Source organism: Clarias gariepinus, chromosome 11 (genome assembly GCF_024256425.1).
Source record: "Clarias gariepinus isolate MV-2021 ecotype Netherlands chromosome 11, CGAR_prim_01v2, whole genome shotgun sequence".
NCBI classification, from domain to species: Eukaryota; Metazoa; Chordata; class Actinopteri; order Siluriformes; family Clariidae; genus Clarias; species Clarias gariepinus.
Genome location: NC_071110.1, coordinates 24,062,189 through 24,134,277, shown reverse-complemented (window position 1 = coordinate 24,134,277; position 72,089 = coordinate 24,062,189). Strand labels below are relative to the sequence as shown.

General features: G+C 37.2%; 4 protein-coding genes across 4 annotated transcripts; 3 read left to right on the top strand and 1 right to left on the bottom strand.

Moving 5' to 3' along the window:
- Positions 1-4,605: 4,605 nt before the first annotated feature.
- On the bottom strand, positions 4,606-9,521 carry nkapd1 (NKAP domain containing 1). The gene is made up of 6 exons (XM_053507293.1): positions 9,400-9,521; positions 8,844-8,918; positions 7,577-7,665; positions 7,348-7,497; positions 7,192-7,245; positions 4,606-5,305 (listed from the first exon to the last, which is right to left on the bottom strand). Exons 2-6 carry the CDS (start codon positions 8,910-8,912, stop codon positions 4,900-4,902), a joined length of 768 nt encoding a protein of 255 aa, XP_053363268.1. The 5' UTR covers positions 8,913-8,918; positions 9,400-9,521; the 3' UTR covers positions 4,606-4,899.
- A 9,957-nt stretch (positions 9,522-19,478) lies between these two features.
- Positions 19,479-33,158, top strand: LOC128532809 (L-amino-acid oxidase-like). Its single transcript, XM_053506913.1, has 9 exons — positions 19,479-19,510; positions 19,682-19,801; positions 20,791-20,858; positions 24,383-24,597; positions 27,489-27,601; positions 30,149-30,350; positions 30,441-30,509; positions 30,595-30,731; positions 31,863-33,158. The coding sequence occupies exons 1-9, from the start codon at positions 19,479-19,481 to the stop codon at positions 32,620-32,622; spliced, it is 1,716 nt and encodes a 571-aa protein (XP_053362888.1). The 3' UTR covers positions 32,623-33,158.
- Positions 33,159-45,548: 12,390 nt separating this feature from the next.
- On the top strand, positions 45,549-57,936 carry LOC128532807 (L-amino-acid oxidase-like). Its single transcript, XM_053506912.1, has 7 exons — positions 45,549-45,702; positions 53,333-53,589; positions 54,883-54,995; positions 55,686-55,887; positions 55,975-56,043; positions 56,134-56,267; positions 57,180-57,936. The coding sequence occupies exons 1-7, from the start codon at positions 45,549-45,551 to the stop codon at positions 57,934-57,936; spliced, it is 1,686 nt and encodes a 561-aa protein (XP_053362887.1).
- Positions 57,937-60,601: 2,665 nt separating this feature from the next.
- On the top strand, positions 60,602-66,532 carry sdhdb (succinate dehydrogenase complex, subunit D, integral membrane protein b). The gene is made up of 4 exons (XM_053507299.1): positions 60,602-60,708; positions 63,208-63,318; positions 64,031-64,181; positions 65,548-66,532. The coding sequence occupies exons 1-4, from the start codon at positions 60,660-60,662 to the stop codon at positions 65,711-65,713; spliced, it is 477 nt and encodes a 158-aa protein (XP_053363274.1). The 5' UTR covers positions 60,602-60,659; the 3' UTR covers positions 65,714-66,532.
- Positions 66,533-72,089: the final 5,557 nt, after the last annotated feature.

Below are 72,089 nucleotides of genomic sequence, written 5' to 3'. Positions count from 1 at the left end.
AACCAGTGAGAAACAGATGCAGATGATGACGGATGATCAGGTCAGTGATTAGTATACTGGTGATGCTGAATGCTGATTGGTTGGAACAGAAAAGAAGGGAGATGAGGTTGCTGCTGAGGTTGTTACACAAACAACCAAATCTTTTTCAATTTTATTTTTAAGTGCTTTGGAGCCTGTCACAGTAAAAAAAAAAATTCTATTAAAAAAATATCGTAGACATAACTGAATTTAATTAAATAGAATTTAATATGAAGAAATGAGAGGTGGCTGTAGTACATTTGCACAGTTCTATAAGTCCATTGCATACACTTTATCCACTTAACACTTCAGTTTACAGATACAGTAGGTACGGTATAGACAAAGATACTTAAAAAAAAAAAAAATAATAATAATGCATTTGTATTTATTATACGTATTCAGACACCACAAGAGAAAAAAATGTTGCAAAGTTGCTGTTGACAATTACAACTGTATTTTTAATTTGTTTATTTATTTTTGTTCCTTTTTAAAAAAAAAAACAACAACAACAATTGGCTGATTCATCTTAGTAAGAAACATTCAGTTCTTCATGGTTACAAAGTTCCCTTTGGTAGACTCATGATTTCAAAATCATGCTGTATACTGTATATACAGTATTTTCAAGTTTTCGAGTTTAAGTCAGAAGGTTTTTTTTTAAGTTCTTTCGGCTGTAATTTTTGGGGTTTTCTGTCTTTTTGAAAGACACATCATCTACCCAGATCCAGTCTCTTGGAGCATGAGATTAAATTGTCTTCTAACATGTCCTGATGCCTCACTCGCTTTATGTTTCCATGGAAAATATGATGCACTTTACTGCTTATTGTTCTCTTGTTAATCCTGCTGCCTTTGTGTTGAGTGACTCCTGGCTTCTTCTTCCCTTCATCATCATGTCTGAAAGCATGTTGTGAAACCTTGCATGGAACCGTCCAGAGAACTTTTCACCTGCAATTAATCAAACTGGTTATACTGACCGGGATGTTTAGTGTTTTGGAATTTTGCAGTTGCTTTAGAGCTGCTCCCATTCCATCAGTAGTTCGATGACGTTGTTGAACTTTAGGAAGTTACTTACCCTTTTCCATGGTTGTGAAACCACAGATGAGTTTTATAATGATATTAGTACTTAAAATTACTTAAAAAAAAAAAAAATGAGTAGAATTGGTTTAGGCGTAGTGGTTAGGACTGTCGACTTGCATCTCCTGGTTCCGGGTTCGATTCGTGCCTCAGGTTTGTGTGCATGGAGTTTGCATGTTCTTCCCATGCTTGGTGGGTTTCCTCCCACAGTCCAAAGACATGCAGATTAGACTAACTGGCATTCCCAAATTGCCCACGTGTGTGCCAAGTGTGTGTATGTGTCTTACGATGGACTAGCAACCTGAGGTCCGTTCTTCGTACGTCGCTTGACACATCCGAGATGAATTGACACATCTAAGATGAGATCATCGTGCTAATTACGATCCGGCTAAGTTGGTTCTTTGAGCTCACCTGTTGTTGATGATTAGTATAGCTGGACTGAGTTGTCTAGGATTATTGCGCGCTCGTGCGTTGGTTTAAAAGGCGATATGCATCGACAGTAGAAACACTGATCACAAGCCCTCCGATTGGTTGACGAAATAGAAAAAGAGCGGCTCAATTTTTTTTATAACACGTGTTATACGCTGAAATGCCCCCCTGCCATGGATTGCCCCCCCCCTACATAATCGCTATCAAATATTATATTAGAACATAAATTCATAGGTTAATGGTTTACAAATTACAAATTACATGAGACAATAAAATAAAATAAGCAATATGAAAATAAATATGTTGTATATGAAAAAATAGAAATATTATGTATACTTTTATATTGTTTATTTTATAATAAAATTAGTTTCGTCCAATTTATCATTATAAAATATTAATTTTTAATATATATAAATATTTATTAGCATATTTTTATGACAAACCCCTGAAAAATAAATGTTACAAAATAAACATTATACAAGAGTTTGTAATAATGGTCTCGACGGCTGTCTCATGCCTAGGGTTTATTATAATAGTAATATCATATTTGATAATACTATACCTATGAATTTATGTTCATATATAATATTTAATAGCGATTATGTGTGTGTGTGTGTGTGTGTGTGTGTGAGTGGGGGGGAACCATGGCAGGGGGCATATACTTTTCTTTTTCCACGTGAGTCAGTCATGCTCTTTAACCAATCAGATGTGACCTCGCCATTTCAACCAATCATAACCTGGCAGGAGCGCAGGCTAAATCCTGTTTACATGAAATAAACCTGCTCCCGAGCAGGTTCAAGCTTACGGATATGTTGCTATGACAACAAATGCTAGAAGCGCATCGAAGAACGAAACAATCCAAGATCAGGACAAATCCACAACAATCAAATCCAGCTAACTGAGTTAGCGACGTACGAAGAACGGACCCCTGCTCAGGGTGTACCCTGCCTGTTTGTTTGTTTTTTGGATAAATGGGTCTCAAACTCTAAACCCTAAAAATGGGTCTCAAGCCCTAACCCTACACTCTTGGTAAAGTTGCATCATAAAAAATGACACTAGAACCCACAGCTATGTCTAAAAGCAAATAATTTTCCCACATACAGTATAGGACAAAACAACAGTTTGCTTGAATTTAATAGGACTTATCAAAGCAAAAAGATTGAACTTCGGGCAATAGGTCATGTGTTCTAATCACCCATGATGCATAGTGGCCACTGTACAAGCCTCTGATGGCAGTGTTATGCTCTGGAGGTGCTTCTGTTGGTTAGGTCTAGGATCAGCAACGATATGTGGCAATAAAATTAAGTCAGCTGACTACCTGAGACTACTGAATGACCTTGAATTTGTTTTTTTCCCCCCTGATGACACAAGAGAAATGATTTTCACATATAAACTGGCCACCACATTTCATGCCATAAATACCGCTAAAGGTGGTCGAACTAAATAATAGACTGTGAAATAGGTTAACACAGTTACGTTTCCAATTACGTTTTCCCTAATTAAATTAGATATTGGAATATATGCGTTTATGCTTAGTAAGGCATACTTTAACTTTCCCATCACTGTATTCACTCCCCCATTTCTCCCTCATAAAAACATCCTTTTTCAAGTACTGTACTTCCATTATTTAAAAAAAGTACCCATTCTACCAGCATGAAATGCAAATAAACGCTGATAAAGTCAGACTCAGACCAACAATGGAAGTGTCACACTTTCACACCAGCTGTTAGGATGTGTCACGCTTCCTATGGTTGGCCTACCATCATTACTCAGCATCTGATGTCCATTTTCCACTTCACTGCACCAGAACAGAACATCAATACATCCAAAACAGCCTGCACTAACATCCCAGAATCTGACTCATTATCCTTCTAGGAATTAGACTTACAAAGATTTAAGTCTAAAGTGTTGAAATGAAAGGAGCTCTTTCCAGCCCCAAGCCACTTAAAAATTTATTTACACCTTAAAAGGCAGTACTTCTGTTGAAACACTAGCTACTACATCGAAAAAGTTCAAAATAATCTGTACTATATAACATTATATTTGGAGTGACAGAATCATGAAGTGTGCACTTTAACAAATCAGTCCTAATAACTCTTTAAAAAAAATCCAATTAACCATTTGTGCTTCTTCTTTCAACAGCGACACCTGCGATAGTACATTTTACTAAAAAAAGACAGAACAAAATGGTCTCTGTTAATTAAACCTGGCTGTGATTCATTTGATTCCTTTCATCTTAGGGTCATGTGATAATCTGCTGTTTTCTCTTTCTGTGCCAGGCACTTTAGAAACGGCCAGTGTTCTTACCAATGGGCACACGATGTTCCCGAGGCTGGACACCTTGTGTTTACACGTCAAAGTGGCAACCAGTGATCCGGATAACAAACCCTTCACCATACACAGTCACAGCAAGTACAACAAAATACTCTATACTGTACACGCTTGACGTGAGAATGTAATAACAAAAACAGGAACATGTAAATGTCAAAATACATTTGGGTGGACACTTCCGATAATGGTAAAGCAACAGGCAGATATAGAATTAGAAAAAGGAGCTGTTTTTGTTCCCCTCACACCTGATGTTATCAGTAAGTTTGCAAATTTCAAATCTGCAAAAATGCAATACGTCTGGAAAAAAAGGGGGGAAAAAAGAGAGAGTACATCTGAACAGGCACATTTCCAGCCTTTAACATGTAGTATCTACCCCAGTAAAAAAAAAAAAAACTAGATTAAGCTACTAAAGACAGCTAATGGCCAAAATGATCAGGTCCACTGTAGAAGGCGGGCTCATTATCTATGGCTGAATGGAGCAACAGTGCCACCTTCTGGATGGTGTTGTGCCATTCATCCACTGATATACAGAAGTGTTTCTATTACTGATTGAACAGCAGTCCATGTGTACACACATTCACAAAAAGGGAAGGGAAGTAATTTTAAAAAGCCAAAACCACCTGTATTTTTTTTTTTTTTGGGTGCAGACCATAACCCAAGCTCAAGATCATACTGGAGATCCTGAAGCTGAGAGCTGGCAAAGTGACCCTCTGTGCAAGTGCATCACTCTTAAAATAAAAGCACACAACACACTGATTCACTGTAACCCCAATGCCCTCGGGCCTTGGGGTGTGTCTTTTACCTTTACTTTGAGAGAAAAATACCTGAGTTTTAGTTTTTAAAATAGTTTTGAAATGTACACAAACAACTATAAATCATATACAACTGTTTGTCTAAACCATTAAAATGATATAAAATCATATAATTAGAAAAAGAAAAAGCTCTATCAAGTGTTAGTGAGGTATTAAGATCAGACTGCACACTTATATAGATATTTGACCGAGCGACTGATGCGGATTCTCAACAGACTAACAGTGATGGAGTAGTGCGTCAGTCCTCAGAGCTCTCCTCTGATTTCTCTTCATTCGCTGCTTTCCAGTTCTTCCTTTTTTTCCTTTCAGGCTCTGTTTGTGTTTCTATAACAGTTCTGCACCTCTTCCTGTGTGTCTTTTCTCTCCTCCTGTCAAATTCGCTGTCGTCTGTGCTGCTGTCCTCCTCCGTCGCTTTGTGTTTGTGCGCCTTTTTCCTTCTGTGTTTGCTTTTACCGCTTTTCCTCTTCGGTTTACTTTTGGCGCCGTCTGTCGCGCTGCTGTCTGACTCAGAGTCTGACCCTTCAGTCCTCTGCTTCTTTTTCTTTTTCTTCTTCTTTCGCTTTGAGGATTTCTTGCTCTTCTTATGTTTCTCAGAAGACATTTTGTCCTTGAAGTTTCGTCTGTGTTCAGGATCATCTGTCACTCTGTGTTAAGAAAAAGTAAAGTATGAGAAACTAAGTTGCTCAGATCAAATACGTCAGATATTATGCTACATAGCATCGACAAATGTGAAAGGAAATATTGGTTCAAAAGATGAAAATGGTACAAATGATCCGGATAACAAACCCTTCACCATACACAGTCACAGCAAGTACAACAAAATACTCTATACTGTACACGCGTGACGTGAGAATGTAACAACAAAAACAGGAACATGTAAATGTCAAAATACATTTGGGTGGACACTTCTGATAATGCTAAAGCAACAGGCAGATATAGAATTAGAAAAAGGAGCTGTTTTTGTTCCCCTCACACCTGATGTTATCAGTAAGTTTGCAAATTTTAAATCTGCAAAAATGCAATACGTCTGGACAAAAAAAAAAAAAAGGGAAAAAAAAAGAGAGAGTACATGTGAACAGGCACATTTCCAGCCTTTAACATGTAGTATCTATTCCAGTAAAAAAACAAAAACAAAACTAGATTAAGCTACTCAAGACAGCTAACGGCCAAAATGATCAGGCCCACTGTAAAAGGCGGGCTCATTATTTATGGCTGAATGGAGCAACAGTGCCACCTTCTGGATGGTGATGTGCCATTCATCCACTGATATACAGAAGTGTTTCTATTACTGATTAAACAGCAGTCCATGTGTACACACATTCACAAAAAGGGAAGGGGAAGTAATTTTAAAACGCCAAAACCACCTGTAGCTTTTAGATCACTTAACTGAATAATTACTGCAGTGATTAATATGTTTTAGCTGGCAGCAACTATTTTCTCAACAAAAGAAAACAACTAAAAGACTGCTGTAATCGCTGGAATTGGAATGAAAGGATGGTGCTGAAGCATCAATTTTTTTAATCAAAGAAATGTGGTTAGAAGAAAAGGCAAGATTAATGACCCTGATTAATAAGATTAAAGATCATTTAATCACTTTGGGAAGTTTAAGTGTTTTATAGTGAAAGTAGGACCATTTCCACATGCACAACATGATGGGAACTCACAAAACTTATACTAAACAGCTGTTGTGAAAGTGACAATAAGATTGTTGATGTCATGACAAATGTGTCCAGTAATCAGAGCTTTCCAATGAATTACTGTATTATTGTGCCCAGCATTTTTGTTTTGGCCAGAAATGTCGAAATTCTTTTAGCAACAATAACCAGATATAATTCCTGTGTATCCCTTTGCCTTAACAAAATTCAGAAAATTGTGCATTTGCATACAATAGGGATCCTGAGATAGACCCACTTACCTAACCTGAGTGTGTGTGTAGGATGTGTAGGATTAGTAGTGTGTGTGTAGGATGTGTAGTGTGTGTGTAGGATGTGTAGTGTGTGTGTGTGTGTGTGTGTGTGTAGAATGCGTAGTGTGTGTGTGTGTGTGTGTGTAGGATGTGTAGTGTGTGTAGTGTGTGTAGGATGTGTAGTGTGTGTAGTGTGTGTAGTGTGTGTAGTGTGTGTAGTGTGTGTAGTGTGTGTGTGTGCAGGATGTATAGTGTGTGTAGGATGTGTAGTGTGTGTAGGATGTGTAGTATGTGTAGGATGTGTAGTGTGTGTGTGTGCAGGATGTATAGTGTGTGTAGTGTGTGTGTGTGTGTAGGATGTGTAGCGTGTGTAGGATGTGTAGCGTGTGTAGGATGTGTAGTGTGTGTGTAGGATGTGTAGCGTGTGTAGTGTGTAGGATGTGTAGAGTGTGTAGGATGTTCAGTGTGTGTAGCGTGTGTAGGATGTGTAGTGTGTGTAGCGTGTGTAGGATGTGTAGTGTGTGTGTGTGTGTGTAGGATGTGTTCTTGTTGTCACCTTAGACTATATTTAGTTTATTTATAAAAGGTTAAGAAGTGAAATCAACATAAAAACTTGACTCTTACCCATCTGGATGAAACTCCTCAGGATAAAGCTCCTTAAAACCACTATGACCCCATCTAGTAGATTAAAATTAAATGGGTAATGCACATTGTAATTACAAAACTACATAATTCAAATACAGTGCAATTAATTATCAATAACTACGTGCAGACACTGACCTGTCTGGATCATTAGCCTCAAAGTCATAGAGTTTTCGCGTCCAGTAACGAGCTTCCCGGTCATCTCTCTCAGTAAGACATTCTCTTTCACCAAGCCTGTCACGTGTAGAGCCGGACTCTTTTAAGTAACGGTCACAGTGCATGCTGCTTCTAAAAACAGGACAGGTGTGAGTCAGGTAACAGTTTAAACTCACACAGTGTAAAGTAAAAAAACAAAGAGGACTTGAACCTTGTTCCCCAGCTTTGCTTCGATTCACGAGGAGTTGAGGTCTGTAGCTCTGTCTTCCTCAGCTTCCACATCTCAGATTCCTCTTGTATCTGTAATTATGCAACACAAAACATAAAGCAGGGTTTAAAAACACATGCAGTAAAAATGTGAATTTTTCACACTCCATTTGCCATAAATGTAAATTGTTTGATTGCAGAATCCATATAACTGGTATATTTATGACTAAATGAAGTGTAAAATACTGTTATAAAAAACTATCAATGACAGATCGGTGTGATAAGACCTTTCACTATTCCGACGTGAATTATTTTCTAATCACGGTATATCCTTAAGTGTGAAATTTGCAAACGATTTTTAAGATAAAAGCACAACATTCCACTTTTTTTCCATTTGCAGGTAACTTTAACATCGTTGAACATCAGCATGAGCTACTGTATAAGAAGCAATACCTTCACAATGCCTCTTTTTTTCTTTTAATCTTAGTTTACGTACTTTTTGTTCACAGGAATGTCTGCTACACCATTCCTTGCGAATTATTGACTACAGAAACAATAATATACAAGGGGCGTTGAAGTCAAACTGGGACTTGTGATGAAATCTCCTGTGAGTGAGGGTGTGTTCATTGGAGGAGTTTCTGGAAGGCCAGCATTTTAAACATGAAGCAGGCAGTTAGATTATGGCTCTGGCATCCTAAAAAAACGTTCTATCTTGATGGTGTCCAAGCACTAGTAAAACGCAGGGATTTATGTATTTATGTGACAGCGGATTATAGAGAAAATAATAGTAGGTTTTTCACTCCCATAGCTGTGTTCTTTTATTCTGTGCAATCAAAAGCCCTAGCTTGACTTAGACTTTCCTTATATTAGAACATAAATAATATAAACCTGTGAGGTTAATTACAGCCAGCACTACTTTCTAATAATAATAATAATAATAATAAAACACACTTTGAACAAGCCGATTCAAGAATTTAAAAAAGCGGTGACAAAAATTAAAACATCAAAAATAAGTTTCAATACATATAACATAAAATTAAGTGTTCGGACCTAATAAAAGGCAAATAAAAATAGTATTTAATCTCTGAGATTTAATCAAAAGCGAATAAACAGTGTGAAATCTCCTCCTCCATTCAGGTACGAATGACTGCAACAACTAAAGTTTTTGGCACTTCCTTGTATATTAGAGCACATATCAGCGGTAGATGAGCAGACATGCCAAAAACATGAATAACAAAAAGGGAAATAAAAGCCTGGAGTTGGTGACGAGCCTTGTTGTGGGCGTCTGTGTGCCTGATGACATTACGAAGCAGCACTTTTCCCAAAGGAACCTTCGCCATGATAACCTACAATTAGAGAAGAAAGAAGCACAAATTAAAGATGGTCAGATTTCATATGAATCAGTTTATGATGGTTTCAGGTTTTAGTAACGTTATGGATCCTTTATAATGGGTAATGTACACGAAAAGCACAGACATTCAGACTAATACTTGTGACCATTTTATATATACTGTATGTGTGTGTATAGACGTTAGGTTTTCACACCTTCTACTGCCTTCTAGACATATCTGATTACACAGACTTAATCCTAAATCACTGACAAACACTTTACACACTATAAACAGTGATCTACCGTATCTAGTCCTTGGTCATGAAGGACGCTAGCTGATGTTTTGCTAATTCTTCCACACGCTAACAAGCTCTTTGCTGCTCGAATAAATGAACTCAAAACTATTCATTTGTTACGCAGACATTATCGTACACGTTTGTGACACTATGCCACATAAGTTAAATAACATATTGAAATAAAAGTTTTTCCGTGTTTACCTAAGCAACCTGGACACCACCGAGCCTTTCGTTTCAATACAAACTTCGTCTTTTTTCTTCTTCCTTCCAGGTTTAATGGCGGTTGACAAATAACGTTTGTGGTGAAATACCGCCATCTGCTGTGCTGGAGTCAGATATACCAAAATTAGTGGACAATTTAGACACCAAAATATTTGAAAATTTTAATCTTTATTTGATCATTTTCTGTTATATATTATCGAAAAACCAGTAATAAACTGTCAAATAATTTGATTCGTCCAGCTCAAACAACAAAGGTACACTTTTTTATGAGATATTCTGGTCTGCTTGGCGCAACCCTGTTATAAATAATCAGGGGAAAAGTATATTTTAAAATATTGCTTAATACATTTTTTACCTTTAATTAAAGAAAGTCACATTAACATTGAATTCTCATTTTATTTCAGATAATGCTTGCCTTATATTAGTTTAAACAACTTTTGAAATATATCTTTCTCAACTTTTTGTTAATCACACGTTTATTTTTTTACTCATGTAAGTATTTATTTTCAAATAATTGCCCAAACAAATTATGCATGTAATCATTGAAAATTTTAAAATTAATTTAGGATTATTTTATGAAAAAAAAAATTAAACGGGGTTGAAATCAAAGTAACAGGTTTGCGCATAGTAACAGTATCCACGGTTGAATAGATACATTTCTTTTGATTGTAGATCAAAGACATAAATGTAACAAAGAACGAATGTTATTTAATAATATTTAAGAGAATGAATTCTGTATGTATGAATGATAACAATCAACAAGACCACGAACTTGAGGTCAAATATTTAACAGACATACAGTACATTAAAAATAGCCATGCTACACTAGACTGATTTGATAATGTTTTTAATAAGCATATGTCATAATGTTCATGTTTAATTTTTTTGGCTGGCAAGAGTATCCCATATATCTCTTGCGATGGCCATATGGCATGAGGTAACATTCTCTAGGGGAGAAATAAGGGTCAACATATCCTCAAAGGGATACCATAGAAGATGGACTCTTAACAGCCAAAAAAAAAACTGTTTATCCCCCTGATCTTATTCACCTCTTAGATGATCTCTGGGTAGATAGTGTGGTCCTACCCCAGGGCACACCATTTTCCCACCTCCTCTGGACTATGCAGATAAAAGAGTGACCACCTGGTGGAGCCTCATCGTGGATGGTACAGCTGGAAGGTCAGCTGGCATTTCTTTCACTTCATCCTCCACAGCTTGCTTATGAATGTAAAAGAATTTCACCATCGATTGTCCTTCACTCAGAGATTGGTACAGTGACAGTGGTGTAAATACTGTATATCAACAGGGTTGCAAGTAACAGGGTTGCAAATCAATGCTAATTTTAGCTCTTTTTTTTTTAATAGATGCAAGCTGTGGAATGCATTACTGTCAAGGTCAGTTAAACTTAGTTATATAAACAAAGAAGGAAATCTTTGAATTTTGTTTTTTTGCCTTACTCTGATAATATGAGTAACAAAGTTGCGCTGTTTAGAGTGACACACTCACTTAAGGTTGAAGAGGGTGAAAAAACATGAAAAATAGAAGAGAGGACTTAGCCTTGGTCTACCCATGGTGTAAGATGATTGTTGATGTTACTTCCTCTGTTTCATGTGACTCTTTTTTCCTTCTTACACTGTAAGGCTAAATGGTTTTGTAGCAGGGTTGCAGACATGTTGTTGGACACAAGGGCATAATTAAATTTATTTAAAATGTGTTGATTATTAAAGAAATGTTAAAACATTAAATTGGAAGAGACATATATCAACAAAATTATACCAATTTTTTTTAATACTTATTTTATATTTAATAAAATAAAAAATATTTCATATTTTCTCTCAAGGCAAGTATAACTTAAACAACAAGTGCATGATTTAGCATTTTGTTCTATGATTATTTGAAATTTCACAGCTAGGACTGACACGGTCCTCCAATTCTGGAATGTCTCCACTGTGGAGAGGCAATCAAATAATTTTTTATTTTTTTTTATTTCACTCATTTCCTCATGTATTCAGCATCAAGTAATAATGTTATTATTAATAGAAATAGTAATAATGCAAAAGTTATATAAATAATATTATAATCAACAATGCACACTTTGTGCAAATGAATACATGCAAGTCGTGTTGTAGGTTCTGGCAAAAGCATCAACCGGTAACCTGTTCTTGATGACTTTGTAAATACACTACTTTAGAAATAGAAACCATAAACCTCAGAAATATATTTAAACAAACACACACTGCTAGTTTATTGGGTCCACAATGCTCAAACTAATGTAGTTTTTTTTTTTTTTTTACATTTTCTTGCATTGCCTGCAAATCAAATTAGTCAATTGATATCAGATTAAAAAAATCCTGTTTCTTCAGCTCTTAGACATAAGAATTGTCTGGCAGAAGGACAAGTCTGGCCTTGTAACTCAAGTTAACCACATAGACGTCTACTGCCTCCAGTTCTTTCACTTTCATTTCTCTAAGCCTCGGAAAAACTAACAGAAACATTGTTACCCTTGCCATAACAACCACTGTTGCCAAACATATTGAGTCATTCATATTCAGTATCCGTTTTATCCTGATCTGAGTCACGCACCAAGTCTCTAAAAACAGGTGCAGTTTTTAATATGTAAAAAATAAGAGTGAAAGTTATTTAATTAATTAATGTGTATGCTGGTCATCCTGGATCTGGAGACTTTCCAGCAAGCTTGGAAAACCTCTTAAATGGGACGCCTGAAGGAAACTCATGCAAGATCATGAAAGGACATGAAATCTTTGCACAGCCAGAATGAAAATAATATGAACCCACACAAATATGTACTGAGATGCCAAGATAGGAGAATAAAGCTGGGGAACAATGAGCATCTTAAAGTTTGACACCCTAGAGATAGAGCAGTCATATACTGTAACCTTTAAGATATCCAAAAGCTAAGTTATGTGATACTGGAATGTGACACATTTGTCTTTATAATTTAAGCTCCTGTTGACATTCTTCTGTAATGGGATCTGGCCTTTGATAGAAGACTAGGTAGTACTTAGGGCAATTATTTGAAACAAATCATTAAACAAAAGTTGTCCAATCTTTAAATGTGCTCCAGTGTCATAATCCTGGGTTCACTTTAACATCTACCTGATTCCTGTTCAGTGCTAGTAGGTTGGGAACCCATTTCCATAGACCCACCATATTCATGTTTATGTATGTATATATAAGTATGGTTATTTAAGCAAGATGTTTCAAGCCTCAAAACTACTATGTACTTGGTGATTAAAGGAGAGCACAAGTGTTTTTAATAACCTGGGCAACAATTGTAAACATATACTGTACAAGTGTAACGCACTATACGTATGCATTTGTATGTAAGAGGGACGTTTAAGTCAACCCCAGACGTGTGGTGAAACTACAGAAGACATCAAGCACAGTGATGAGACTTGTTACAATGAAACATTTAATTGATGCATATTACCCACTGCTGTCACTTTACTGTGAATGTTCAGCCAGTGGAACACGATAGATAGCAATCATTTATGAGCACCACATGCACAGTACAGGAACTCGTCTGGGAGTTATTGCTCCATCTCCCATACAGTCCTGGCCTTGCTGCAAGCCATTTCTACATGTTTGGGCTATTAAAGGAGTTCTTGGGAGGCCAGTGTTTCAGACGTGATGGAATTCAAGCACTAGTGAAAGGCTTGCATATGTGCATTAGTGTGGCAGGGGGCTGTATAGAGAAATGAAGAGTTTTTACTTTCATACCCGAGTTCTGTCATTGTACACATTCAAGAAGTCCTGGTTTGACTTGAACACCCCCATATGACTTAAATAAATAAAATGTATATAAGGCGAGAGCCAGGTAAATAGGATATAATTTATTTGGAGAGGATGTGGCTAGCTAGTGATCATGTGTTGCAGTGAGTGACAAAATTGAAGAAGAACAAAGTGGGTTAAAGAGAGAGAAACATATTAGTGTGTGAATGTTGTGTTCAGAAAGAACTGAAAACTGATGGACAACTCACGGTTAACCCTCCTGTCTTTGTCCTTAATCTTCCTGAACAGACAAGTTTCACTTGTAACAAGATCAGCTCAAAGTGAAATTCCTCTTTCCTCATAAAGCCACAGCAACCATGTCTGAAGCTGAAGTCAACCTCATGCAGATGCCTACATTCCAATGTAATGCCTGAATACTAATAACTACTACTTTAGTAATACTGGGAGTATTTTATGGGATGAGCTTGAAGGATCATGGGTTTTACTGTATATTCAATTACTTAGTTTTTTCTCTCTTTGTCAGCTAAAAAAAGCAGGAGTTTAGTAATATTTTTGTTTGTATATTGCCTCATGACCATGACAAACAAATGAGTACCAGTAACTAAAAGCTTGTGATCATACACTTCATCTGCTGTATTCTCATGTGTTGCCAGAATTGTTACAAATGTTACTGGTTTCAACAAAAACCATCAGTTTCTAACGTTATCATGACCCTCACCCATTTTTTTCGGCGGTCATTGAGTGTTTCTTGCAGATTATAAAACTTCATGAAACACCCACTGGTAAGGAAGGAAATATCGTGACAAATAGCGTGTAACAAAAACAAAGGAAAATAAAAGCAGTCTGAATGCTTCCCAAAAGCTTTTTATAACTACAATTACTTCATGCATTATGTTTTTTGAGCACTGCTGAGTCAGAACAAATTACCTCTTTGTAAGTTTCATTTCCATTCTCACTCCAGACTTAATAAATTCCTGCGTTTTATAATGAATCAAGTTATTAAGCATGGGACATGAATATAAAGTCAATATAGTGGAGCTGGCTGCATACTGTATGCGAGTCTTATCTAATAAAACAACCTTCACACATAAAAAGGTAGAAGACTCAGTGATGCATATTTTCTCTTTCAAAGAATTAAACAAAAAAAAACAAAACTTGTTGAATAAACATAATTAAAGTACGGTAAGAATTTCCACCTGATTTAAAGGCTTTCTTTCAGCATTAAGCAATTTTGTTGGCCCAACTTAATGTTCTCAGGTTCAGTCAAATTAATTTTATTAGGTTCATTTAACTTATTTACTACAGCTGCGTCCAACATAATTTAATACTGTTAACATAAATGAATAGCGTTGGTACAAAAAAATTTTCAGTTGTAAATTAATTTGATCCAACTCAAGTAAATTTAAATTTCAAGCCCTGATCAACAGAATTCTGTGAAGGAAGGAAGCGTAAGACAAACGGGATAAAACGGAGATTTTTATTTTACACCAGCAGCACTTACAAATGAGGTCTCAATTTGAAAAGATGTACAAAACATAAAACACCACAAATAAGTATTAATCATAGAAATTTTTTTAAACACCAACAGAAACGTTTTGTACTGCATGTTATGACGTTTAAATATGACCGTTAGAGACGGTTGGTCAGGAAACTCCTGAAGTCAGATGCAGACAGGACACTTTTCAGTCACAAACTGCTGTGAAAAAATACAGAGATAGATAAAATTAAAATTCATGATACTTAATTCAGCAAATGAAAAATATTTACATGTTGTTCCTCTCGCTTCACGAGAACAGACCGAAACCAGAACCGAACCGCAGATTAAGCACGCGCATATAACCGTCGGTATTTTAAGTGTGATTGAAAATACAAGAAATAACTTAATCCAAAATAACGTGACTAAACATCGCTAAACAGCAGGTGACGTTTATGTTCAGTATTTCGTTTCTATTTAGAAAGATGGGAATTAATTCCTGCTTATACTTTTCCACACGCCCGCCAAACGTTTATCTTCTCAACACGCTGTGTTCTCTTCTCGCGATATCTTCTCGCGATGTTTGCTCTGATATTTCTGGTTTTCATAGTGATAAGATCTCTTTGGTTTATCTTAGCAAGATTGAATCTAATACATGTTAAGTTGTTGAATTTCATGCAAATGCAACATAATTAATTCATGTTCATCTTGGATACATGAAATTATTAGGTACAAACCACATATTACATTTTAGTACATGTAACAGGTAGCCATGTTCATTTTTTTTTGAGTGTAGGAAAAATAAAGAAAAATGTGAGACACTACCACCTGTCATAATATTTTTCTTTAACTTCCAAGCCTATTTGACATTTAGTTGTCAATGCTCTCAATACAATTTCCCCTCACACGGTTTTCCAAAGCATGACCGGAAACTGAAACCAGGATTCATCAGCTGATCTTACTATAAGTGATAAGATTTCCCTTTAGTTGTTTTGGGGGGTTTTCCCCAAAAGTTTTGAGAAATAAGGGCACATCAACTTGTGATCAGTTGTGAAAACTTGGTGCTTCCTCTGATATGGGCGTAATGTTACACACCCTGCAGTTTGGTCACTAAGCTTGATTTGTTTCTGTTCCATTTTGCTACTTATCGAATTATGTGTTCGGTAATGTTTCATGTACCTATTTCCATATTATCACTAGCTACGTTTATGAGACAACATTTCTTTCATTCAATATATTTTGACTAGAGATTCCAACTGATTTGATCACATGGATGTTTATATGATAAGATGGGTGTTTTACATTCTTAAAGCATTTAATCAGAATGTAACATAATATAACTTTACTCACTCACTCATCTTCTACACCGCTTTATCCTGTATTCAGGGTCATGGGGAGTCTGGAGCCTATCCCAGGAGACTTAGGGCAGGGTGCCACTCACACACTCATTCACACACTATGGGCAATTTGGGAACACCAATTAGCCTAATCTCCATGTCTTTGGACTCAGGGAGAAAACAGGAGCACCCAGAGGAAGCCCACCAATCATGGGGAGAACATGCAAACTCCATGCACACACAGATGGGAATCAAGCCTGGCCTCGATTCGAATTGAACCCAGACCCTGGAGGTGCTTCCTCTGATATGGACGTAATGTTGCACACTCTGCAGTTTGGTCACTAAACTTCATTTGTTCCTGTTCCATTTTGCTACTCAGCAATCCATACATTGTGTTTGGTAATGTTTCATTTACCCATTTCCATATTATCACTAGCTACGTTTACAAGGACAACATTTCTTTGATTCGATATATTTTGGTTAGAGATTCCAACTTAATGGATCACATGGATACTGATTTGATAAGATAGGTGTTTTACATGCTTAAAGCATTTAATCAGAATGTAACATAATTAACTTTAATTATTTATTATTTATTATTAACTTTAATTAATAATGCCAATTAGCCTAATCTGCAGGTCTTTGGACTGGGGAAGGAAACCGGAGTACCCGGAGGAAACCCACCAATCATGGGGAGAACATGCGAACTCAGACCCTGAAGGTGCAAGGCGAAAGTGCTAACCACTACACCACCATGCGGCCCTAATATAACTTAATTTAATAAAGAAATATATATTACAACTAATATTGTTCCCTAACTTTGAGGGTATGTTAGGCTTCCCATCTTAACTGGTAGGCACCAGTTAGTATTTGAACTGTAGGAGGAAACTGAAGTACCCAGAAAAAAAAACCCCACCAAGCACAGGGGAGAACATGCAAATTTCATGCACACAGACCCAACAGACCCAAGGCAGTAATCAAACTCGGATCCTGGAGGGGCTAACCACTACTCCAGCATACCGCCACTGCTTTCATTCTGATTGCAAATTCATTCCAATTGGGAAGGATCGGGTCAGACTGCTTTAACTATTGAACTATTATTTTGATTATGAATGGAATATTAGTGTCCATGCAAACACCCACTGTACTGTATATGACCAGTCCTGGAAGGACTTCTCAACTTACTGTAACATGATTCACATGTCTTATTACTTAACCAGGTTTCCCCCACCCAAAAAAAAGGACAACAGATGATGGTTAATTTTTAAACACATGACCTCTCTTTTTGTTGAACTAGCCCTTAATAACCTTTAACAATACATAAATAAAGCCAGTTTAGTATAAATTAAACATAGTTATGGTCTAATATTCATCAACAAATCATAGTAATGATAGCTGAAATTATTACATATCATTTGCTTTCAGATTTTACTGCAATCCTTTTTAAATGAGGAAATCATTAGCTCAAATGATGACTTAATGCTATCCTTGTATTCCTGGGTATCATCTGTTCTATATTATAAGCAGATCAAAGCATTAAACAAATGGAGATGGTAACCATCCATCTGACCATTCCCGACCATTCAGACAATTTTGACCATTCCTGGGTCCTTCTTCAGTTTCTGTAGGGCTCTTCACCTGTCTTAGGTAATCTTCCTCTAGTAGGCCGTGGAGCAGTTCTGGGTTTGTGCTCTGAATCAGGATCATCTTCTATTTTGCTCCTATAGCTTGTTATGAAGAGAGTATTTTGGCTATACTGCCTCTGACAACTGGTGGTGAGGTTCTTTTAGCTGATCCAATTATGGGTCATCACAGCAGATCATCTGATTCTCACATTTGATTCCTTTTACCCCTCGAATTTATATCTGGACTTGGGCCCTATAATTCAGGTGGCCTGCAACAAAAGTGGCTGGATGTTGGTCATTGCATTGGTCCAGGATGCTACAACCACAATCTCACAATCTCATTGTTTTCCCATGATTTATTTAGCAATGGGTCAAATCCATAGACTTTGTTACACTGAACAGATTAAAAAATATATCTCGCCATGATAGTCTCAGCATTTTGTTCGTGGCTGACAGTAGTGAAACCTGCTGTTGTGTTCTTACATCACACTGGCATAAAGTGTAATGCTGAGTAACACAAAATGAAATAGCTGCTTTTGCTTTTTCTTCTTACGATGTTAAATTGTTCTGATTAGATCATACCTGGAAAAAATAATGATCGCATTCTCTCTATAAACAATGCCATTTAACAACACATAAGTGACGGAATTTGCTGGGATTATATTACCAGTCAAAACTTTGGACCTACTAACTCCATGGTCTTTCCTGTGTATTATTTCCTTCTACAATGCTGAAGGCATCCAAAATATGCAATAATCTAATTCGAACAGTTGATACTGTATTAATATGCATCTGCTACTTTTGCTCTCTAAAGCCTTTATAATGGCCCCAATCTGAGGTGCTTTGGTAAATTGGTAATTTCTGAGGCTGGTCTAAGTCTAAATAAACTTCTTCTCTGCAGCAGAAGTAAGTTTTGATATGGTTTTCCTGGGATAACATTTACGTTACAGAATTTGGCAGACCCCTGCACTATACACCTAAGCAGTTGAGGCTTAAGGGCCTTGCTTAAGGACCCAAAAGTGGCAACTTGGTAGTCACAGGGTTTGAACCTGGGATCTTCCGAAGTCCAATGCCTTAACCACTGAGCTACCCGTGACCTTCATAACCTTCATGCCAGTTTAATCATGGGTGCGTGATGGGTTTTGCACATGTACTTGACAAAACTGTTTTTGGAAGAACAATTCCACAACAGCTAACATTTATGTCTTAAAATAATATCTTGTTTGTGTAATGCTATGTGTCATTTCATAGTTTTGAAACCTCCAGTATTGTTACATATCGAGCCTCTTAACCTGATTAAACGTAAAATACTTAAATACTTATTACTTATTACTTATTATTATTATAAAATAATCATTACGGTTTTAATCTGGTCTCACTTAGTCATCGTCTATACCGCTTTATCCTGTATACTAGGGGGCCAGGAGCCCAGTAGACTACACACACTCAATTACACACTACGGGAAATTTGGAAAGGCCTAACCCTTTGGACTGTAGGAGGAAACCGGAGTACCCGGGGGAAACCCACCGAGCATGGAGAGAACATGAGGTGGGAATCGAACCAGGACTTCGGAGATGCAAGGTGACAGTTCTAACCACTAAGCCACCACGCCGCCTTCTGATGTCACTGTGATTATTGTGTTTAATTGATTGATTGATTGTCAAATGCAGTAACAAATCAACAGTAATCATCAAAGGTAAAACAAAACTAATCATTAAATTAAAATACAGTGAGGTTTATTTGTCATGAATTTAAAATGTGTCTGATATTTAAAATGCCAGAAACACCAAAAAAAAAAAAAACATCCTCAAAAAACATAAAGTTTTAATCTTAGTGTCTACGGCTTGTTAAGGATTTGATTTACTGTTATGTATGAAACAGCTCCTCTCCCGAGTGCACGGTGAGAACGATGACCGATGTGACCTGGGATGCGATAACATCCGACTTGATGATGCACATCAGGAGGGACAGTTCCTCAAAAGATGCTGACTTTTTTTTTGTTTAGTTTCACACCAGAAAAAAAAACACCCGTGGATTCTGTTTTGAGTTGAGATTAAACCGCACGGCACAGAGCATGCTTTCGGTTTGCGTTGAGAATAAAAGCGGAGCTGCATGATGCACTCACACACTCTCTCTCTCTCTCACACACACACACACACACACTCTCTCTCCTCCTCCAGCAACACGGCGGGTAAGTGGAACCTTCATGAATGTGGGACTAGAAAACACTAGAATGAGTTACTTATAGTGAGAATATAAAATAATATAATTAGAAGTTCTGTATTAAAAACAGAATAAAATATTACGAACTTAAAATTAAATGAATAATCATTTAAAACGGGATTAAAACATTTATACGAAATAAAAAACGATTTTTAAAATCATAATATAAATTAATATTTTTGAACATAATTTTATAAGTTATGTTTAACACTTGGAGTGTTTCTTGAGTAGTTGTGAATTCCAAGATTAAAAAAAATATATATATTTTGTTTATGAAATGTATTTTCGCATACTCAACATTAATAAACATGGGAAAAAAATAAGGTGTATTAAAGCAAACATTTTAAAAAATGATCCCAAAGGATAAAGTCCTAATAAGTCATTTAGACTGTTGAGATGGAATGATGGAAATGAGTAGAGGGATGTTAATGAACAGGAGAAGCCGCTAATCTGATTTGTTCAGTATGGCTGAACTTGGAGTCGGTGTGGGAAAATATTCCTGATAGACTTTCCATAACTTTGCTGGTCACTTGCTGAGTTCACCATTACCTCTACCATCATCATCATCATCATCCTGATGGTCCTCATCATGCTCCACTCTAAAACCAGCTCACATGTTTATCAGATAATATTTAATTTGTGAAACTTTATCTATAACTAATGGTGAGTATGCCTTACAAATCCACCACAACTGAATAAACATTATAGATCCTTATTGTGCACTGATTTGTAGGACAGCTCTAGCTTAGGAAGCAATTTGACAAAACTGTGCAATAAATGTGCCTGTTTACTGTTTTAAATGTTTATTTAATGTATGCATTCTGTTCAGCCTAAATGCACGTGTGCTTTGAAGTATGTGGAGTATGGAAAAGGAAAGCAGTGTCGACATATCAGCTTTTACACTTTAAGTTTCAGTTTTCTATTTGTCCTGATGTGGAGTACCTCTTTCTTTTTTAGGTTTCCATTTACTAAGATTCTTTCCAGGGAAAGTACCATGTCTCATGGCTGGTTCATCTGTCGCTTTTGTGAGTATAAGTCTTGTTATTTATTCATTTATTTATTTATTTATTTTTAACTTTCCTAATTCTATTTTTTTTGTATTTTACTTATATACAGAGCCTTGTTTTATAAATATAAAATACAGATGTATTCTATTTATATTAGACCTCAAATAATCCTAATTAATATATAATAATTGTAATAGGTGAAGTTTAAACTATGATTAACGCCCCCTGCCCCCCCAAAATAAATGTTTTTTCTTTTTTTTATGTAATATGCACATTTTTATTTTGGAAAGTACACTTAGTGGCATGACTGGGAATCACTGTAAAATTTGAAAAAGAAAGAATACTGACAGTTAAAAATGAGGAGATGACATGCAAAGAAAAGATGGCACCAAACACATTTTTTTTATGGGCTTCACATAAATTTTCATGCATTAATCTTTGACATTACTTTTGGTTTCTAAACAAAACAAAAAAAAAAACTTTCAGATGTGTGCATCATATATTTCACGTTTTTAACTCCCCCCCCCAAAAAAAAAGAAAAAGAAAAGAAATAAAGAAATTGCAATAAATTATATGCAATAATTTTAGTGGGTTAAAAATCTAATATGGTAAGACAAATGCAAGTGTAGTGTAGTGTTACAATCTGGAACTAAAATTAAAGTAAACTGGGATTGTATGTCATGCAATGTTAAAATAATAATCAAGTCATAATAAAAGTAAAGTATGAGTTAGTATTTGATTGGGAAGAATAGCCCAAATTTTCCAAACACAGTGACAAAATACCATCATTAAAATGGAAATAATATGTCACATTTATAACTCTGTCTAGAGAAGGTTGGACAGTGAATGTCAGTAACTGGGTGGAGAGGGGCATGTAGTCACTTCCAAAAAATATAATGTAATTAAAATTATTTCTTAATGTGGCCCTTAGGAACGAAAAGCACAAATATTACAGAAACATGCTGCAAATACAAAAACACATACAAAAGTCAAAGCACATGCAAATTTGATACACCTTAAGTGTGTTTTTGCATATGAAGTGCATTTCCATAATAACCTATAAGATATTTATTATTTATTTTGTCCTCTCATTCCTGTCTCCTCTCATATATATCTCTTTGTTTATATCATTCACCATCATCCACTTAATTTCAAATAATTTTCTGTTAGACAGGGAAGACCCAATTTTTATCGTTCCACTTATTGATATGTTTTTTTGCATATTCTTCTCACTTAGTTAAAAAAAGTAAGAAAAAAACAATAAATCGTTGGGCACAGGCTTGCATATGTTAAGAAATCCAGTAATATCAGAGGTGGGCTTAAAGACAGACATGTTTTATATATTATGTACTCGGTGACTATCAGGACATGTTTAGTTCAACTAATGCTCAAACTTAATATTGTCGTGAAAAAATCTTCTTTTAAAAATCTTTACTCAAGTTGTTCCAAATTCTTACAGTTCATCTGTATTATTAACCTTAAAGAGGTAAATAGGTTGAAAATCTTTAAATATGCACATGCTGTTATTTTCAAACAGACTATTAATTAGGCTTATTAAATTAGGTGAATAAATCTCTTTAATTTGTAATTGAAGTTATTAAAATTATAATTGCAGGTGCAAAATTGCAATTAGATTTTTCAATTAAACAATTTCTCTTCTTAAACAATATATATACACACACACACACACACACACACACACACACACACACACACAATCATCACTCAATGACAAAGCCCTAACTGTTAAAATAACTTCCCTCCGACACGTCCCGTCATGGTTGAAGAATTTTTCCAAAACGAGACTTAAATAGACTTCTGTGATGTTATCTAATTCAACGGTCATCAAACGTTTGCTGGGAGGGTATATATTGAACAACACCAAGCTAAAAGGGATTTCAGGAAACACATTTTGAACAGTTATTGCCGTCCTACCGTGACTGATTTTGGCCAGGAACACGATGTTGCCGTTGGAACAATGTTTACTGGGTTGTCACTTAGTTACATAGTTAACAGAAATACATAATGTGATGTGGTTGACAGTGTCATGTACTGTAGTTACACAGGAATTTGTTCAGCATTGCCAACATAACAGAGATTAGAAAAGGATTTAACTGACTGCTTATTAGTTACATGTTCAAACTGACTGTATAAAATACATTTTCAAATAATATTTATTTGGAGCCTCTGGATAATCAGGATCTTTGAGCAAGTGCTCAGTAAACCCAGTCAGTATCCTGTCCCTGTCTGATAGTGGCACATACCGCCATGTGTAAAAGTTAGTACCCTCTTTTAATCTGATGTGTTTTTGTGTTAAAAAAAATGAATCTGATCGTAGCGTGTTTTTGTATTAGGCAAATACAGTCTCAAATACACCATGCCATTATTTATTTAACAAAAATAAGCCAAAAAAAAAAAAGATTTAAGTGATAATGAGTACCCTCTTACTGGTATAACAGGATTTTAGCGGGTAAGTTGCAGCCAGGTGCTGCTAATCATCAGTCCTTGATTATTTGATCATAAGCAGGTGTGCAGATCTCTATAAAAGCAGAAGCTTTGGCAGTTCAGTCCAGTGGGTGTTAACACAATGCCAAGAGGGAAGGACAGACCAAAGTGATGGTTTTAGAAATGCAACTGTTGTTGGCTTCTGGAACAAAATAATGTAGACAGGTGAGACCAAAGTGGAGTTGTTTGGCCTTAATGCCCAGAGCAATTTTTGGTTAAAAAAAAACAAACAAACAAAAAAAACAAACAAACAAACAAACAAACAGCATTTTCGCATACCTGCTGTCAAGCAGGGTGGTGGAGGGGTGATGATTTAGACTGTTAAGAGGCCAGAGAACCTGAGCACCTTGCAGTCAGTGAGTCGACCATGAATACCAGGGTGTTCTAGAGGCAAATATGAGGCCATCTGTCCGACAGCTAACGCTTGTTCTAAATTATGTCATGTACCAGGCTAGTCATCTGAAGCACAGCAGTTAGTCTATAGAAGAATAGTTAGAAAAATAAAAGAATTAAGGTTTTGGAATGGCCTAGTCAAAGTCCAGACCTTAACCCAGTTGAAATGCTGTGGCAGCACTTTAAGATAACTGTGAATAAGTGAAGGCCCACAAGCGAAAACCTATTGTAAAGAAGATTGTAAGAGACTGATAAAGTCATACAGGAAACGTCTAATTCAAGTTCAGGTGGATATTGAATCACAAGCTATTGAAACATGGGTATACTTAGTATTGCCCACATATTTTTTTTCTTTTTGCCTTTTTTTTGGTAAATAAATAATGGCACTGTAAAAAAAGTTATATGTTGTTCACCTGAGGTTGTATTTGCCTAATACTAAGACCAGCTGATCAGATGATTAGATGATTGTTTTACACAAAAACACAAAGAATTAAAAGAGGTTGTATTCACTTGTTATTTATGTCTCACAAACTTAGACATGTGAGTACAGTGTTAAATAAGAGTAATTACACTACAGTACAGTATCTCAATTCACAAATGAGTCAAAAGTGTCCCCTTGTTTTATATATGTTTTTTTTTCCCAGTATCTATTGTGATTGTGCTGTTCATCGTCTCAAGTGCCAGAAGAAGTGAAGATGACGTAATTGCAAAATGTCTTCAAGACGATGACTATGATGAACTCATGAAGATAATTAAAGAAGGTCTACCACTCCCGAAGAAACCTCACAATGTGGCCATCATTGGTGCGGGCATTTCTGGACTTACTGCAGCTAAGATACTAGAGGATGCTGGACATAAGGTAAATGTCCTTTTATTTACTTAAGAAAGACTAGTGCAAGATTAAAGTATAGTAGATGAGGTTTATATCGATTTGACTTTCCTGCACAAAGTATTTGAAGAGTTACTAATTGTCTTTTATGTGCATTTTTAAAAAAAATTGTTTACTTTTAAATGACTATAAGTCCCTGGTAGGACAGTGACAGGAATATCGACACAAGGGCTGTTTTTATTTATTTATTTATTTATTTATTTATTTATTTATTTATTTTTACCAGAACATTTTTAGCCCTTCCTAAGCAACCTAAATTATATCTGTAAACAAATCAAAACACCAGGCACGACAATGTTCTGCTGTCGTCGGTCTGCTCAGTCAGCTCCGCCTGTGCAAACTTTGGCACAGGAGTAACATCACTACAATACAAACAGCCTGTAAATGCACTTCATTATTAATCACATACAGGTGTAAGCGCTCAGTCAACACATGATTGTGCACTGCCACTCTTGCGTTTCACAGCCGGTGCTTGGCACGACAATGTGGTCGCATTTGTTGTATTGAACAACACACATGTTGAAAAACATATTCTCATGTTGCAAGTGACATTAAGTGAGTGATATTTATTCATGAAATTTATTTCTGATATTAATTTATGATATTTTAAATGGAATTCTAGCATAAATTTTTCCCATTCATTCTGTCCTCGCTATAGCATGAAGTTGGCAGATCCCAGCCTGTCAGTTGGCTAACAAGTCTCTTTAATAAATACCCAGCAAGCAAGTCTTTCAAATTAGGATCTTTACTGAAGAAATATACTGTAAAACTGAAACACAAAATTGTATCCTTTTTATCAGAATAAATACATTTGCAAATTATATAAAATAAAATAGTTGACATGAACATGTATCATGAGTCAATATACTGTACAAAACATCACTATTACTCACAGATATGTTCTTTCGGCATTTACAATAGGTAAGAGAGGGAAAACAACTCAGCTAAACTGATTTCTTTTGAACTGAACTTTGTGAGACAGGTGGAGATAGGGGTGACGTTCAGCCAAAGCTAACGCTAAGCTAGCCCACCGGAGCACACCTCTTCTGCGCTTAACGTGTCTAAAAGGTTTGCTCTCCTCAGTGATGCACCCGCTGAGAAACCTGAAAGAGCTCTGGTTATAGGAGACTCTATACTGAGACATGTGAAATTAGCCAGGCCTTTAGGGGCGCCAGCGGCAGTGGTGAGGTGTATCCCGGGAGCCAGAGCACCGGACATAGCAGGTAATCTTAGGGCTCTAGGACAGCAAAGGTTCTGTAGGATAGTGGTACATGCTGGAGCTAACGATATACGCCTTCGTCAGTCAGAGATTAGTAAGAGTAACTTTACAGAGGTGTTTAAATTAGATTAGGGGTGTCCCACGAAGTAGTATGCTCTGGTCCCATCCCAATGCGACATGGCAACATAGCTTACAGAGGTTATGGTCGCTGAACCGCTGGATGTCCAGGTGGTGCTCCGAAAATAATCTGGGCTTCATGGACAATTGGAAGACCTTCGAGGGCCTGTTAGGGCGGGACGGTGTCCATTCCACTCGGAAAGGTGCTGCTCTCATTTCCTGTAGTATAGCGCATGGTCTCAGAAGAGGCCTAGTTAATCGGTGACAATCCAGAGACAAACAGGCTAAACCAACCGTCTGCTAGCTGCATAGAGTCGTCACTCAGGGTTCACTGTATTGAGACTGTGTCTGTTTCCCGAGCTAATTAAAAATGTAGAAAGACTCAGAAAGTCTGTTTTAATAATTTAAGTAACATAGATACCACAAACTCGGATCACACTGAATGTGCAGCCGGCACCTCTGATCTGAAGCTAGGACTGTTAAATATTAGATCTCTCACACCTAAAGCAGTTATTGTTAATGGAACTATCACAGACCAGGAGTTTGATATATTACTGTATGTTTTAATAATGTACGCACAGCACCGCGCTATTACGCAATAACACGATACCGTTCTTCAACTAGGTGTATAAACAAGCTTCAGTTAGTCCAGAATGCAGCAGCGAGAGTCCTCACTAGAACCAGAAGATATGAGCACATCACCGCTATCTTATCTTTACTTTATTGGCTCCCTGTGAAATTTCGCATCGATTTAAAAATAATACTCTTGACATATAAAGCATTAAATAGTCTCGCAGTATCTGAGCGAACTGCTAGTGTCTTACGATCCGCCACGCCTACTTTGATTAAAGGATGCAGGCTGCTTATCAGTACCATGTATTATGAAAACTACAGCAGGGGGCAGAGCTTTTTCTTACAAAGCCCCAAAGTTATGGAACAGTCTTCCAAATAATGTTCTGGACTCAAACACAGTCTCAGTGTTTAAGTCCAGGCTAAAAACCTATTTATTTAGTCAAGCATTTTTGTAAATAGATTTGCCATAGGTAAAGGAGCAGATCTGGGGGACACATGGACGTAGAGTATTATGATGAACTGGTATGTTTAGATGCTGTCTTCCCCACTCTCATTGATCACTCTATATAATACATGATGAAATAAATAACTCTATGAATAAATAAGACACAGATATTCCATAGTAAGCGGCCCTATGGCTTAGTGTTTAGCACTGTTGCTTTGCACCTACAGGGTCCAGGTTCAATTCCAGCCTCTGGGTCTTTGTGCATGGAATTTGCATGTCCAAAAAATTGGGCTATTTGCTGTTCCCAATTTGCTGGTGTATTTGTGTGTCCTCTGATGGATTAGCACCCTGCTTGTGCTCTGAGTCTCCTGGTATAGTCTCCAGGACGCTGTTGTATAACGCTGTATACAAGATAAAGCGGTATAGATGACTGTGAGTGTTTGTTTGGTTATAAATCGTCACCGTTCACAAGAATATTAATTGAATAATGTTTTAATGCTTCTTTAGGTTACAATCATAGAAGCAAGTAATACAACAGGTGGAAGAATTTCGACACACAGGAATAAAACGGGAGGCTGGTTTGCAGAATTCGGTGCCATGAGGATTCCAAGCTTTCACTGGTGAGTTAAAGTTCTATACCACAAGCCCTGTTTCATAGCATTTGAAGACATTATACATTATCAGTGCTCTCTGTGATATCGGGTATGCTCTTAACAGTCATTTGCTTATCAGTATTCGTATGCTGAAACAGCTCAGTATATGTTTTTTTTTTGGTGGTGGTGGGGCGACTTACATGTATGTCCTACTTTTTTAGTAATGGATTACAAATAACATAAGCTCACCTTTTGAGCGATTAATATATTTCCTATTTCCTAAGTTTTTCAGCTAGGGTTGGAATGTTTGTCCCTAGAGCAAAGGTTCTTAATCTTCAACAGCCAGAGATCCTTTTACTGTAACTGTAGAAAAAAGTACAATTTTGATTTATTGTAGCCGTATCAAGTCATAATGAAGTGCTTCAAGAGGCTGGTCTCCCAGCACATTAAAGCCAGTCTCCCACGCTCTTCTAAACACCACCAATTTGCCTAGAGCAAATTGATCCACAGAAGATGCCATTGATACTGTCCCTTTACACTGCACTTACTATGGGGACTACGTGAGCATGCTTTTCCTAGATGGATGGATGGATGGATGGATGGATGGATGGATGGATGGATGGATGGATAGATAGATCTTTTAGAGGGACTTTAGACTTCAGCTCTGCCTTCAATAATATTATCCCATGTAGATTAGTCACCAAACTTGCCTTTTTCAACCCATCTGCAACTGGATTAAGGACTTCACAACAAATCACATCCAGTCTGTTAGACTAGACCACCACCTCACCTCCAAAGGCACCCCACAGGGGTATGTGTTCATCACCGTTACTCAAAGTTTGCAGATGACACAACCGTGGTTGGTTTCATGTTAGAAGGAGATGAAACAATGTATAAGGGTGAAAAGACTCCAAAAGAAGGAGTCTTTTCACCCAAAGACGGGGAAGGGTCCAAAGACTGGTAGTGTGGTGTTCACAAAAACAAAGGAACTCAATATAAACTTTTGTAAGTGTGGCACAACTCCGGATCCGATATATATCAATGGAGACTGTGGAAAGGGTCATTACTTTCAGGATTTTCTTATGGAGGTTACACACCTCACTGGTGATCTCTCCTGGACCCCGAACACCACAGCATTGGTGTAAAGAAGGCACTCTACTCCCTGACCATTCTCAGGAAAAACAACTTACAGGAGGATCTTCTGTTGTCCTATTACAGCTGCTCCATTGAGAGCATGTTGATGTACTGTATCACTGTGTGGTACGCCAGCTATTCAGTAGTAGACATGAAAACCCTTCAGAGGATCATCAACACCTCTCAAAAATCATCGACTGCTCACTCCCCTCCCTGGTAGAGCTATTCAGCTCTCGGTGCCACAGCAGCGCAAACAACGTATTGAAAGACCCAACCCACCATGGACACCATCTGTTTGACCTTCTTCCCTCTGGCAGATGCTCCAGGTCCATCACATTTAACACAAACAGACTCATGAACAGTTTCTGCCCCGTAGTCGTTCAAGAACTGAATACTAGAAACTAGAACTGAAACGCTTGTCACTGAATGTTTCGAACTATTTGCACTTTCACGTCTACAGATTTTGCAAACTCTCACTTCATATTTATTTATTCCCACCTGCAAAAATCTGTATATGAGACGAAATAGATATTAAACAAATGAATATGCAAAACTGTAAAGTATAATATCTCAGTCCTAATTTACTTTTTATTTTATATTTAAAATGAACAATCTTGCTGGATCACACTGATCAGTAATATCTGATCTCTTATGCAAATATTTGTGGATTACATTTATATTTATATTTAATAAATAATATTCCCACTTCTTCTTTTTCTTCTTCTTTTTTTCCAATCAATTTGCTCTAGGCTTGGTGGGGTTTAGACGAGTGTGTGAGACTGGCTTTAATGTGCTGGGAGACCAGCCTCTTGAAGCACTTCATTATGACTTGATAACAACAATAAATCAAAATTGTACTTTTTTCTACAGTTATAAATTACTTGCTTCTTTCAGCTGTTCCCTTTCAGGGGTCGCCACAGCGAATCATCTGCCTCAATCTAACCCTATTCTCTGCTTCTTCTTCTCTCATCCCAACTAACTTCATATCCTCTCTCACTGCATCCATAAATCTCCTCTTTGGTCTTCCTTTAGACCTCCTGCCTGGCAGTTCCAACGTAAGCATCCTTCTACCGATATATTCACAATCTCTCCTCTGAACATGTCCAAACCACCTCAATTTGGCCTCTCTGACTTTATCTCCAAAACATCTAACATGGGTTGTCCCAATGATGAATTCCTATCCATCATTGTCACTCCGAAGGAGAACCTCAACATCTTCAGCTCTGCTACCTCCTGTCTTTTCTTTAGTGCTACTGTCTCTAAGCAGTGTAGATCATGTTCCCACTTTTTTTTTTTTTATAAGATTCAGGTTTCCATTTTTTATGCTATTTGTTTTTGAATACCGGACATCTGGATTATTCAAATTAATTCCAAAATAATGATGTATTTCAAATAATATTACTTTATTAATACATTTGTTCCATCCTTCTTTGTTTCCAGGATTCTCAGAAAAGTCATATCAAAGCTGGGTCTAAAATTGAACCCATTTATTGAAGAAGACATAAACACTTATTATTATATAAATGGCAATCGGTATAAAACGTACCAAGTGATACAGAATCCTGATATTCTAAAGTACCCGTTGAGAGAGGACGAAAAAGGAAAATCAGCCAGTCAACTTTACGATGAATCCTTGTGGAAGGTCAGCCAAAAGGAGCACGCATCTTTTAAATTATTATGTAGATTTTATGTTTCTTTAGCATCATTTAAAATTATTTCGATTGTTTTCTAGGTAAGAGAGTATATAAAGGAACATGGCTGCCATGCAATGATACAGAAGTATGATTCATACTCTCTTAAGGTAACAAACTTATAATTTAAATTGGTCTAACCTAACTTTAACCTGATTGGTTTGGTTATAAACAGATGTGTGTTTAATTGTACAGGAGTATTTGGTGGAAGAGGCTAACATGAGTGTTGGAGCCTTGCGCATGATTGGAGACATTCTTAATGAGAACAGCTTCTATTACAATTCTCTCATGGAGAGTCTCTACCTGCAGTCTGATATAAATGATAACACCACGTAAGTAATGTTAACAACTTTGTTAACTCTTTTGACATGTTTGTTTTAACATAATATGCTCCACTTCATTCATTATGTCTCAGTGATACAATTTTTTTTTACCGCTGTGTCATAGTTTATTTTTTTTCCAAATCCTGCCAGTTGAGAATGTGGCCAATGGCCAAAGTCTTTAAGTCTTATTGTCTAAGGTGCAAATGTGATGCTACATGTCCTGCGACATTTGAGACTGTGACTCCATAAAGTCTACTCTCCCATGCATTCAAACACTTGGTTATTTTCCAAGACTACCTTTTCCGGTCACCTTCTGTGACTATACAGTATTACTGATAATTGTTGTAGATAATATGTAAGGAAAATAATCACGGTGAGGCATGGTGTTACATTGAAACAATCAATGTTGTGGAGCAGATTTACTGTTATAACCCTAAAGTTGACTATTTTTCTAAACAGGATCTTTCACTCCTGATCAGCTTTAATGTAATTAGTAATATCATTATTTTAGGTATTTCATTATTTCAAGTCCACGTAGATGTCTGCTTTGTCTGTCTGTATTGCAGAACTTTCTGCCTAACTTATTAATAAAAAGAAAAAAATGTGTAGGGTTGTGTATCTTATGCCTTGTTTACGCTAAATTGTACAGTATAGTACTTCTTTTGTCAAAAACACTGTCTGTTTAAAGTAGATTCTTAAATCCGGCACATAACTGTTCATAACATCACTTTTACTTAGCATTTAGATTTTAGCACATCACACTTTCAGTTCAGTGCATTATGATAATTTCTGTGTCCTGTCCTCCACATACTCTGTGGATTTATATTAAACTATCACGTTGATCGGCTCTGTTGAGTGCCGCGTATATAGAGCGAGTTCTGACCAATGGACAGACAAAACCTTTCTTTCATTTCTATGTTATTATTGCATTTATAAGAGCACTTAATTTGTAGGAATTTCAATGCAGACACTTAATGCAATAAATAATAATTTCTAGGAACGTCAAAAGAATGATTTACTACAAGCCATGATTTGAATTACATCTTGTGCTATTAGCTACTGTTATAGGAAATGTATCAGATTTAAGAATTCAACAGTTCTATAATTATAAATACTCCTTTATATCCTGCTTTTTCCCAGATATTTTGAAATCGATGGTGGCTTTGATAAGTTACCCTTCAAATTTTATGAAATCCTCACGTCGACGATCCTCCTCAACTCAAAAGTCAGAGGCATCAGTCAGACAGAAAGCAATGTGACCGTGTTTTATGAAGACAAGCACAAGTCTTCCTTCTTGACCCATAAAACATTTGACTACGTCTTGGTGACGGCTACAGCCAAAGCCACCCTCTTTATCGTCTTCCAGCCCCCCCTGAGTTCTTCGAAGATGGAGGCCCTGCGCTCAGTGCACTACTCTAGCTCCACCAAGGTCGTGCTGAGGTTCAGCCACAGGTTCTGGGAAGATGAAAGCATTTATGGTGGAAGAAGCATCACAGATTTGCCCTCACGCTTTATCTACTACCCCAGCCACACCTTCACTGGGAACGAAGGAGTTCTGCTGGCCTCCTACACTGTCTCAGATGATGCCGCACTCTTCCAAGGAATGTCTGATGATCAGCTGAAGTTTGAGGTGCTGAATGACTTGATGAAGATCCACGGGGTGCATATACAGGATCTCTACATTGAAGGTGTTGTAAAGAAATGGGGGTTGGATCCATACAGCCTTGGAGCCTTTGCTATGTTTACCCCCTACCAACAAACTCAGTATATTGATGATCTGTCCAGAAATGAGGGCAGGATTTTTTTTGCTGGGGAACATACGGATATGCCACATGGCTGGATTGAGACTTCTATGAAATCTGCCATCAAAGCAGCGATAAACATAAACAATGCTGTATAACAAAAACACTAACAACAATACTGTTATTGTTCAAATCTAAACACAACTGTTAGTGTTAGTGAAACACTTCACTAACTTACTAATTATAACTAAACACTTTTTTTAACATACGGTTTATCTACTCTCCTGCGATGATCAGAAACCATCATAAAATTGTACTAAGAATCAACTGTTTTACAGTTTATGACCATAAATGTTATTTTAAAAATTTATATTATAAAACTGTTTTTATAAAGAATTTTTCTTAATTTAGGTTACTTTTCTTTTTAGGGTTTTTAGAAAATACAAATAATGATAATTATTCATAACAAAGATATACTGACAAGCTGATGGTTTCGTGTTGTATGGGTAGGGGTGCTGGGATCTACCACAGTGTGCTGATTATATTTTATTTTATTTCATTTTATTCTATTATTATTATTATTATTATTATTATTATTGATTTTTTTAAATGTTTCATATATGTCGTTTGTTGCAGGTGTGTAAAATAATATAAACTTGAATAAATAATAAAAACTTGAATATGGAATTTTGTAAAAGTATCCGGGATTGAGGCCATTTTTTTGGGGGGGGTTACACCTGACTGTGTAATATTTGCAATACTAACTTGACAAATACAGTTAATTAGTAAACAAATGTAAGACCTACTAAATTTATTTAAAAAGAAAAGCTTCTTCTTTGTCTTTTGGCTGTTCCCTTTCAGGGGTCGCCACAGCAAATCATTTGCCTCCATCTAACCCTATCCTCTGCATCCTCTTCTCTTACACCAACTAACTTCATGTCCTTTCTCACTGCATCCATAAATCTCCTCGTTGGTCTTCCTCTAGACCTCCTGCCTGACAGTTCCAACTTCAGCATCCTTCTACCGATATATTCACCATCTCTCCTCTGAACATGTCCAAACCACCTCAATCTGGCCTCTCTGACTTTATCTCCAAAACATCTAACGTGGGTTGTCCCTCTGATGAACTCATTCTTGATCCTATTCACCCTTGTCACTCCCAAAGAGAACCTCAACATCTTCAGCTCTGCTACCTCCAACTCTGCCTTCTGTCTTTTCTTCAGCGCCACTGTCTCTAAGCCGTAGAGCATCGCTGGTATTACCACTGTCCTGTACACCTTTCCTTTCATTCTCGCTGATACTCTTTTATCGCACAACACACTTTTCTTCACCCATTCCAACCTGCCTGTACCCGCCTCTTTACCTCCTTTGAACACTCTGCGTTGCTCTGGACCGTTGACACTAAGTACTTAAAATCCTGCACCTTCTTTATCTCTGCTCCCTGTAGCCTCATCGATCCTCCTGGGTCCCTCTCATTTACACACATGTATTCCGTCTTGCTGCGGCTAACCTTCATTCCTCTGCTTTCCAGAGCATACCTCCACCTCTCCAAATTTTCCTCCACCTGTTCTCTGCTCTCGCTACAAAGCACAACGTCATCTGCAAACATCATAGTCCATGGAGACTCCTGTCTTACCTCATCATCCTGTCCATCACCAGAGCAAACAAAAAGGGGCTTAGAGCTGATCCTTGATGCAGACCCACCTCCACCTTAAACTCTTCTGTCACACCTACAGCACATCTTACCACTGTCTTACAGCTCTCATACATGTCCTGCACCACTCTAACATACTTCTCTGCCACTCCAGACTTCCTCATACAATACCACAGCTCCTCTCTTGGCACCCTGTCATATGCTTTCTCTAAATCTAAAAAGACACAATGCAACTCCCTGTTACCTTCTCTGTACTTCTCTGCCAGCATCCTCAAAGCAAATACTGCATCTGATGTACTCTTTCTAGGCATAAAACCATATTGCTGCTCACAAATGCTCACCTCTGCCCTTAACCTAGCTTCCACTACTCTTTCCCACAGCTTCATTGTCTGGCTCATTAGCTTTATACCTCTATAATTGCCACAGCTTTGCACATCTCCCTTGTTCTTAAAAATAAGGCACCAATACACTTTTTCTCCATTCCTCTGGAATCCTCTCACTCTCCAAGATCTTGTTAAACAAACTTGTCAGAAACTCTACTGCCACCTCTCCTAAGCACTTCCACACCTCCACAGGTATGTCATCAGGACCAACAGCCTTTCCACTCTTCATCCTTTTCAACGCCCTTCTCACCTCACTTCTACCAATATTTGCTACTTCCTGTTCCACAACAGTCACCTCTTCTACTCTTTATTCTCTTTTGTTTTCCTCATTCATCAACTCCTTAAAGTACTCCTTCCATCTTCCCATCACCCTCCTGGCATCTGTCAGTACATCTCTATCTTTAATCACTCTAACCTGCTGCACATCCTTCCCATCTCTATCTCTTTGCCTTGCCAACCTGTACAGATCCACCTCTCCCTCCTTACTGTCTAGCCTAGCATACAAGTCCTCATATGCTCTTTGTTTGGCCTTTGCCACCTCTACCTTCACCTTACTCTGCATCTCCCTGTACTCCTGTCTACTCTCTTCAGTCCTCTCAGTGTCCCACTTCTTCTTAGCTAGCCTCTTTCCCTGTCCACTCCTGGACTTCCTCATTCCACCACCAAGTCTCCTTGTCCACTTTTCCCTTACCTAATGATACACCAAGTACCCTCCTACCTGTCTCCCTGATCACATTGGCTGTAGTTGTCCAGTCAACTGAAAGCCCCTCCTGACCACCCATAGCCTGTCTCAACTCCTCCCTAAAGACTTCACAACATTCAAACATTTAAAAAGAAAATCTATATCACTTTTTGAAAAAGCCTGCTTTTTCAAAAATAAGTAATAGCAATAGCACAATTTTAATTAATGTTAACATAAAAATTAAAGGATAGGTTCCATATTTGTCATTCAATCATTGACCAAGCTAAAGCCATACATGCTAACGTAAGTTAGGCTGCAAACTCAACTTACTGAACCTCACACAGACCACATGTCAAAAACATTAGCTTAGAACTAAGTGAATATTAACTAACAATTGTGAGTCTATTTAATTACCGAAACTGGTTCATTTTGAGCATTTTGCATTTAACCATAAAAAATATTTTACCCTCTTTTACAACAATTTCTTTTTTAGAGGCTTCTTTGCTAATAATGCTGCATTTGCTTTTAACTAACTGGTTACTAAAGAGATTTCGGACCTAATTATTTACTTAAAATAATTTTATATGACTATATGAAGTATCTTATTGTAAATATCTCAGTAATTGTGAAAATGAAAAAAAGACATGATTATGTCATTTTCCACAGAATTTTTGACTTCCCTCAATTCCCCGTTTAAGAAACGCTGACGATAGAGCTTTCTCTTAAACATGTGACTGTGGAATATTCCAAAGATTTCACAATGGTCAGGGTTTTCAGCAACAGGATTTTGAAAAATGTACAGTACCATCTGTCATACTGCCTGTGGTTATGGTACAGAAAAGGATGTTTCATTACACATCATTACGCATTAATGCATAAATATTAGTATTAATGATAAGGTATTTTTTTTAAATATATTTTGATGATTATATTTCAAAGTGAAGTGGAGTTATTATATAATGACTGGGGTTAGACAAAACTCTTGTCTTCTAACTGATTTAGGTCAACTGACATTTTAATCTTAAAATTTCTGACTTTGATTTTTTTCCCCTCATAATTTAGAATTATTATTACAGAAATGTGTCACATATTTAATATATGTTATTATACGGAGTTGTGACTATCCATGGCAGGGCACACACATAACAGGCAATTTTCCTAATCCTTGACCCGGAGGTACAAAGCCTCAGCGCTAACCACTGCCACGGTTCCCAATTAGAGAACAAAGAACCACAAATTCAAGATTCTCTCACATGGACAAATGAATGAACAACCAGACGGTTGGTTTGGGTTTCAGGCTTTACAATGAAAACAAATATTGGGCTTTTTTAGGTACATACTACTTATAAAATGCAAAAAAATTCTGACATTATTTGTGACAATATTTTTATGTGTCTGCTACTGAAGTTTAAAAAAAGACTGAGCTTTTAAGATATCTTCAACACCTTTAAGCCAAACAAAAATCACCTTACCAACCCAAAATGTCATTATGCGTATGTTGTCAGAAAGCGAGGAATAATGGCTTTAGATTGAGGTTTTATAACAAATCAAAACCAAATAGGAACCAATAAGACAAAAGGATTGGACTAAGGCACTCATTAAATCTGTTTGAGTTTTAGCGCACACTTCATATTAGTTGAGTTTAAGTAAATTATTGTCAGTCTGAAGGTTTTTCATCACCACCTTACATTAATTAGAAATTAGAAACTAGAAATAATCACATTAGGTGATTGTTTTTGTTGCTCTCGAAGTGCATTAGATAACTTTGTTAGATAGTTGCATGTTTCAAGTGTGTGTTCAAGTAGTTTACTACAGTAGCTCCCCCTAATCGCTATCAGTAACCAACCAACCAACCAACCAACCAACCAACCATTCAGAAATTAAAAATAAACTTGGCTCACACTAAAAAAAATCTTCCATTTTCTTTTGCAAGAGGCTTATATGGATCACGACAGCTTAGACTTTGTCCTCTCATGTTGTATTTATGGCAGGGTAACAGGCTGTGCAAGGCTAGAGAGGTAGGTCATCAGATTAAGGCTTCTATAAGATGCCTTATTAAAACACAATAAACGTTTTAATAGGGCATCTGCTGTTTTTGCACTTTTGGTCTTTCGGCTGCTCCCGGCAAGGGCTTGCCACAGTGGACTATCAGACTGTCTGTCTACTTAATGCTTCATTGTCTCGTATCCCATTCTTTCGATTTTTTGACTTGTATTGTCTTTTTTTTAAAGTGTTTTTAGACTCAGGTCATGATGCACTTTTTTCAGGTCATGATGCACTGAAGTTTTAATTGACTTAATAGTTCTTTTTTTTTTTTAAATAACCAAATTTCATACCCTTACTCTGCATAACAATGCATTCCAAGGCTGAGACTCATATGAAGCTTCTGCAGTCCCACTGAGTTGAATCGAGTGAGTATCTTAACTGCAGGTCGTTTAATACAAATGTACCTTTTTTCCTTGAAAAGTCAGATGGAAAATGAAAAACAGTGTTTAATCAGCTAAATGATTAGAGGTGGCTGCAGTAGTTGTAGTAGCAATTTAAAATAGCCTTAATTAGGACGATTTCCAGTATTTTACCATCTTCAATAGCAGTTTTAGTCCAGCAGAGAGCAGTCCAACAGTTGCATTTCCAGCATAGATGTTACAGAGATGATAGGATGCACACGGGTCAGTCCCTGCATTAGTGCTGCAATGTTCCATATATAGAGCCACTTTTTTTTTTATCCTAGCATGTATGTATTGATTACTGATTTTATTTTATTTTTTTCACATCTATCACTAAAATTAATTGGTGAAATTGTGTCTTACTGCACTGAAGTTTATATGAACAGAGAATAAAATCATACCATCAGGTCCAACTGGAACTACAGCAGGATGTTCTGTCTCCCTGTCACCACTTGTCTCACCATCACCCCCTGCTTCGGTCCCTTGCTCTGACTCAGCTGCACCCTTCATTCATTTTTACTTCTTTCTTTTCACTCATTTGCTCATTTTTTCCTCTGTGTTCGTCTCTCGCTCTCTCCTGGTTTCTCCTGCCTTTTTACTTCTCCTTCTGTATTTCCCTTCATATTTTCCTCTTGCCCAGACTTTCGTCTTTCCTGGCTGAAAAAATGGCCAATACTTTAAACCATATTTTTACTGACTTTCTTTTTTTTTTATTTACTACTGTGACTGACAGAAGGGAAGAAATGAAAGGATTTTGTGATTATATTTCATTATTTCACATTTCATTAAAATGCACCATGGGAAAAGGCAATAAAACATTACATCAATATAGATTTAACACAGAGTGATTGTGGTGACTCTGTGTGTGTGTGTGTGTGTGTGTGTGATGAGAGGGAAGAGAGAGAGAGAGAGAGAGAGAGCAAAAAATGCAAAGTCATCCAGTGCTGGAGTTTCATACTCCTCCTCCAACTCCAAAAGGTCCACCACAGCCAGGGCCCTCAAGGTTTGTGTGGCTTTGAGAGCTCTATCATTATGTCCTTGAGATGAAGTACATCGTGTGAACAGACTTATGTGCTTATCTGTAGAACCAGATTTGGATTTTGGTAGCAAGAGGATGTCAATGAAACATCCATATCTAAAACTGCACACACACACATGCCTTGTCTCATTGTCACATTGACTCTCACTTCACACACACCTTAAAACAACTTCTTGCTTGCTTGCCATTGACTCCGAGTTTGTTTATCAAGCAACAGAATTTACCACCAAAATTACTTGGTGACAAAAGGATGGGCATGCATGGGTGATCAGGTCCGAGTTCAGCACTTGAGGGGATACAGAGCACATTCCTGAAAGATTTACTTCAGCTCACCTCAACCTAAATTCTGTTCAGGCTGTGAGGAAGAACTGGTAGGGCGACGTGCATCACTGCTACAGTCTTCAACAAACGGTGAGGAAAATTCTGTTTGTAGTAAAAATAAAATGGACTGGGTCAATAGAGTTTTGGAACCTTGTAGTTCTTCTTTTAACCAACGTTTGAGAAAACCTGGCATCAAATTGACAAATTTAGTGTAAATGAGAAGCACGTCATAAGTCCCTGATAATGCAAAAATATCATCTAATAAAATGGGGTCAAATGCAAGCAAGAAAGAACTAGACATTGAAAATTGATTTCCATCAATGTTGTTTACATGAGAACTAATTTGGGAAATTAATCTGTGTCACAGCTTAATTTGTGGGTAAAGGAATATGGATTTGCAGAAAAAGGTGGTTTTAATTTAAGATACTTTAGAAACAGAAAACAACGCAAGCAAGGACAGGTCAAACTCACGATCTCTCCAGTGTGTTAAGACAGATCCTGACATGGATGGCTGCGCACACCCTACTGTTCCTGACCACCCTCATAATGCAGCTCTGCAGCACACGCAGCAACAGCAGCCCTGACCTCACCTGTGGCATCATATACCAGAGCACAAACCAGCCAGACGGTCCCATCAGACGATGGCATCTCAGAGGGAAAGGTCTCTGCTCCAGTCCAAACTGACAGCAGGGGACATGTACAGTAATAATGGTGCCCTTGGATGAACTGGCAGGGTCACATGAAAAAATCCAATCCTAGAGACCTGGAGCTGGCCAACAAACAGCAGTCAGACCCAAGATATACTGAAGGACATAAGTTTAGTGTTTTAAACTGCTCGTATTTTAGGCGAACTTTGCATGAACTGAGGAGTTCTGCTTATGTCTAACCTGGAAACTGACTAATCAACATAATCAGGGGTACAGCCATGGCCAAAAGTTTTGAGAATGACAAAAATATAATTTCTTTTCTCAAAGTCTGCTGCTTCAGTGCTTTTAGATCTTTTTGTCAGATGTTACTATGGTATACTGAGTTATAGTTACAAGCATTTCATAAATGTCTAGGGCTTTTACTGACAATTAAATTATGTTTATGCAAAGAGGGAATATTTGCAATGTTGATCCTTCTTTTTTTAGACCTCTGCAATTCACTTATTCTGACTGATTGCAGCCCGTTCTCATATAGTTAATGCTTGAAGTTTTTCAGAATTTGTGGGTTTGTCCACCTGCCTCTTAGGGATTGAACACAAGTTCTCAATGGGATTAAGATCTGGGACCGGAGGTCTTTTCTGGTCATAGACCCAAAATTTTAATGTTTTGTTCCCTGACCCACTTAGTTATTACTTTTGCTTTATGGCATGGTGCTCCATCATGCTGGAAAATGTTTTGTTCATCACCAAACTGTTCTTGGATGGTTGGGAGAAGTTGCTCTCAGAAGATGTTACTGTACCATTGTTTATTCATGGCTGCCTTCTTAGGCTAACTTTTGAGTGAGTCCACTCTCTTGGCAACCCCACACATGAATGGTCTGAGGATGGTTTGCTGTTGGCATGACACAGGACTGATGGTATTAGATGGTAGTAGGTGTTACTATGGAATGCTGAAGTATACCATAGTACCATCTGACAAAAAGTTCTACAAACACTGTAAAAATGAATATTTGTGTCATTCTCAAAACTTTTGGCCACTGTTGTATGTGACATGGATCACAACATTGACTGTAAAACTTCCAGAAGCACAAAGAGAGGAAGAGGATGCTGTACAGGACAAGAGTGCGACAGGGGAGAAGGAGGATGAAATCCCAATGATTCTTCAACTGTGGAAAAGAGGAACATAGGGTGAAAGCAGTTCATATAAATCAGAGGAGAATACGGTAGAGGAAGAAGCAGGGGGAAAAGACTGGACTGAGGTGATGCAGCCTGAAGGGCAGGGTGAGTCAAAAATATTTCTACGTCCTACTTTTTTACTCCTCTAGCTCTGATTGCAATGAAGAAAAGCTTGCTGTCCTTTAAAATGATTGACGTGATTGATAATGGACTTACTTAGTCTATTATCTTAGTCATATATATTTCAGTGAAAAAGTCTGAGGCACCTAATTTTTGATACATACGCTTTTTTTGCTTGTTTTTATAATATTGGTATTTGGTACAAAACATTTCTGATGTCTGATTTCACTATAAAATTATTTACAGAAAAGTATTTGAATGCAAGAAAAGAAATTATATTATGTAAGCAACCACTTTTTAGACAAAAAAAAGAAAAAAAAAAGTCGGTTTTGTATGCAAAAAATGTCCTCAGCAGAACTGTGTGAGAAAAGCTTAGTAGCTAATTTCCATATAAAACTGCGCAAAGTGTACCTAAGACTAAAGGGTCTTTAAAGCGTTGTCACACCTAATACAGACAGCCTTTGTTTTGATCTATGCCATTTATTTGCATGTGCCTAAGACTTTTGCACCGCTGTGTGTGCTGTGTTTATACACTACCATTCAAAAAGTTCTATACAAGTTTGGATTTATTTTCTAAATTCTAGAACAATACTGGATTTTTTAAATCCGTGAAATAAAACATATGGCATTAGGTAATTAACAGCAACATCAGTTCATATTAAGATATGGAGGGCAGCTGTTCTTGAATAGTTCTTGCATGAACTGTACTGTCAAGTGCATTTGCAAAACCCATCAAGCACCATGATGAAACTGGCTCTCATGAAGACCATCCTAGGAAAGTAAGACCAAACCCTACCTCTGCCGCAGAGGAGAAGTTACCAGCGTTTAGAGTTACCACCCTCAGAAATCACTCATTAACAAACAACACGTCGGATTAGGGCCGTTATGAAGACTTTACAGAGCAGATACACCTCATTATCAAATATTGCATACAGTGGTGTGAAAAACTATTTGCCCCCTTCCTGATTTCTTATTCTTTTGCATGTTTGTCACACTTAAATGTTTCGGCTCATCAAAAACGTTAACTATTAGTCAAAGATAACATAATTGAACACAAAATGCATTTTTTAAATGAAGGTTTACGTTATTAAGGGAGAAAAAAAACCTCCAAATCTACATGGCCCTGTGTGAAAAAGTGATTGCCCCCTTGTTAAAAAATAACTTGTGGTAATAAACTGTGATTTATCACACCTGAGTTCAATTTCTGTAGTCACCCCCAGGCCTGATTACTGCAACACCTGTTTCAATCAAGAAATCACTTAAATAGGAGCTACCTGACACAGAGAAGTAGACCAAAAGCACCTCAAAAGCTAGACATCATTCCAAGATCCAAAGAAATTCAGGAACAAATGAGAACAAAAGTAATTGAGATCTATCATTCTGGTAAAGGTTATAAAGCCATTTCTAAAGCTTTGGGACTCCAGCAAACCACAGTGAGAGCCATTATCCACAAATGGCAAAAACATGGAACAGTGGTGAACCTTCCCAGGAGTGGCCGGCCGACCAAAATTACCCCAAGAGCGCAGAGACAACTCATCCGAGAGGCCACAAAAGACCCCAGGACAACATCTAAAGAACTGCAGGCCTCACTTGCCTCAATTAAGGTCAGTGTTCACGACTCCACCATAAGAAAGAGACTGGGCAAAAACAGCCTGCATGGCAGATTTCCAAGGCGCAAACCACTTTTAAGCAAAAAGAACATTAAGGCTCGTCTCAATTTTGCTAAAAAACATCTCAATGATTGCCAAGACTTTGGGGAAAATACCTTGTGGACCAACGAGACAAAAGTTTAACTTTTTGGAAGGTGCGTGTCCCGTTACATCTGGCGTAAAAGTAACACAGCATTTTAGAAAAAGAACATCATACCAACAGTAAAATATGGTGGTGGTAGTGTGATGGTCTGGGGTTGTTTTGCTGCTTCAGGACCTGGAAGGCTTGCTGTGATCGATGGAACCATGAATTCTACTGTCTACCAAAAAATCCTGAAGGAGAATGTCCGGCCATCTGTTCGTCAACTCAAGCTGAAGCGATCTTGGGTGCTGCAGCAGGACAATGACCCAAAACACACCAGCAAATCCACCTCCGAATGGTTGAAGAAAAACAAAATGAAGACTTTGAAGTGGCCTAGTCAAAGTCCTGACCTGAATCCTATTGAGATGTTGTGGCATGACCTTAAAAAGGCGGTTCATGCTAGAAAACCCTCAAATAAAGCTGAATTACAACAATTCTGCAAAGATGAGTGAGCCAAAATTCCTCCAGAGCGCTGTAAAAGACTCGTTGCAAGTTATTGCAAACGCTTGATTGCAGTTATTGCTGCTAAGGGTGGCCCAACCAGTTATTAGGTTCAGGGGGCAATTACTTTTTCATACAGGGCCATGTAGGTTTGGATTTGTTTTCTCACTAAATAATAAAAACCATCATTTAAAAACTGCATTTTGTGTTTACTTGTGTTATCTTTGACTAATAGTTAAATCTGTTTGATGATCAGAAACATTTTGTGTGACAAACATGCAAAAGAATAAGAAATCAGGAGGGGGCAAATAGTTTTTCACACCAATGTATTTTGGAGGCCCTTCAGTATTGTTTACAATGTAGAAGGTAATAAAAATGCAGTTAGAAGGATACAGTAGATCATTAAAGCATGTTGACCCTGTAACCCTCTGACAATGAGTGGCGGTTTCCTGAACTCTGTGGGTGCTTCAGGCCAGAAGGTTACAGACAACGTCACACAGCTTTTAAAGTGTCTGACTTTCTTCAAGTGTGCATTTAAATTTTCATTTTGGCTAACAGCCAGTACATCTGCTGGGCCGAGATTTGATGTGTAAATTAGGTATAAAATTAGGTATAAGTATGCAAATTAAGCCCTGACAGTGTGCCTAAAGATTTCATTCTCATGATGGTATGTTTTGTGTCTTGTGGATAAAACAAGAGGAACCTGACAGACCTTTTCCATTGTTGGAGACAATGCTATTGATACAGACTCTTCGGTGGAGGCCGCTAATGTTTGTTTTAAAAGATTTTTTGTCTTTGATGTTCCCACCTGGGAGTTACTCCTGCCTACTTTAGATCAGATTGATGGACACGAGTACTCATCTGTTTTTTTACACCACATTTAATCAAAAATATTTTTAAAAAAGTTTTATCATATTTGTTTTTAATGTCATTTCAAAGCTAATGAAATAGTAATAGTTAAATAAGTAATAGTTAAAATATTAAAATGGGCAATGTTTGATGTCATGTGGGCGTTATAAGATTTCTATTGAAAACTTGTATTTAAAAATATTGAAACATTATATTAAATGCAAAAATAATGCAATTGAAATATAATTTACAGGGGCCTCTTGTTTTTATTGTTGTACAGAGTGCTAATGTTACATTTATTTTATATTTAACAAATGGTCACCTAGGGATTATATGGTTTTGTCTGACATTTTTGTAAAAAGATTTTGAGTTATTCACACTTTCTTATTCTGTAATCTATTTACATTATGTAAAGTTGTGTACATTTTTGGGTCTTTTTTGAAAAAAAAAAATCAAATGGAATGTGTCAACCCAGAAAGAGTGATAATTTTACCCACTGGTTGGGTCAAATAAAACAACCCAACACTTTAACATTTAACCCAGCTAGAGTGTCAATTTAACCCACTGGTTGAGTCAGATGAACGACCCAGAATTCCGGGTTAAACCCAGCACTTGGGTCAAAACAACCCAGCGCATGTTCTGTCCAATAGTGACCCAGCGACTGGGTTATGGTTGGGTTGTTTTTTAACCCAGCAGGTTTTAGAGTGTACTAGGGGTCAGGAACGCGTGGCTCTTTCATCACTCTTCTGCGGGTCCCTGTGGCTTTGGAAAATAATGAGTACTTAATTTAAATAAATTTTTCTAATTTCAGTTTATTAGTTTTTTCAAATGTTATTCTAAATTTGAAGATTCTGGTGATCTTTTAACATACACATAATTTATCAATTTCTTGTCGTTCGAAATATGCGTCACAATCGCTGATGTGATGCGATTTATTGAGCTTTTTGAGCCCCGGTTTTTTTTCAGGTTGACAGCTGGCTGTACACTCCAGTACATGTGATAAAAGGATGACAATTTATAAATACGAGTAGGACTAAAATAGACATTGAGAATTTTATTTAAAAGTAACTTTCAACCCAGTATCGGAGTTCAAAATGTTTTTGTTGCATGCAGAAATAAAATTTCGTTTTCCCGGTAGCAGTTTATTGATTTCATAAATCACTTGTAAACTAGTAACACACTAGTTTAAAGTTTACCAAACCAAAGCCCTACCTGTACATGAGAACTAGAATTTGGGTAAAAACCATCTTTAAGTCTGTTTAAATTTCTGTTTAACAGACCCCAAATATAGGGATAAGGACCAAACCCCCACTAATGGTATCCCCAGGCATGTGTGAGGATGAAACTTTCTGTTAATATGCAAACCTGTCCTCTGCTCTGTCTCAGATTCTTAAACAGGTAAATCAGGTAGATCTACAGCCTGGAGACAGGACCAAAGGTGAAGGATTTCAGAAGGAAGAAGAACTAAAAAGCAAGAAGATGGCAAGGCCCATTCCAGGAGCTTCTAACAACACGAACAACAGTGAAGGCCACAGATGTGGATTTACACCAGTCACTGCAAGAGGGCACCAGTCCCTAAGGACGTGGCAGCTGGACAGGCCAGTGTCACCAACAACAGCAAGAAAGGGTTGAGGTTTGTGATGTGGTGGTGCCTCTGTGAAGTGGTTGTAGAGCAGAGTAGTGTGAAAGGTACATAATTGCTCTCGAGGTACAGTTATCAGTCAAGAAAGGTTAAACTTCACCACAGGCTAAAACAACTTCTGCTGTCCAGTGATGGAATAGATTTTTTTTTCATGGGCAAAATTCACCGTGAAGTTATTCGCCATTGTGTATTCGCAGAGCATTTAAAGTTCCAGGTCCAATGATAATGCTGTGAGTAAATACAATATATAGTTATAAAAGGTTGATTTCATTAATTAGGGGGAAAAAAGCTATCGAACCTACCTGCCTGTACCAAAAAAGTCCCCCCCAAAAATTAAGGTTTTGGAGTTGCCTATTCAAAGTCTGGAATTAAATCAGACTGAGATGCTGTGCCATGACCTTAAACAGGCTGTTCATGCTCAATAACCTTCCAATGTAGCTGAATTAAACCAATTCCGCAACGAAGAGTGGGACAAAATTTCTCCACAGCAATGTAAAAAGACTCATTGGCAGTTATCGCAAACGCTTGATTGCAGTTGTTAGGTTTCGGAGCAATTACTTAGGCACATAGGGCCAGGTTGATTGTTCAGCTTTTTTTCACATAAATAGTTTTCTTGTTTATACTGTATTAGTGCTGAGTGCATGAGGTTTTTCACTAATACTATTCACAGTACAGTATGTGATAATGGATGTTCCATGAACTAGCAACCTTTTTAATATTAGCTCACGGAAAATATGATTTTATTGTATTATAATGTTATTGGTCACCATACTTCTGTACGGTCACCATACTTCTGTATGTTATAGTCTAACATACTCCATTTAGGACTTAGACAGACCTGTGAGTCTATAAGGTTCTTTATGTGGCTACTGGTTAGAGAGTTCTATCACCCCATCCTTGAGAAGAAAAATATTGTGCGCAGTTACGTGCTTATCTTAAGACCCAAGTACGGACGGATGTAGAAGGATTTAGGATTTCGACGAAACATCCGTATCTAAAACTGTGCACACACATACACACACATATATAGCATGCACTTTTTGTCCTTTCTTCCTATAAATATTGGTGTAAATGTAATCAAGTTGTTCAAGGTGTTGCTCTTCCTTGACGCACACCTTGTGTCTGTGTTGAATGAATTTATAATCTCTGGATAGTAAATAAAACTACTTCTTTCTTGCTTGCCATTGACTCCTTGTTTGGTTATTGATCAACTGAATTTTCTGTGAGAAGTTTGAACCTTTTCGTGACATGGCCTTGCTAACAGAGGTGTAGTGGCCATGATGCCACAGACAGATACTCATTGGGAGAAAAAAATATATTCATATTATTTTTCAGAGAAATTATAAGCATGAAGATTAGAAAGACCTCTTTATGGGTGTTTGCAGTTGTATTATGTGCACATTGGTCTATTTAATCAGGTGTTTTTACAATTGTGTCTGTTGTACAGTTGTGAAGCTTGGGAAAAGCATGAGCAGATTTTAATGGCCCCTTTATATTCTAATAATTATCTTTGTTATGGTTTAAAACTATTTGTATCTTTAATAGTTCACACTGAAATTTAAATTTTTAACTGTGTATCTTTTATGCACATGATAGTTTCTTTCATTAATCACCAAGGGAGAGGGAATTACATGATTTGCTGTGCAGCTAACTAATTATTCTACCTCCTGATGTTTAAATTAATGTTAAAATGTTTATGGAAGACATTATGTAGCCTGTATAAAAAAATGAATTAATAACACTATAATTAAAAGGCAAAACTGATCTTGGTTCATGACACAGAGGTTGAGAATTAGAGTTTTAATAGCTGGGTATCCACTTACTGTACCTTATCAGAAATAACACCACATTAAAGGTAAGAAACTTTGAATATAAACGAATATTAAACTATACTGACTTTAATGCGGCCCAAGTGACATTGACTAAAAATAAAAATACAAATAATTTCATCTGACCAGCAGAACTGGCAAGAGCAAAACATTTTAGAGGCTTACAAATTGCACTTGCTATTTGTAAACTGCCCTGTTGTTCCACTTTCCTGCTAGCTTGAGGTCCCAGTCCACACCTAATGTCTACAGTTCTCCTGCTTACAGTTGGGCGTGTTCATCCGAACTAGACTGACAAATCACCATAAAATTACAATGTTTAACACAGTAAACACAATTGGCTTTTAAGAAAAATGTTCACTGCTCACTGAACATGTGTCCTTTGGTTCGCAATACTTATTTTTTTTATTTTATTTTTAGCTCTTTTTCTCAGTATGTTTTAAGATATTATTAGACTGCATGCAGTTATACGCATTAGACATTTATATGGTTATGCTAGATAATAATTGAGACAAAGCCTTGATGTGCATAAAAAACATTTTTATTCATTAGGATCCTGCAAACTCCTGCTATGGAGAACCTGGGGGAAAAAAACTAAACAAAATAAACTCTGCAAAGCACCAAAACACAAAAGACTGACCAAATATTTAGGCAACAAGGAGAACCCCCATCACGAAAAGGAAGTCTGATATCTTGAGACAGGTGATGTGTTCAACACACCATCCAAAATTTAAACAACAGTAAACCGTTAGCTAACAAAGATATCTCCTATGTAGAGGAGATCAAACGTAACACACAGACATAACTTCTTATATAGAGGAGATCAGACGTAACACACAGACATAACGTCTTATATAGAGGAGATCAGACGTAACACACAGACATAACGTCTTATATAGAGGAGATCAGACGTAACACACACAAGATATCTTGTATACGTAGAGGTGTTATGCCCCAGTCTAGGCCTGCAGCACTGTACTCTGAAGGGCCTAAGTAGGCTTCTGGGTCTCCTGGTTACCCAATCATCAGGTAGATGGCAAGATCAACAAGGGTAGAGCAGCCAACCGATTGCAGGAAGCAACGGATTGTAGAGACTGATTGCAAAAACCAACCGATTGCAATGGACGGAACCTGAAATATTAAGGGAGACACACTATCCCACCACAAGCAGAGACAGAAACAAAGCACAAAATACAAATCTTAACTCAGTATTGTAACAGAGAAGACACAGACATAACACATAGACTGCAAAATAATATAGCGGAGATTAGATGAATTCACTGAACTGGATTAGTCCTAAAGCTGTAGTGCTTTAAAAACAGTGAACTGGAAGCAGGGCCATAATTTTCTTTTTGGTTCACCTTAAAAATATTTAAGTGTTTTAGAGTGCACTTACAGCACTTTGGCCATTTTCGACACAGATTGGTTACAAGAATCCAACTTTGTCTATGCTTGGTAAGGTGACCAGATCTCTGAAATAGTGCCAATCCTAGAGCACGAAAGTGGGACTTAAAGCCAGCTCAGTTCATTTCTCATCAGTGAGAAAAAAATATATTGTATTGGTTAGAACGCAAGCACTGAGCGCATTATCTGATGTGAACACATTAACACTCAGTGCACCCACTTTTGTTTTGAAAGCAAAGGTATGCATGGTATTTTAAATGCAAGGGTTCTGTGTGAATTTCAAAACTGTACTACTGTAGGCAGAATCATTTTAATCCATTTCTGAGAGAGTGAAGTTTAGTTTAATGCATGTCCACCTGCTTGCTGGAAGCACACTAAAGGTAAAAAGGTACAGAACTGACTTAAACAGTAAAGACAAACATTATCACCTAATTCTCACCATACAGTCAGGTGGAAGCCAATAACGTGTCAGGAGTCTTGGGGTGGCATCTGGAGTGACCATTCAGAATTTGGAGTGGGGCACTGACCACCTGCACCTTTCGTTTAAAACCACACATGCTGATGACAGGATCAGAGGCACCCAAGACTCACCCATGACCGTGGTTACCAAAGGCCAGCCCATCCAGCCTCATCCTACAGAAAAGCCAATGCAGCAGAAATGCTGGCCACAATAAAAAGACACCAGAACACCTACTGTACCATGGCCCACCACAGAGGCCCAGCAGGAAAAGAGCCAAACGTTACTGACCTGGCCTCCAGACTTAATCTGAACGAGCACCCATGTGATGCACCGGTCCAACAAGTCTGATCCATGGAGGAGCCACCACAAAACCAAAAGGATATTCTGCCAATGTCCTTTTGCCAGACACTACAGCACACCCACAGAAATCTTGTCTAAGGAGCAAGGCTGTAGGGAAGCAGATAGTGAGGACAATTTAGTCTCTGTTCCCTTTGTTTTTGACTTTTAAACCACATGCTGCATTCCCAATGGACCCATGGACCCATCAAGCAAACTCACTACATGATAGATCAATTGTGACAAAACTGTGGGAGATGAACATATATTGTTTAACAAAATCACTTAATCACATTATCTTCTTCTTTTCTGGACTTCATTTAGCACTTCTTCCAACTTTAACCTCAAAGAAATAGTAATAGTATGGGGGTATAGAAAAGAATCACTCCTCTTTAACATTTTATTGCTCTACAGCCTGAAATGAAGACAGACACAGTTTTTGGTTTATCCAGCTGTATACTCAGTGTAACTTTTAAAATCCAGAATATAAAAATATAAAACCAACAAATTTCAGCAACTGCTAAAGCCTTTGTATCCATCTCCTCACTTGTGCCTATGCACAACTTCATCCCGGAGATCTTTTGACAGTTCCTTGCCATTCATAGTTGATTGTTTGCTTCAGTTGCACTACAATAGATTGAAATCCTACAGCTTTTCATCTTGAGCTAATCAAAATAACCACAGCTGGCCACAAGTAAAAGTTAAATGGCGTCGTGTGCCTGTGTGAAGGTGATTAGCTTTATCTGATTCAATTTACAGGTCATTTTTAGAAACGGGGGTGATCCTTTTCCAAATCAGTGATTCTGTGTTTTTTTTTTTCATGTTACTGTTTACTTGGATGTTAAAAGTTATACTCAGTACATACAACTGGATAAAACAAAAAACAAGGTTTGCCTTCATTGCAGTCAGCAAAGCAACAAATTCAAAAGAAGGTTTAAACATTACATGTGCAATTTGCTATGGATTTGACTTGAGGATACAGCAGAGTTGCATTATACATTCATACGCTCTCCTGTTCCTGAAAATGGCAACAAGTCTGGTAAGTAACACATTACATGGATATACCTACCAACTGAATGTAATAATAATAAAAAACAGTGGCCGTTGAGGCGTGTACAGGCTGGTTGGACTGGGTGGAGAAAAGTGTCAGGTGTGTTGTGCGATAAAAGAGTATCAGCGAGAATGAAAGGAAAGGTGTACAGGACAGTGGTGAGACCAGCGATGCTCTACGGCTTAGAGACAGAGGAAGAAACGACAGGAGGCAGAGCTAGAGGTAGCAGAGCTGAAGATGTTGAGGTTCTCCTTGGGAGTGACAAGGATGGATAGGATTAAGAATGAGTTCATCAGAGGGAAAACCCATGTTAGATGTTTTGGAGATAAAGTCAGAGAGGCCAGATTGAGGTGGTTCGGACATGTTCAGAGGAGAGATGGTGAATATATTAGTAGAAGGATGCTGAGGATGTAACTGACAGGCAGGAGGTCTAGAGGAAGACCAAAGAGGAGATTTATGGATGCAGTGAGAGAGGACATGAAGTTAGTTGGTGTGAGAGAAGAGGATGCAGAGGATAGGGTTAGATGGAGGCAAATGATTCGCTGTGGCGACCCCTGAAAGGGAACAGCCGAAAGACAAAGAAGAAGAGAATAGTGCTTTCAAGATATTTAAGAGGGAGATTGCATAACATAACGCATGCGATTTCAAGAGGGACCTGGAGCCCAATAAGGGTACTCGAGGCACAAGTCAGGGAACACACTGAATGGGTCCAACCCATTGCAGCAAATTAATCATAATTTATTTTTATTAGGTTAATAAAACTTGGATTGTTCCTTGGACAGTTCAAACCACATTTACCCCATGAAGTTAAGATGGTTCAGCACTATCCTTCAAGGTTTAAATAATGTGTTGGGCATTTCTTAACCCAATTGCAATAATTTAATCTCCAATAATCTGCAATAATATCTCCTTAGTTCTTTTCCTTGCTTAATGAAGGCCAATAATTTGCCTCTCAATAATTCTCCTCCCAGCGGAGACGCGATAAAACCGAAACATTCAGTTTAACACAGGAGTTTTCGAAATGACTGCCAGCTTTAATGATTATAAAAGACACATTCTTACCCAATTTGTGTAATTTCATTCTCAATTTAACGAAGAGGCTTTGTTTTTTCATTAAAATTTTGGCTTCACCTACATGCTTGGGTGCAAAAGTGTCAAAATAGATTTTTAAATGGCATAATAGTAATTTGTGTGTGTGTGTGTGTGTGTGTGTGTGTGTGTGTGTGTGTGTGAGAGAGAGAGAAAGAGAGAGAGAGAGAGAGAGAGAGAGAGACTGGTGAATAGTTATACAAAACTACAATATTATTATATTAAATTAGTCATTACTAATGTTTATGTGGATTTTTATTGTACTCCTATAATCCTCCCCAGATGAAAGCCATGGAAAAGATTAAATGATAGTTTTGACAGTTGCATGTTTAAATGCATGTGTTTTGTTTTGATGGATTCAAGTTGAATTAGTTAAGCTTATATTTTGTTAATTAAACGGTTTCTAAAGATTTGACATATTTCACAATCATTTCGTATGGTTAATTATACTATACTATATGTACTATATTCCAGTGTATTACAACAAATGATTCAAAATGTGAAATTATGAGAAGTAATTTACAGTGGTAAAATAAAAAAATGGAAATGAGCGCAGAGATTTAAGAGAACAGGAGAAGTCGCTAATCTAATTTATTCAGCATGACTGAACTAAGTCAGTGAGAAAAAATATTCCTCAGTTTCATTATTTGGCTGGGCACCGTGAGTGTAATATAATCACCACCATAATCACTATTATCTAGTACATCATATACTAATTTGTAGCAGGAGCTTAAGTTACGCCTTTTTTGTCAGACATACATAACTGCACAGAAAGAAATCACTAAGCAATAGCTGGCATTTCTATAGTCTCATGTAAACTGATTTTTAAATGTTAATTCACGTTCCAGTTACTGTTTATTCTAAATGCATAATGTAGGTTATAGAGGGTAAGCAGTTTAAGCATGTCAAGTTTAACAACTTTATATATATTATTATTTATATATTATATATTTTTTTCGTCTTATTGAGTTGTCTTATTTTTTTCCCTCTCTTTCTAGGTTGCTGTTTATTGGTTTATTGATATTCTTTCCAGTGAAGGCACAATGTCTCATTCTTGTGAGTACATTCAGACTGTATTTGTTTGTAATTGTCACTTGTACTGAATTGGAAGTATTCTTATTCTTGCGCATATGAGTTAATAAAAATCCAAGCTGTGCTTTTAAACATTTCTGCAGGCTTTTTATATGTAAACACTTCTATCTGGAAAATCTATTTAATCTATGCCTTCAGCTTGTGACATTATACAACCTGCTGTTTCTGTCACAAAAAAATAAGAGTATGGAGGCGGCACTGGTCGGCACTGTCGCCCTGCACCTCCAGGGTCCGGGTTCGATTCCCGCCTTGGGTCTGTGTACATGGAGTTTTCATGTTCTTCCTGTGCTTGGCCAAATGACGTGCAAGTTAGGAGGCTAACTGGCGTTCTCAAATCTCCCATGGGGGTTCTTCAGTCCCCCATGATCCTGTATACCAGATAAAATGGCATAGATGATGAGTGAGTGTTTAGTCAGAAGAATTATGTTACATACTTATAACTATTTACCACTGTTTTCCAGTATCTGTTGTGATTGTACTGTTCATCGCCTTGAGTGCCAGTGGACATGAAGATGACCTGATTTCAAAATGTCTTCAAGATGATGACTATAATGAACTTATTAAGATAGTCAAAGAAGGTCTTCCTCTGCCACAGAACCCTCACCGTGTGGCCATCATTGGTGCAGGGATAGCTGGACTGACTGCAGCTAAGTTACTAGAGGATGCTGGACATGAGGTAAGTATATGGACCTTAATCTACACAACACAATCATGTATTGTCCTAAGACAGACTATTGCAAGATGATGTACCATAGATGAAGTTTATTTTTCAGCGAATTGTAGAAATTATGCAGGTGCACGCACAATTTTATTTATAAACATCTTGCAAATTAAATAAAAGATATAAATAAAGGAATCAAACATAAACAGAACTGCGGCACAGGATAAGACACAATACTAGCATTACCCAAGCTAGCATTAACAAATACCAAATATTATCAAAGATGCTAGGTTCTCACAAGGGCAACAGTATAAAGCCATAGGTATGAATTAACCCAAGGCCAAAGATTGAAAAAGATCAGAAGCTAACTTGTGAATATAATCCAAAACAGGAGTCCAAACACAAAACTTACATATGAGTCTTTCAAGGAGACATGTGTGGCTAGTGCACATCTACGCTTCCTAATAAAGGTTCTGCGAACATTAAGTCAAATTCCCATTAATGGTTTTAAAGGAGAAATGTGAAATATGATGACAATGCACAGATATGCCAACGCAGAAACAAAGCTAGTGCTCTAAGTTCAAGAGTTCTAAGTACAATCAATTGCTCCACACAACAAGTGTTGCCCTTGATTAGCAGTTAGAGAGGGATTTGGGATTAAGCCTTGTGTTAGATGCTAGTTAGCTTTGTAAATCACGTTAGCTGTTAACAAAACAACATAGATGGTTCAAAGACATAGAAACGTATTAGAAGGAATTACTAAGGAGACAAAGTATTGTTAAAGATGAAATAATGTTATCAGATGTGTTTTCTTGTACAGTAGAAGGTGCATTTGTGTCTGGTTTTAAATGTGGGTTTTGGCAGGCATCTGCTCTCCACTCTTTCCAGTACTGTGAACCATAACGACCTACTTTTACTCATGCTGCCACCAACAGTCTAAATAACAACTGTTAAAACACCTGGGACATGGAGTGATTCATGTACAGTTGTTAAATGTCCCAGTGCTGTTATGCCCTATTATCACCACTAGTGGAATGCCTCTTGTCCAACCAGATTACTTAGTCGGAATTAACTGTCGTATAATTTGAATTAGTTACCAGGGTGCACATTTTTGCCTTTCTTTCCTGATCACGATCTTTTTGCTAGATACTTTTTTGTTCCCCTGCTCTGAAACACATAACCAGTTTAAGAATACCATTATTTAATAAGGAGACCTCAGTATATCATTTACATTTAAATGTACTACAAGATATGGTGAATTTGTGTTCACACGAATGTTAACCAAATCATGTTTTAATGGGTCATTAGGTCACAATCATAGAAGCAAGTGATCACATAGGTGGACGAATCAACACGTACAGGGATGAAATAGAGGGCTGGTATGCAGAATTTGGTGCCATGAGGATCCCAAGCTTCCACTGGTGAGTAACCATTGTTTTTTTCTATTGGATTGAAATCCTTGGGTGATGTTATTTGAGGTACAGTACTGTTGAATTTCTATCGGCTTGAACCAGGCTGGCCATTCTGCTCTGACCTCTGGCATCAACAAACCATTTTTAAACAGAGAACTGCACCTCACTGGATATTTTTTGTAATTACATTCTTTGTAAACCCTAGAGACGATTGTGTGTGAACATTTCAGTAGATCAGCAGTTTGGAAAATATTTAGACCAAGCCGTCTAGCAACAACAACCATGCCAAAGACACTTAAATCACCTTTCTTTCCCGTTCTGATGCATGGTTTGAATTTAAGCAGATTGTCTTGACCATGTCTACAAGGCTAAATGCATTGATAAATGCATGATCATGTGAATTTTAGATTTTGGATCTCATTTTCAGTCCAGTCCTTGTACCTGACCAACTTCAGAACACTAAAAATTTAAAAGTACTGCACTCACAAAATCTTTTTTTTTTTAAGTTAAAAAATCAAATTGAGATTTTATGCTACGTATCCAGCATCCAGGCTTTGGAAATTGACTAAGCATGACCTGCATTCCACCTGCCTAAGTTTGGCAAACTTGGGCTGTCCCAACCACTGAGCTACCAAGGCCCTCAATTTGATAACTGCAGTTTATTTTGCGTCATATTATTTATTTTTTCTTTTTTTTCAGGATTCTCAGAAATTTCACATCAAAGCTGGGTCTGCAACTCAACGAATTCAATGAAGTAGACAATAATACTTACTATTATGTCAATGGTGTCCGTCATAAAACTTTTGAAGTGAATGAGAATCCTGATTTGCTGAACTACCCCTTAAGAGAGGAGGAGAAAGGAAAATCAGCCCATCAACTTTTTAATAAATCCTTGTGGAAGGTCAGTAAGAGGAAGTACACATTTAACGTGATTCTGTTCCATTGGCATGGTTGTAAAACTTTTTACCCTTTTTAAACTGTTTTCTAGATAAGAGAGGATCTGAAATCAATTGGCTGCAATGCAACTAAAAAGAAGTACGATTCATACACTCTTAAGGTGATGAACCTATTACTACTTGAATTATTTTAACTTAAGTTAATAATGAATCAGTTTGTTTATAATTAGACTTGTGTTTTAATCATACAGGAGTATTTATTAAAGGAGGCAAACCTGAGTGCTGGAGCCTTGCGCATGATTGGAGACATCCTTAATATGAACACCTTCTACATTTCTCTTACGGAAAGTCTCTATCTGCAGTGTAATGTAAATGATGACACAACGTAAGTAGACTTTAAGAATCACAAGTAAACGAATCACTTATCTGTGTGTGTGTGTGTGTATATATATATATATATATTAATCCTTTATGGTCGCGGGGGCGCCTGGAGCCTATCCTAGGGTGTAAATCTGTTGCAGGACACATACACACACTCATTCACACACTACAGCAACGTGGGAACATCAATCAGCCTAATCTGCATGTCTTTAAACTGTGGGAGGAAACTGGAGTACCCAAAGGAAACCCGCAAAGCACGGGGAGAACATGCAAACTCTATGCACAAAGAGGGGAGAATCGAACCTGGTGGCAATCAAACCCAGACCATGGAGGTGCAAGTTGACATTGCGTACCACTAAGCCACTGTGCCACCTTAAATCATAATCTGATGAAAATTTTTTTTTGGGTGGAACTGTTATGTGTTCCACTGTTAACCGTTATATAAACGGTTATATAAAAGCATTATCACCGAAAGTTCAAGGAGTTTCTTTTTTCGGTCAGAGTTGCTGTTATAGATAATTATAAAACTAATTAACACCTTGTGACCACACGGTGGTGTAGTGGTTAGCACTGTCGCCTTGCACCACCAGGGTCCGGGTTCTATTCCTGGCCAGGCTTGATTCCCGTCTCTGTGTGCATGGAGCTTGCATGTTCTCCCCGTGCTTGGTCGGTTTCCTCCCACAGTCCAAAGATATGCAGGTTAGGCTAATTAGCGTTCCCAAATTGCTTGTAGTGTGTGTATATCTGTGCCCTGCAATGGATTGGCACCCTGTCCAGGGTGTACCCTGCCTCATGCCCTAAGTCTCCTGGGATAGGCTCCAGGTCCCCGCGACCCTGATGACAAAGCAGAGTGAGAATGAGTGACCAAAGTGACTTCACAGTGGCTTAAAAACAAACCCTTTATGTTCTTTTCCAGATATTCTGAGATCTCAGGTGGCTTTCATAACTTACCGAAAAGGCTTTATGAAATCCTTAATGTGAAGATCCTCCTCAGCTCAAAAGTTAAAGGCATCAGTCGGACAGAAAGTGATGTCAGAGTGTTTTATAAACAACACAAGGCACCCTTCTTGACCCAGAACAGATTTGACTACGCCTTGGTGACGGCTACAGCCAAAGCCACTCTCTTCATCAAATTTCAACCTCCCTTAAGTTCCTTGAAGAATCAGGCCCTGCGCTCAGTGCACTATGCGAGTGCCACCAAGGTTGTGCTGAGGTTCAGCCACAGGTTCTGGGAAGACGAAAGCATTTATGGTGGAAGAAGCATTACAGATTTGCCCTCACGCTTCATCTACTACCCCAGCCATAGCTTCCCTGGGAAAGGAGGAGTCATATTGGCCTCCTACACTGTCTTGGATGACTCCACACTCTTCCAAGGAATGTCTGATGATCAGCTAAAGTTAGAGGTGCTGAATGACTTGATTAAGATCCATGGAAGGCACATCCAGGATCTCTACATTGGAGGTGTTGTGAAGAAATGGGGGTTGGATCCATACAGTCTTGGAGCCTTTGCTTTGTTTACCCCCTACCAACAAACTCAGTATATTGATGGTCTGTCCAAAAATGAGGGCAGGATTTTTTTTGCTGGGGAACATACGGATATGCCACATGGCTGGATTGAGACTTCTATGAGATCTGCCATCAAAGCGGCAAGAAACATAAACAATGCTGTATAAAAGATAAATTGACAAAACAAATGCAGAAACAAATACAGTGTACCAAAGAAACAGTCTTCATTTTCATATAAAACTGCTGTTGAACCATTCGATATGACAATCCAGAATGATTTAAAGTTTTGCCGGTGATTTGCCCTCTTGACTGCAAGGATGCTGCATCAGTGAGCAAATGACATAGACATTTTAGATTAGTAATATTAAGATATCTCAGAATTAAAGATCATGTAAGACAATAAGAAAAGGAAGGGTATAAAGCTTGACAAAGAATGTCATAACTCAGCCATAGTCTGCCTCAAACTCCATAACCCACAACACATCACAGTCTACTACAATAGTAACCACTCATGTTTGGATATTTGACCCATTTCTGTTTTCAGTTTTTTGGATTTTGCCTTTATCTGTGATACTCTGCTCATTGACCAACCCTGTGCCTGTCCATCTTCATAAGCCTGTCTTACATCTTGTATGTATATGCGCTAATCTTTATTCTCATCTGTCTAAACTTCTTCTATTTCTGACAAGAGATCAAAAGCATTAGGTTTACAATATAGTGTAAGATTTGGCTGTCAGAAACTATTCAGGTTTCAGGAGGGATATACAGTAAACAAGTGTAAAAGAAATGTTAAAAAATGGTTATGATTTCTATTGTTCACTGCATTATACCATACTTTTCACCTCTGAACTGTTCGGTTTGTTTAACTGAATTTCATTTTACAGTTAATAACATGCAGTAATTGGTCCATTTCTTGCAAGAGGCTCATGGGCAGGTTGAGAACGCTGGGAAATGAGGCTCATTGGGAAGCTTGTTATAATAGATCTGGTTTAAATGATTAAAAATGGACAAACAAACAAACTGTTAAATCTTCATCAGAATTTTTTTTTTTTAATTACAAACAAAATGATCATCATCAACTCGAACAATGCCAATTCCCTGAAATGGACATGAGGGGTTGGGGGACAGAGGACAGATGGGGTGCGGTGTTTATGATTTTTCATAAAATGTTTTTTGGTCTTCACTCATGGGAAATTTGACCAAATGTTTTGTCCCAGTTTGTCATATATTATTTTCTCATTATGTAGAATATGTACAGTTTATGAGCTTTTTGTGCTTGTTAGATATTTGTGAACATTGTATATATCATGTATGTGTTATTATAAATAAAAAAGTTCATATTTTTTGCTATTTATTTACAATAATTTCTTTGTAAATAACTACAGCCATGAATAAAAGCTTTGAGAATGACACAAAAACGAAATCTGCTGCTTCAATGTTTTTAAATCTTACTATGATATACTGAAGTATAATTACAAGCATTTTATAAGTGTCAAAGGCTTTTATTAACGATTACATTGTTTATGCAAAAAAACTAAACAAAACAATATTTGCAGTATGGACCCTTCTTTGTCAACCAACTTCTGGGCCACATCCTGACTGATCGCAGCCTATCCTTGCATAATAAATGCTTGGAGTTTCTCAGAATTTGAGGGGTTTTTATTTGTCCACCCGCCTCTTAAGGAATGATCACAAGTTCCTAATGGGATTAAGGTCTGGGGATTTTCTTGGCCATGTACACAAAATTTCGAAGTTTCTTTCCCCAAGCCACTTTTGCCTTATGGCAAAGGCATGGAAAGGCATTGTTCATCACTAAACTGTTCTCAGACAGTATGTAGAAGTTGCTCTCACAGTATGTTTTCATACCATGCTTTATACATGGCTGTGTTAGTGAGTAAGCCCACTCCCTTGGCTGAGAGGCAAACCCACACATTAATAAACATCCTCAACAAAAGATGACAATGTATTTATATTCACATCAATTTAAACTAAAGACAGATTTACATACTGTATGTGTTTTAACTCAATTTTGTTTTACATATACTTATGTAATGTTACATTCATTCATTTAATACCTTCATTCAATATAAAACAGAAATTTGTGCAATTCTAAAGAACTCCGGGCATCATTTTTTTTCTGTATAGATGCACAACAATAAAACCTAATGTAAGCTATAGTTCTACAGTCATAATAGTTAATACCCCTCTTTCAATCCTATGCTATTTGTTAATTTATTTTTTAATAAAAAATAATCTTATCTGATTTTAAACAGATAATATGGATATATGTGGATTTTAGCACAAATTGTAAATTGTCTCTCAGATTTTAATCTGAGAAAATAGAGACACATTTCTGAGAAAACAGCTAATTGTTCTAAGGTAAAAGAAATGTTTTGACAGCGGTCCAGTGAGAGACTGTTGGTATAACAAGTCTAGATTCTAACAGTAAAGCAAAGTAAGTATTTTTGAGAAAATGTTAAAATCCTAATATATAACTTCAGAATATCATGATAAAAATATATTCGATTTACAACTGCACAATATAAGGAAACATATTCTGCCTTTTATTAATTCATTCTAGTATCTGGTGGAAATATCCACTTGGCTAGGATGGTTGACCCATCCAAGATGGCGCCGCAGATCCCGCCTCTGCTTTTTCCTATAGGCTGACTTCTAAACTTTTAGTAATCAGTACAGTACAATTTATGTTGTAGCCACTGTTTTTTTCGGCTCCGTGTAAAACGGCACACTGCATTACCAAACAGCATATATATTCCGATATCCGGAGTGAAATATTTATGGCGCAATTTAGCCTTTTACGACGCACGTCTTCGGACAACAGGAACTACTTCCGGGTGAGACACAGTGACCTTGGCTGTTTGGAATCGCCATGGCGGCCCTAGTAAGGATCAGCTCCGTTTGCAACAGAGGAGTTAGCCGTGAGTGCTGTACTTTCAGCTGTTATTTATTGTTATTTATCTCTGAAAACATAGTAGTGTTCATGTAATAAATTTCAATAAATCCATAGTTTGTCCTTCTGAAACGCAGCGTTAACTCGGATATCAGTTAGCAAACAGCACGCAGTTCCTGTTTAGAGCAAATGTCAAACCCAGCCATGATTATCTTAATCACTGAACTCCAGTGAAACTCTGACAGAGAGACAGACTTACTGAAGGTTAGACATTAAACTGATTCACCAGGTCTGATCTAAATACACGCTGGTTATTGCTGATTTCTATTTGTTATTAATAGCTCTATTTATAACCAGTGATTTATATAACTTGCTTTGTGTAATGTGCATGGAATTAAATTAAAAGAAAAGCCAGCTAGAGAGAATGATTTGTTCAGATATGTTTCTACCTCTTTTTATTATCCAACTGATAAAATGATATGATTTAAAACGGGTTTGTTCAATATCTGAAATTTCCTTTAAAAAATTCAATTCAATTCAATTTTATTTGTATAGCGCTTTTAACAATTGGCATTGTCCTAAAGCAGCTTTACACAATCAAAATAAATATTTAAATCAATAAAGTATCTATCTATCACCAGTGCATCTAAAAATGTATAATATAAATAAATTCTATAATTTCCTTCATTTAATTTATAATGTGAAACTCATATATTCTAGAATGTTATATGTATAGTGAAATATTTTAAAAAAAAATTTTCATTTTAATTATTACAGCGTATAGCACTTTTATAAGCACAACTATAATCCGGTATCTCAAAATATTAGAATATTTAATTTACGGTTTCCCAGTATCTATATACAGCGAACACCCCACGTTATGAATTTTCGTATTAAAAACTGATATTTTGCGAACGAACTAAACACTGGCTGAGTTGCACGTACATCCGGGAGCCTTAAGCCAAGAAAAGCGAGTTTACAAATTTTTTGTGGGTTCTTTTGCATTCAGTTTAGTGTAGAAAAGCAGCCGGTGCCAGGAGGAATAACAAATTAAGGTTAAATGAGATTTGATGTCTATTTATTCCATGCTTTACTTCATGTCTTTTGTAATAGTTTTTATTGTTTCTTTACATGCAAAAACATAAGATTGTACAGTTGTTAATTTTTTAAAGAACTCTTTAACTTAAATTTTTATGCCAAGGCACCACTGTGTATAAAACAGAATGTCCGTTTGTGGCGCCGTTGTTTGCGTAGACGTCGCCAGTGGTAGTTCTGTCACAGACATGTCACAGGCATTCCTCCCCGGTTGTTACAGTAGGCAGCATCATCATCAACCTTTGTCATACTGTGAGCTTGTTACAAGCATTCCTCACTAAATGTAACAGTAGGCAGCATTGTCCATGGATAAAACATGTACTTTAGGCTAAGTTTATAGTTACTGAAACACCTGAACATTGGAACAAAACATTGGAGCAGCGTGAGGAGCGGCAGCAAGTTGACCACACACTCCATTCGCAGGTAAATGGTAGCATACAGGCATCAGGATCTGCATGTGGGTGGAATGAATGATTGTCAAGTAAAGTCAAGAACTTGGGAGAGTTTCACAAGGAATGAAGTGAGACTGGAGTGAATTTATCAAGAGCCACCATGTACAGATGTCTTTAGGAAGTGGGCTACAGTTGTTGCGTTTCTAGTATCAGACCACCCCGGAAACAGAGACATCAGAAGCGTCTCATCTGGGCTATGGGGGAAAATTACTTGGTCAGTGGTTCAATATCCTTGTTTCAGGAGAAAGTAAGTCTTTTGGGTGACACGTCATCTGCTGGTGTTGGTCCACTGTGTTTTATCAAGTCCAAAGTCAGCACAAAGTACAACACTTCATGTTTCCATCTGCTGACATGGATATAGATGGCGTTTCATTTTTCAGCAGGAATTAGCACTTGTCCACAGTGTCAAAACTACCACTAACTGATTTGCTGACCATGATATTACTGTACATGATTGTCTAGCCAACTTGCCTGACCTGAACCCCCCAGAGAATCTACAAGTTACTGTCAGGAGGAAGATGAAAAACATCCCGACCCAACAACACTGAAGAACTAAAGGCTACCATCAAAGCAACCTGGTACTTTAGTAACACCTCAGCAGTGTCACAGGCTAATCATGGCTTTGCCATTTATTATTTCAGTAGTTTGTGCTGAAGGAGCCCTGACCAAGTACTGAGTGCACAAATGAACATACTTTTTCCGAATTTCTGTCTTATAACTTTTTGATTGATCTTGTGAGATATTCCAATATTTTGAGATTCTGGATTTATGTAAGCTGTAATAATCTAAATTAAAACAAGAAAGGCCTGAAATATTACACTTTCATGTAATGAATCTAGAACATATACGAGTTTAATTTTTAAATCAAATAACCAAAGAAAATTAACCATTCCACAATATAACATTTTCAAGATGCATTGTAGTGCCTTATGTACATAAACTTATCTTGTTTAACAGTCTCTTCTGCTGTTTTCCTCCAGCTCTGTTATTCCGCAGCGCTTCTCTCATCAGACCTTTGGCAGCATGTAAAAAGGACCAGGACCACCAGTACTTGCTCAGAGCCAAAATACATGCAACACCATCCTGTAATGGTAAGCAGAATGCAAAACACATCATCGGACAATAACACTGTTTTAACAAAACCTGGCCAACTGGATTGCACCGGTTTGCAGGTGCACAGATCTGTCTCACATCTTTTTGTGTCATGCGTGTGAGTGTTTGGAGTTTGTAAAAGCTTTTTCAAATGTAACTAGGTTTCAGTTACATTTACAGTCTCTTGAGGTCAGTAGTTTTTAGTTGCGCTGAATGCTCGGTCATGGCATCTCAATTTACTTTATGAACAGACTGCCTGCTTTATGTCCGAAATGCTGGCTTTCCAAGAACTCCTTTAATGGCCCGAACATGGAGGAACAGCTTGGAACAACTTCAAGACTGTACGAGTGCCTGTAACATGCAAGTCGTGTTGGTGAACAATTGTCTGAACAGTTCCCACAGACTGTCTCTCCTTCAAGTTGCTGAGAAGAGTTTCACAGATCAGGCGTTCCACGCACTGAATGTATACAGAAACGATTGCAGTGGACTCCGAGCCACCTTGACACTGATGTACAGCCTTTTTAAAAATGTTTTCACCATTTAGATGTTTTATGGTAACAGTCTCTTACCATAGTCAACAGTCTCTCAACAGTTCTTTTTTAGATTCTTAGAGACTCATCTTCATTGCCAAACTGCTCCTCCAGATGTTTTGTACTTGTTCACTTCCTACACATAACGGCATGTCATTAAACTGTCAGTGATTTTCCACAGCTGTCTCTGGGACTAAAGCGGCCTCCCTGCACTGGACGGGAGAGCGAATGCTGAGTGTTCTCCTCCTAAGCATGGGTCCTATCGCCTATTTCTACCCTGGCCCTGTCATGGACTACTCCCTGGCTGCAGCGATCACTCTGCATGGCCACTGGTAAGAATATATTCCCCCTTTTAACCTTTTGGTCATTTCTGTTTTAAAGGGAAAACCAAAAATAAAAGTTGGTTGGTTGGCTTTGGAAAGAAAATGAAAATCTGAAGATTCGCTGCCTTGTTAGGGGGAAAAAAAGGTGAAACAACCCTAGATCATAACGCTGCCTCCAGAGGCTTGTACACTGGCCACTGTGCATGATGGGTGCATCGTTTAATGCTCTTCTGTTCTTACTCTGATGGACCCATCACTCTGGAAAATAGTCAGTCTGGACTCATCAAATCACATGACCTTTTTCTATTGCTCATTCAAGCCTTTTTCCAATTAGTCTCAATATAACAAATAGCTTTCTTACAGCACTACAGCTGTTTAGTCTTGTTCTCTTTACATTGTGTGTGAAAACACACTTATTTTCACTATTAAACATAGCTGTGATTTATAATGTCTGGCTCTACGCAAACTCCTGTATTGAATTGTTCACACTATTCTTTCAGGTTTTAATAATGTATTAAACACTTTGTTTTTTCACACCCCTGATTCTAATTTAATCATCGCCAAGTCCTACCAGTCATTAGGCCACCCACCCGCAACAAGGCTACAACTACTGTACCAATCAGGGATGGCCAAAAGCTGTCCGAGACCGCATCTTTTAGAGCTTGTTACCTCTGCGCCACACGGAAGTGCATATTAGACAGTTCTTAACCCAAAATCAGTCATTTCTGCATTTTCCTTATTTGTTTAATGCAGGTAAATAATTTGACCTTTCTATATTTGTTAAAGTACCCTTGTCAGAAGAAAGTGCTACGAATACATTGAATAGTTGATATTTTCTTCTACTGCTGTTTAAAAAACTAACTCAAATGAATGAGTAATTCGCTTTGGTCTTACGTTTAGGAATGTAAAACTACTGAAAGCAGTTTATCAAAAATAGCTTTACTGGAGTAAACTCATTTCTATTTGCTCTTCACAGAAACAGTTGCCCCTAAATTACTGAAGCACAAAATTTACCTATAATATGAACATTTTGACAATTAATACGCTACTGTATATGTAACTTTAACATATAAGTATCTCAACTGTATAATGGATGTTGATCCAGTAGGAAGGCCTGGTGTGCTCAGCGGGTCTTTGGTTCCAGGGCAGGAAACTGTAATGCTAAACCACACAAAGACATCTCGTATAGATGGTGGCTTTTCAGCTTTGTGGAAACACTTTAAGGAAGGGGCACATACAGTACCTATAACTGTGATGTCAAATTTCATACGCACAAACATACAGTGGAGTACTAGATTTACATTTTACAATTTAAATTATGCAAAATATGTTTAGTTAAACACTCTAAACTAATTGTGTGGAATTTCTCTTTCAGGGGGTTGGGCCAGGTTGTGACTGACTACGTTCACGGAGAGTCGAAAATCAAGTTGGCCCGAGCAGCTCTCTTCATTCTGTCCACTGTCACCTTTGCAGGGCTTTCCTACTTTAATTACCATGATGTAGGGATCTGTAAAGCTGTGGCTCTCCTCTGGAGTAAGTAGGTGGACTGTTGGGAAAGTGGTCCGGGTCCTGAAGGTTTTTTTCCTCCCCGGTTGGTGCAGAATCCATTGTAAATTGTATGAATATAATTTTGACCAGATTGATTCATTAGTGTTTAAAATTGCTGTTCACCAAATTGAATATTTTTTCAGCTTAAATTATGACAGCATATAAATACAGGGGTATGGGCTGACCCTTTTTTTTTTTTTTTTTTTGGAAAGTGCATTAAAGCTTATATCCACACTGAATGGTTTTCATAGGAATAGTCTTTGTATAGATACCAAGGGGAAATATCCTAACAATTGCTGTGCATGTCAAACATCAAATAATATTTTTTTTTCATGTGTTGAATTATTTTTATACACTGAAAACACGCATGAGAACCTTTTCCTCGTTCTGCCTTACTTCCCGTTTAAATCGAACTCTGATGTCATCTTTTTGGAAGGAAGAACTTTGAGTCAGTAACAGGCACGGCTGTTAAATCTATTAACTTGACAGCCTTAATTCAGTCTAATTAAGCATTTTCATGCATACATTTAACATGGCCTTATTTCTTTCATTGATCATACTTTGAATTTTACTCTTGTAAAATTTATCATACTCTTGTAATTTATCTGCAACCATGGTGAGAATACTGTAAAACGAGTCATCTGCTTACGTGTAAACATGTGGGTCTTACATATTAAGACATGGACTCAAATCTGCCAGTCTGTCACTTAATGTTATTAAACAGCTTTATCATATATAAATGCTTTGCATAAGGCAATTTATCTTTGACCTCACTGAAATAAAGGACTGAATGGATTTAAATCTTAAATCAATGAAGTTGTGCAAAGCCTCTCTTGACTCCATTTTTTCTTGTTGTATTTTCTTGCAAATGCAAAGGGGGGGCAAGATATAATCTAATTATGCTAATATAAAAATAAGATAAAATACAATTCTTTTCATTCTGCTAATTAACTGAGTAAGTGTATCCTGGTAGGAAATAACAAGGAACTGCTGTTATAACGATCTACAATAAAGCCTAGATCAGGGCTCTTCTTCTCCAGTCCTGGAGGGCCAGGGTCCAGCACAGTTTGTACTGTAATTCACCAAACTGTGCTGGACACTGGCCCTGTAGGAAGAAAGTTGAAGAGCTCTGGCCTAGATCCTTTATAAAGCAGAACTTCATGACAAAAATTGCTCTGAATTGCACATATGAAATCAAGTGGGTAAAAAATGTAACAGACAATAAATTATTGTTAAATGGGGGGAAGGAAATCAGCACTAAAGCTTGCCAGCTAGCTCGTGAAAGCATGAAGTGCCCAATTTTCTTGACTTTGGACTTGATGAAACACAGTGGACCAACACCAGCAGGTGACATGGCACCCCAAGTAACAAGTGACTGTAAAAACTTCACACTGCCCTTCAAGCAGCATGGTTTATATGCCTTTCCACTCTTTCTCCAGACTCTGGGACCTTGATATCCAAATGTAATGTGCAAATGTGAAATGTAAAATTTTACTTTAATCTGAAAAAGGGGCCTTTAGACCACTAAGCAACAGTCCAGTTTTGTTCCTCCCATGCCCAAGTAAGCTCCTTCGTCTCTGGTTTAGGAATGTGTAGGCATAAGGAATGCAAGCATATTTTCTGAAAACATGTGTACATGGTGGCTCTTGATCCACTGACTCCAGTAAAGTTTTAAAGTTCTCCCGAATTCTTGACTGGGCCTTGCTTGACAATCTTCAGTCATCCTTGTTGTTTTTGCATGTTTACAAATTATACGAATCCATTCAACTTTCCATGAATATACTTCAATACAGCAGTGCGTACAGCCAGCCCTCTCAGCTGTGACCTTCTGTGGCTTACTGTCCTTATGGATGATCTTCTGGACAACTGTCAAGTCAACAGTCTTACCCATAAAGATGGTTGCATGTACTGACCCAGATTGAGAGATACATAATCAAAATAAAACAAAAAAAGCTTAAAATATTTTGCTTTTCAATTAATCAATATATAATATATGGGTTAAATTTTTTTAGATGCACTTTTGTATAGGTCTGATTTATAAGTAACATCATTTCTTTTAATTATGGATATGGGGATGGGTTTTGATAGGAATTACAACCCTCAATAAGTAAGCCTAAATTATTTTACCAACAAGGGTTTCAGTTTGTCAGGTGCAGAGAAAAATATAATTTAGCAATTGATCAGACAAAAATGTTTACAAAAAAAAATTAAGTTCCCATGTTGCTAGAAAACATCCTGTATTGCATCAACAGACCGTAACAAAGCTAGAACATAAAGATACCATAAACCCTTGACTACAACGTGTTGAGCAAAAAAAGAATGTCACAGTATAACAATGAACTCTGAACCAGTCATAAGATGACAAAACTGAATTATGAACTTCCAATATCACTCAAGTTGCTGTTATGTGTTCAAGCATGTTAAAATAAACATATATATTGCAAAGTTAGCTTTTAGACAAAGTAATATTGTCAATAGTCTTTTATACAGGATTCATAACAAAATTATTAGAGCCTAAGAAATAAACGCAAAAATCATAACAGCAAAATGCAAAAACATCAGACTTTCACATAGTCAAATCAAACTCAAATCCCAATTATTGCTCCAGTACCCTACCCGGTTTACCCTCTGTGTCAGATGACTATCCCTGTAGTTTGTCTGAAATAATAGCCAAAGACCGTTTAAGGTGCTCCTTCTTCTCCTTAAGTTGTGACTCCAAGGTCAAAGCTTCGGTCAGAATGTTGGTCAGCTCCTGAATCTGTGCTGCTTCCACCGCAGCTCGCTCTCTAAAGACATGTCCACATACAGACAGAAATGATCAGTGAATCTCAATGTACTGTATGTGTATAAGCTTTGTTTGGTTTTGTTTTTTTGCTATGAAAAAAACAAAACGTGACATGCGTCAGGTCGTGCATTCGATTTAATTTGTAAAATAACAACTGTCATTATCGCAAAGCAGCTTTACACAATCAAAGCAATGATGGATAATATTTTGGATTTAACAATTATTAATTATATATTATGAATGCACTCAATATGAATGTGGAATTTACATTGTTGACTCTTGAGTGTCTACAGGGAATTACACACAATACTGCACATCGTACTCTATATAAATTACAAGCTGCTCATGTTTATACCATAGTGTACTGTACTTTATTTTACCACATCATATAACAGCACATATATCCAGCTGCAACATGATCTGTGTTTATACTAATGTGTTATGTTATTGTTTAGATATTTACATTTTATAAGACTGTTACTTGTACTGCAGACACTAAATCATAAGTCAATAATAATCACATATATGTTGTCTAACAAATAATTTTATAACTGTTAATGTGGTGAAGATTGTGTGTTTGGAGGCATTTATTTTACGGTTACGGAAGGAGTTTCTCATTCGCGTTTAATATTTTAGTTTGTTGTGTGCAACACATCAAACAGATACAGAAAGACAGAAGGTGCCTTTAATGGACCCAAATATGCATATAGCATGTAAATATCTCAGAATTAATCAGAATGGGATGAATATTAAATGAAGTAAATATTAGACATGTTAAATGCTCAATGCTAATGTTTCTTGCTTTTCAGAATAAATATATTCCTTTTGTGCATGTTTGTCCATGTGGAAGTAACATTGGGTGTTCCCAAGAAGGAGGTTTTTCTTCCATTCCTGACCATTTTACTGCATAAGAACAACTCTTTCCCACCAGTCTTTACTTTCATCTACTAGGTCTTTGGCTGAGGAACCATTTCAAACATAGTAAAACCTCTAACCAATCAAAGATGAGACTGAGTTCTTCTAACCAATCAAAAGGCAGAAGGTGAGATTTATCAGAAAAGAAAGGAAGCCTAACCTAACCTCAAAGTTAAAAAAAATACCTTTTTACTTTTTCTTTTTGCATCTTCTTTTGTTATATTCCTAGCAGATAACGAAAACTGTTACAGTTAAACCTTGGATTGCGAGCATAATTTGTCTTGTATATCAAAGTGAAATAATGGAAACTCGGATGATTCGTTCCACAACCAAAAAATATTCATATAAAAAAATCTATACAAAATATAAAGTAAAAATAAAAAAATTAACCTAAGCTTTACCTTTGAAAAGAAGCATGGCGGTGCAAAACGATTTTCTTACACACATAACATGGAATCACTGCTCTGTCAGTAAGCTTCTTTAACAAGGAACGTCTCTAATGACACTTGCTTTTACTTACTTTTGAGGATTTTGCGGAAATCACTCAATCACTCATCTTCTATACCGCTTTATCCTGTATTCAGGGTCACGGGGACCTGGAGCCTATTCCAGGAGGCTTAGGGCATGAGGCGGAGTACACCCTGTACAGAGTGCCAATCCATCGCAGGGCACACACAAATTCTCATTCACAGACTTGTCTTGCAACATGCTCGCAGACCAAGTACCATACAATCTAAGGTTTTACGTATACCCTGGCACATCTTTTTAGATCAGCTTCGATGTAAACAGTCAAGTCGGAAGCTTCAAACAAAATGATTTCCACATACAGTACACATAGACAGAATGGCGGGTGAAGAATGATTGTTTATCACAGCTATAATGTAGATAAGAACAGGAACTAACTTGACTCTTGAATATTCAAAATAAATTCAATTATAAACCATTAAAGCACGACATGTTCTTCAGTAATAAATTAAACATTAAACAAAATTAGCTATATTTACATGGACAATATTTCTTCAATCTTGAATCCAACTGAAATTATTCTGATTAAAGATTCCAACTTAATGATTCACATGGACGCTGATCTGGTAAGATGTGTGTTTAAATCCTCAAAGCATTTAATCAGAATGTAACTATTTTTAGACATATGAAAAGTGGTCCTGCCTGCTAAACCGCTGCTATAAGCGGAATAACATGCTTAAGAATGTGCTCTTGGGTACTATATCTATATATTATACTGCATACATAAATCATGTGATAGCCTCTCAGTTTAATTTCATTTGAAGCTCTCATTATTTAGCTGCCATTTTGCCCCACTCAAGTCTGTAGAGATCAGCTACTTCTGGTCAAGTCCCTCATTAATTTTTTATAACTGTTTTTATAGAAAGGACTGTTCATGTCTGTGCACCTACCTCAGCACCTCTAAATATTTATTGAACAGGAGATTGATGTCTCCGACTGCGTCTGAATGAAACAAGCATATTAAACAGGTATTAAATGATGAAGGATCCAATTGGTCAGTTATTATTTATTTATGTTATTCATTTAAGGTAGTATTCAGAAATTGATATCTAAATATTTAGGATGAAACCAGCTTAATGTACTGAACACTTGCTGTTTAATGTACAAATAAAAAGCATATACTGAAGAAATACCTGACCATGCTGTTTCAAACGCATCAGTCCCATCCACTGTGGGTGATTTAGTACAAGAGACCTTCATCTTCTTTGCTGGGGAATCATCACAAAACCCACCTCCATATTCGGCCTAGAAGAAACCATCAGGTTTACATAAAAAAAAAAAAACCTGATAAGACTGTAAATGACTTTCGATCAGTAATTTAAGCTTTAGTGCCAGCATTTAACAGAATATCTTACTAAGACTGATTTCCTGCTGTAAACCACATTTTTTTTAAATGAATGAATGAATTAGTATCCTCAGTTATGGCTGACCTCTCAATTGATATTGTACCAACAGCAAATCTGCTATTTCTACTTTTTAAAGTAGTTTAAAAAGTAGTATTGTACTTCACCACATTTTAAAACATATTCGTTACTGGGTTAAAAATAATAATTGTAATTATTCTTAATAATAATAATAATAATAATAATTATGCAATGGGGAAGGAAAAAAATTGCAAGGAAACCACTGCACTGATTGATTGTTGGGCATGTAGAACAAACACACTAAACTCACAAAAACAATGCAGACCCAGCTGAAAGTGAAATGCCATTAAATTATGAATTATTTGCTATTTTGATTTTAAGCACAAACAAGGCAACAGCTTTATTATGCAAAGGTGTTCCTTCAATTAAAAACAACTAGGTTGAGATTTATATCCCATTGTCTTTTCTGAACCACACTACACCACTCACGCTGTTAAAAAAAGTAACTCAGTAACTTTTACTCTGAGTAAATTTTTTATGAGCTACTTTTTACTTTTGTAGATTTTTAGACTGGTAACTTTACTTTGTAAAATTTTACTGAAGTAACTACTTTTACTTGAGTACAACATTTTATTACTCTTTTCACCTCTGGTTATAATAACCTCCACTTTTCCGCTAGATGTTCGAGCATTTCTATAGGGACTTTTGGTCATTCAGCTAAGAGAGCCTTGCACCACCTGGGTCCAGGTTTGATTCCCGTCTATGTGTGCATCTTTGCAT

What these genes read in the sequence shown, in the direction of transcription:
- nkapd1 (XM_053507293.1), bottom strand. Translation starts at nt 8,912, where the DNA reads ATGGCGAAGGTTCCTTTGGGAAAAGTGCTGCTTCGTAATGTCATCAGG. An exon ending in AAGCAAAGCTGGGGAACAAG is followed by an intron (nt 7,498 to 7,576) that starts GTTCAAGTCCTC and finishes TCCTGTTTTTAG; the next exon opens with AAGCAGCATGCACTGTGACC. An exon ending in GAGGCTAATGATCCAGACAG is followed by an intron (nt 7,246 to 7,347) that starts GTCAGTGTCTGC and finishes TTAATCTACTAG; the next exon opens with ATGGGGTCATAGTGGTTTTA.
- LOC128532807 (XM_053506912.1), top strand. Translation starts at nt 45,549, where the DNA reads ATGTGGATTTACACCAGTCACTGCAAGAGGGCACCAGTCCCTAAGGAC. An exon ending in AGAGCAGAGTAGTGTGAAAG is followed by an intron (nt 45,703 to 53,332) that starts GTACATAATTGC and finishes TTTAGTCAGAAG; the next exon opens with AATTATGTTACATACTTATA. An exon ending in AGGATCCCAAGCTTCCACTG is followed by an intron (nt 54,996 to 55,685) that starts GTGAGTAACCAT and finishes CTTTTTTTTCAG; the next exon opens with GATTCTCAGAAATTTCACAT.
- LOC128532809 (XM_053506913.1), top strand. Translation starts at nt 19,479, where the DNA reads ATGTATGAAACAGCTCCTCTCCCGAGTGCACG. An exon ending in CTCCTCCAGCAACACGGCGG is followed by an intron (nt 19,802 to 20,790) that starts GTAAGTGGAACC and finishes TTTCTTTTTTAG; the next exon opens with GTTTCCATTTACTAAGATTC. An exon ending in GATATAAATGATAACACCAC is followed by an intron (nt 30,732 to 31,862) that starts GTAAGTAATGTT and finishes GCTTTTTCCCAG; the next exon opens with ATATTTTGAAATCGATGGTG.
- sdhdb (XM_053507299.1), top strand. Translation starts at nt 60,660, where the DNA reads ATGGCGGCCCTAGTAAGGATCAGCTCCGTTTGCAACAGAGGAGTTAGC. An exon ending in TTGCAACAGAGGAGTTAGCC is followed by an intron (nt 60,709 to 63,207) that starts GTGAGTGCTGTA and finishes GTTTTCCTCCAG; the next exon opens with CTCTGTTATTCCGCAGCGCT. An exon ending in TGCAACACCATCCTGTAATG is followed by an intron (nt 63,319 to 64,030) that starts GTAAGCAGAATG and finishes GATTTTCCACAG; the next exon opens with CTGTCTCTGGGACTAAAGCG.